At 40.8% G+C, this 72,089-nt stretch overlaps 1 protein-coding gene and 1 non-coding gene across 2 annotated transcripts; one reads left to right on the top strand and one right to left on the bottom strand.

The window, feature by feature from the left end:
- Positions 1–5,687: 5,687 nt before the first annotated feature.
- Positions 5,688–19,990, top strand: LOC130737926 (transcription factor GTE6-like). Its single transcript, XM_057589799.1, has 9 exons — positions 5,688–5,844; positions 6,010–6,117; positions 7,349–7,564; positions 8,880–8,957; positions 9,392–9,616; positions 9,747–9,845; positions 10,003–10,061; positions 19,126–19,276; positions 19,452–19,990. Exons 2-9 carry the CDS (start codon positions 6,010–6,012, stop codon positions 19,623–19,625), a joined length of 1,110 nt encoding a protein of 369 aa, XP_057445782.1. The 5' UTR covers positions 5,688–5,844; the 3' UTR covers positions 19,626–19,990.
- Positions 19,991–50,978: 30,988 nt separating this feature from the next.
- LOC130741565 (small nucleolar RNA R71) lies at positions 50,979–51,085 on the bottom strand. The gene has a single exon (XR_009020457.1). It is a non-coding gene; the product is annotated as a small nucleolar RNA R71 (small nucleolar RNA).
- Between the last annotated feature and the right edge of the window lie 21,004 nt (positions 51,086–72,089).

Raw genomic sequence — 72,089 nt, forward strand, 5'->3', positions numbered from 1 at the left:
AGATCACTTCTGCCGGATTAGATTTTCCGTTATGTCGCCGGAATTCCGCCGGAATCAATTTGAACCTAAAATACCCATTTTTGGAGTATTTGAGGTAAAGCTTCAACCTTTAGGCTAAAAACTATCGCCTTAGTTTAGTGTTAGTAGGATTAGTTGTCATAAACGTCGTTAGTAACGTCCCTGCAAAATTTGGTTTTTGGGATTTCAGTTTTGAAATTTCTAAGTTAAAAATCATGACCAAAATACCCCTGCGACAGTTTTTGATCCGATAATTTTTCCGAGTTCAGAATACCCTTAGTTACGGCTTATGAAAGCATAGGAACCAAGTTTGATCGAAGAAAAATCGAGCCCCACAATTGTGAAAAGTGGCCGAGCCCTATAGTGGAGGAGGGGGAAAATTCCTTTTCCGAAAACTTGTCCTTTCGCGCTAGATTATCGTACCTCGGAGTATGAACTACTTCGTGTAACCTTAGTGAGCATTGATAACTTAGTTTCCGATAGATTTTGATAGAATTCTGTGGTTTTACTTTAAAGGTTCTTTTGAAGAATTTCCTGAAGATCAAGGAGCTCATTGTGAAGGAACGTTTGAGGAGAACGCTGGAATAACTAGAGGTAAGGGCAACTTACCTTACTAGCTAATGCTTTAGGTGTCGACGCATTCGACTTGATTTACTGTTTATGCACTTGTTTGTGTATGATTGGGAAAATGTTTTCTGAGGCTTCGGCTGACAATGTAGATGATTCATCTACTGAATGTTTTTGGAGATTGACTTACATGCTATGTGCTATGTGGGTAATCTAGGATGTGTGGTGCATGCCTTATATGCTAAGTGCTATGTGGTTATTGCTTATTATGTTGATATATGACATGTTGATTGATGGTGCTGAGTTATTTATGCTTTAGCAAGGAAATCTGAGTTTCTGAATAGTGAGAATAGCGGGCAGGTCATGCCGATTTTATTTTGAGAGTTTTGGAGAAAGTTTGATAGGACGAATGAGATTCGGGCCTTGTTATGGTGTTTTATGGACCGAGACATTCTCTGGAGTCATTTGGGGATTTGGAGATCCCGAGAACTTATAAGAATTGCGAGAAGGCTAAAAGGATATTATTTTGTGAAGAAAACTCATAAGACCTTAAACAACCTCTAAATGTTTAAGTAATGATAATAATCTCGAAGGAAACTTAGGAGTCGAATCTTAGTTTTGGAAAACGAGAAGTGTCGTCGGATCCAAGTGTTGAGACATTGAGAGGTTTTGAGTATGTTGATACTCTTGTGCTCTGGGAGCAGTTGTGTTGTTGGGCTATCTGAGAGATAAGCCGGGAAACGGGTAGTTTCCGAGCATGTTGATGCTCTTTGCTCGCTGAGCAGTTGTTGACCATCGGATGGAGATGAGTCGGATGATTCGAGGAATCATCATGAGTTAAGTTTATACCTTCGGGTACAGTTTATGCCTTCGGGTACAGTTTATACCTTCGGGTACAGTTTATACCTTCGGGTACAGTTTATACCTTCGGGTACCGTTTATGCCTTCGGGTACAGTTTATGCCTTCGGGTACCGTTTATGCCTTCGGGTACAGTTTATACCTTCGGGTACAGTTTATACCTACGGGTACAGTTTATACCTTCGGGTACCGTTTATGCCTTCGGGTACAGTTTATGCCTTCGGGTACCGTTTATGCCTTCGGGTACAGTTTATACCTTCGGGTACAGTTTATACCTTCGGGTATCGTTTATGCCTTCGGGTACAGTTTATGCCTTCGGGTACCGTTTATGCCTTCGGGTACAGTTTATGCCTTAGGGTACAGTTTATGCCTTCGGGTAATTCGGACATCGACGGGGGATATGATCGACCGTGAGGTTAGGATCGATCTGTTGATTGTCGGGCATAGCGGAGGGAAAAGTCGACCCGCAGGGTTAGGACTGATCCGGCTATGTCAAGGTTGTAAGTGACACTCCGGGGTTATGGTCGACACAATGCCAGTGTTAGTACCGACTCAAACGTGCCCAGCCTATTCTTTCTGGAACCGTCGAGAGTGACGTTGCATTGACATATCATGCACTCTAATTGTATCGTTATGTGTTTTGATGAGTTGATGTTGATAAACATTGTTATGTGTTTTGATGAGTAGATGTTGATAGATATCGTTATGTGCTTTGATGATGGAATTGTACTAGAGATTTGATAACATGCTATGTTTAAACCTTAGGGTAGACAATGCAGAACTTATATGTATGTAGACAACATATATATATATACCCCTTATACTTTATCTGGTGTCTTGTATTCTCTATCCTATATTCCGTAAGTTGACCCTTGCACGTGCTACCTGTGTTTGGGGGGCTATGTATGCCCTTTTTGTCAGATGTCGTTGGTGGATTCTTCCGTGATTCCTCGTCGTTCGGGGAAGACCCGGAGCGAAATGACTACTATTGAGCCTTCGACGTGGACCCGGACTTCATGCATGACCAGATGGGAGTCGATGATGGAAGTATGGGGGATGGGTGATTAGAGTCTATTAAGGTTGGGTGTTAGTGTCATAGCTCTGACTTATTCTTATTTTGAGAGCTTGTGTTGCTGACACTTGACCTAACATTTTGGGGATTGTACATTTTGCCTACGGGCGTTACACTTTTCTACTTTCCGTCACTGGAGGTTACTCGTGATGAGGTCGCTACTTACAGCGGAGAATGTTATATGTATTGTATATTAGTTCTGTTTATCGTTACTGTTGGGTTTTATTTAATTCAGTCTTGTCTTAGTTATTATCAAAAAAAAAATATTTACGTTTTTCCGCATTAAGTTTACTTTGGTTACTAAAGTGACGCCACCGAAATCGGGGTGTTACATTGTGGTATCAGAGCACGGTCGAGTCTTTCGGGAGTTGTTGGGGAATAGGTCTTCTGTGCTAGGTTGTGTGACTCTGCAAAGAGTGAAAAATTGATTGTCTGCAAGCGATTGTTCGCTTAAAAATTGATTGAAGTTATTGCTTAATCATATTGTATAGTTATGGAAATGCTATCTTATGATGAGTACTAACTGTTTGCTTAACTTAACAGGACATGGTGAACTCTAACCAACTTGCTGAGATGGTGGCCACTTTGGTCCAAGCAATGACTGTACAGACGAATGACAATGCACATAGGCGTGCTACTGAGGATACACGCGAGCTACACCGGCTTCAGAGAGAAGTAGCCCTGGACCAGAACAGAGGACTGAATGATTTCAGAAGGCAGGATCCACCCAAGTTCACGGGTGGGACTGACCCGGACAATGCGGATTTGTGGATCCAAGGAATTGAGAAGATTTTCGAAGTACTGCAGACTGCTGACGAGGTCGCTACTTACAGCGGAGAATGTTATATGTATTGTATATTAGTTCTGTTTATCGTTACTGTTGGGTTTTATTTAATTCAGTCTTGTCTTAGTTATTATCAAAAAAAAAATATTTACGTTTTTCCGCATTAAGTTTACTTTGGTTACTAAAGTGACGCCACCGAAATCGGGGTGTTACACGTTGGAGGTGTCTAACCCCGATCGTGGAGTCGTGTTCGTCCTGCCTTTCCATGAGGGATCGCCTTACGAATATCCAAAGCGTCTACATGCATCTGCACGGGCATCGACTAACTATAACTTAGAACTACGAGATAGATCCCCATACCTGTGAAATTTAGAGCTGAATATAGTTCCCCTATTTGTGAATGTTAGTTTGAGGAAGAACTTGTGATTGGTAGGTAAGTATACCATACCTATGATATGTGTGTGTTAGAAGTTGACCTTTACTTGTTTACTTGTTTCTTGGTTGGGGCGCTTAACACCTAGACAACAAGCATGCGTGTGATCAGTCAGGAGGAGACCCTACACTTGCTCGACATGGATGACGATGCAGCTTGGGATATTGATCACGCTCGAAGATGTCACATTTATACCGGTCGTGTCCGAAGATGGTGGCGCACACGTCGGAGGAGATCCCCCATCCTCACTTGCTCTCATGGGATTCTTAGAATGCCATATCCTCCACCTCGACTTGCACTACACATCGTTGCTGACCCTGATAGGATTACCGAGGAGGCTCCCAGTCAGGATTCGTCATCCTTAGGAGGAGGCTACTTGATACACGTTGAGGAGGAGGCTCTCGCGGCTTGATGACTATGAGTCGGGTTTGGGTGGTGTGATAATTGAGTCTGTACTTCGGGGTGGGCCGAGTTTTCTTATAGGATTCGAACCTAACCTAGAGACCTTCTTGTTGTGTTGGCTCGGGGGCGGTCGAACACTAGTTTAATCATTATATTTTAATTTGAAAGAATAATTGTACGCTTCCAAAGCTTTTATTAATAAACCGAATTATTTAGTTTATTCACTCATGTCACCACTTCTTTATTTGTTAAGCTACGTCTAAAAAGGTTTTTATTTCGGCGAAAATTTATTCATATTTTCAAAAAGAATTAATAAAGTGATCCCCGAGATTTAGGGATGTTACAGCCTACCTAACGAGGATCAGCCATAGTAGGTTCTAGAAATTTCAGAATTAGCTTCCAACGAATAGAATCTTTCAACGGAAATATCACGTGAAGCTTGGAGTATATAAAGACTGAAGAAAGGAAGAAATAGCCAAGAAAACGAGAACATTGCATTCAAAATACACTCAAGAAAAATCCTTAGCAATCTATTTCTTCGTTGTTTTAAATATTTTTACACTTGCTTGTTTAGAAGCACCTCATTGTAAACACAAATTGTTTTCAAACTTGTTTGTAATTTCTTAAGGGACCAGATTCGGTTAGAAGCCTTAAGAAGACTAAGATTTGTGTCTTAGTGGTTACTAGTTCTTAGGTGTGTTAGTCACTTAGCAAGTTGTGCTAGTGCTGATTGTAACAACCTTTGATTAGTGGATTACCTTCATTCGAAGAAGGAACAAATCACCTTGACGGGTGTACTGGACGTAGCTTGAGGTTTTTTCAAGTGAATTAGGATAAAATCATTGTGTCATTCTATCTTTTATCCTTTGCACCTTCTATCCTAAGAAACCAAAAGATTTACTTGAAATCTTAAAGGGAAAAGTTTTATTTGCAAAACCCTATTCAAACCCTCATTTTCTAGTGTTTTCCATACCTTCATTCTTTTGCATCAAACTCCAATAGGATTGGGTGTCGTGATTTTAGGCGACCACCATAGTGCGGTCAACATTATAAAAGGGAACTGGCCCGAGAATAACAAGGCCCAACTAGTCCAAATGGCTTAGAAATTAGGGTTCCTTGTACCAGCCCTATAAAAGGGAACCGACCCGAGAATAACAATGCCCAACTAGTCCAAATGGCTTAGAAATTAGGGTTCCTTGTACCAGCCCTATAAAAGGGAACCTTCACATCAATGTAAATGACCTTTTGACATTTATCTAAAACAACTAGGTTATTACCTAACCCTTCGTTTGCTGGGGTTTGGGCCTATACCCGTTGTGAATGTTTATTCTGAAACAATAGCTGATTTTAATACTATCCATTTGTTAATTATTGTTGTTTGTTTGTTTATCTACGTTGAAATCTTTAATTTACAATTTTTTTTTCATTGCTATATTCCAATCACAAAAGTCTTATCTTGGTTTTCGTGCAAGTACTCTTTTTTTTTTTGAACGAATGCAAGTAGTTGTTCCTCAATATCAATCATTGATGGGTAAAATCCGAATATATATGTATGGATAGATATTCCTACAAGCCAACGACGTCGTATTATTGGTCGTTTCTGTAGCCTCCAATTGAACAAGGGGGAACTCGAAACAAGCACCGTAAAACCTCAATCTTTTTGCTCTTCCCGTGTTCCTTGTGTTTTCTTCATCACTCGTTTCTCTCTGGTAATGTTCTCTTTCTGTTCTTCCCTATTCCAACACTTAGTATTTCATCTGTACCCAAAAAAAAAGACTAAAACTTCATCTTTTTTCTCCTTCCAATTACTAATTGTTTGCAATTATTTTTCTTGAATTTTCAAGCTTCACCAGTGAGTGTTTTTCTTGTGTCAGATGGAAACATTGGATGCAAACATCGCAACAGGAAATCCTAACAGCGGTTCGGTTGAAATGGAGGGTTTGAAGCATCGTGTTGACGAGCTTATGTCAAAAGTTGATAAGGCAAGTATTATCAGTGATAGTATGCTTAATTGTTAGTTTTGAACAGGTTATTTGATTGATTTTTATGGGGATGGTTATGTTTTATCACCCTCCTTTGAGCATTTACATGTTTTGAATTGTGGTTGTTGTGGTCGCGGTTGCGTCATGATCCTAGAAATTGCGATACATTGCATACAAGTGCGGCTTGAATTTGTTTTTTGTTGAATGTGCTTCTTCTACCATGCACATCTGTGGTAAAATTAGTTTAGTCTTTCAGTAAGAGGTGCTATGGTTTTCTTGGCATGCTACATAGGAAGAGCGTGTAAGACTGAAAAGTAAATGCCCTCTTGCAATATTTAACTTCACTACATGTGCCACAAACCATAAATATATACTCTGTGCAAAGTGGATGATGTTAGAAGTCCCACATTGGCTGGAGATAGAGCATAGATAACCTTTATAAGGGTAGTGTAAACCTTAACTCTTGAGCTAGCTTTTGTGGTTGAGTATAGGCCTCCCAATTTCAAATAGTATGCATTTGTTGCATGACTCGTGGGCATTTGATTTCCAATATACAGAAATGGGAAATTCAATCTTTGATGAAGAAAATAATCAGAGGGACCAGGGAAGTTGATAATGTCAGGGAAAATACAATTATCACTTCCCTGACAAATGTTTGCATTCAAGAACTTGAAAGATTTCTTGGCCGCATGGAATCTCTCGCAAAAACCCCTGTGCACTTAAGATTGTTTTTGCTCACAGTTGAAAAGTATTGATCTAATGAAAACCCCCAACCTTCCATGCTATTTTTGAACAAAAAATGTGAACTTCTCTTGCTCTTTCCCCGAACTATATATTTACTGTTGCATTATATTTTCTGTGTTTAATTTCAATAAGTTGAAACATGATTCATGTATAAATATTTTCCGTAATGCTATATTTGTGATTTTGATTATACAATTAATTGAAACAGGTTGCAGTAAATCACTTTTACAGCAAAATAAGGCTACTCTATGGTTATATTTGAAATGATAAAATATAGATTTTTTTGGTAAATCATAAAATAAATGTTTCTCAGAGATTTGAGTATTTCAAGAATGAATTTTTTTGTGTGCTTAAGCTTTGAAAGAAGCTTATATGATTGTTTTAATCTTTAAAGGCAATCATAGGTTCTACATTACTATGTTTATGATTGCTCTTGTTTAATTTCATTCTCCAAGAAGCTTTCCCTAATATGGTTCTCTTCCTCCAGCTTGAGCAGAAAGTGTATGATATAGATAATTTTTACTCGAGCGCGAATAAAAAGCAAATAATCGTGCCTAAAGGTAACTCAGCTACAAAGGGTAAAGATAAGGAAAAGCATATACCAAGTATTAAGAAGCAACAGCAGGAAGCATCACGTAGAGAAGCGGCTGCTGCAAAAAGAATGCAAGATCTTATACGCCAGTTTGGCTCAATATTACGCCAAGTAAGTTCTTGTCATTTATTTTTAAAACTTGTTGTGACGTGCTGTGGTTGTGGAATATGTCATCTGGGTGCACCTATGCATTCATTTTCTATTTGCTTGGGTATGATATTTTGCTTATTTTGAGTCTTTAAGCTATCATTAAATACCTTGTTCTTTTCACATCTTTTGCATTATCTATTTTAATTCCTGATACTATTGAGTACCAAGGAACAATCTGTAAGATTATAACAAGAACAACAGCAAGTCAGCAACAATCAAGCCTTTTCCACTAGAGGGTCAGCTACATGGATCATTCAAAGATTATAAACTATTTTTTCATCTTTTAGCTTTTAATGTTTTTTCCATTAAAAATATAATTTGGTATTTTTTTGAGCTTATGTTTTATTTCTCTGTTATTTCTATAACCTTTTAGTGCAGGTAACAATTCACTATTATGTGTAGGTCATGCAAAAATTCCTTGCATAAATATTTTTGTGAAGATAGATTGCTTCTAAATAACAAAATCAAAGATTCACAAAAAAACCAATACTATATGTGATTAAAAAAATCAATTTCTTTACTTTCAAATTATGTATAGGTGGTTGCAGCCTAGCAGGTGCCTTATTTAGAACTATTTAAGGGGTTTCAACTTTAAAGTATAATATTTGTAGATGATGTGGATGTTGAATGTACCATGTGCACAACTGAAAAGCTTGCTATAGGACAAGTGGGACCAGTTCCCTTGGTAGTATTGCTCTGACTATTAAACATCTATAGAGGATTCCAGTTAATTTTGATTGGGAATACTCAAATAATCAAATGTATTGAGGCTCTTATTGATTTATTTATTTATTTGTCTTTTTATTTAAATTTTAAACCAACTTTGAAGCTATTACCTCCCCAAACTTCTCAAGTTATACAGAGGTGAATTGGGCCATGCCTCTTTCATTTGGAATTGTGTGATTAATATGCAAAACACTGATACCTTCAATCGCTTGTCAACTTGGTTCTATATTTTTTGCTGATAAAATGGAGAGATGCATTTTATGGTGCCTCTATTTTCATATATGATGTGAAGATTTCTTTTCTGAGAACAATATTTGCAAAGTGTAATCATATTTCATTTGGTTTTCTTATGTGATGTGATTACTTGCATTTTCCCTCCTTATTTTGCTGTAAATTTTATTTACTCTTTATGTATATTTGTAACTTGAGCGGTTGAGCTCATGCAATTTTGTGAAAAAAATTGAGTGGTAGATGAGGTTAGGGTAATGCATGTCTCTGTCTCTTTTTTAATCATAAATCAGTCATCTAATAATTTGTTTGTTTCCATCAGATCACACAACACAAGTGGGCTTGGCCTTTTATGCAACCTGTGGATGTAGAGGGCCTTGGCTTACATGATTATTATGAGGTATGGTTCAATACGCATACAAGTTTTCTACTGTACTTTATTGGGATATTCAGAGGGACTTTAAAGCTTCATTGTATTCTCTTTTCTTTGTTTTGAGGTTTTCTTATATTTAACGAGTAATGTAACTCATTCTCTTAAATAAATGCAGCTCAAAGTTTATTTTTTTAGATACTTGACTTGAATTTGTGGTTGTGGATTAATAGACACTTAGGGTCCCTTTCGGTTTTGCTATTTTTTATGGAAAAAATGCTTATTAAATTAAAAGCTGTACAAAAAAATGTATCATAGAATCACGTTTTTATGCTTAACAAATGGGCTGGCCTTCATGAATTGATTTAATCTTTTATGCACTTGTTTCTGTTTCACTAATATGATTTTCTATGTCATGCTCTTTTAATGTCTTCGATTGATCTGATGTCTATGGTGCATGCTAGATCATTGACAAGCCCATGGATTTCAGTACCATTAAGAACCAAATGGAGGCTAAGGATGGTACTGGGTATAAGCATGTGCGGGAAATAAGTTCTGATGTACGGTTGGTTTTTAAGAATGCTATGAAATATAATGATGAAAAAAGTGATGTTCATGTGATGGCAAAAACTTTGCTGGATAAATTTGAGGAGAAATGGTTGCAACTTTTGCCTAAAGTTACTGAAGAGGTAACTTAATTCCATTGAATTGTTTTCTTAGACCAATCGTTGTGTAGGATTGTGATTTGATTACTCCGCAGATTTTTTTTTCTACAAACTATCTTGACACTTATGATCATCGGGGGTTATTGTATTTTAGGAAAAAAGGCGAGAAGAGGAAGAAGCTGAAGTACAATTAGCCATGCAAGTTGCTCAAGAAGCAGCTCATGCTAAAATGACTAGAGACTTGAGTACTGAGGTATTCATAAGATGTTTACAACCTTATTGAGTGGTTTACTAAGACCATGAGATTGTTATATATACTTTTTCACTCGTTCTAAAGTTACACCTATTATGAGTATTGAGTCATATGAAACTTGGATAAAATAATGTACATTGTGTTTTTTTTTTTCCAGCTGAATGAAGCTGATGTGCATTTAGAAGAGCTACGAGAGATGGTTGTTAAACATTGCAGGTTAGCTGTTACATCATATATTTCCTGAAAATGGAACCAAAAAATAACCATTATCATATATCTTACCCTAAGTTTTTGTATGTTCTTACTTCTTAGTTATGTATTCTTGTTTTGTGCAACAGTTCTGTCTTACACATTATATTATATCTACTTCTTTGTTAATTGGGCGGGAAGGTGTTTCCTTCTCTGCTGTTGTAAATAGTATAAGTGTTGAGATCAAGGGCATCTGACAGAAAAACCTATTATTCATCTCTGTATTGTCTTGTCATGACTTCGTAGATAATTTGTGTGGGTTTTGGGGGTTCTTTTTCAGTTGCAAAAAGTAAAACCCAGTCTCAAATTAGTGCTGATTTGCAGTATTAAAATGACAGATATCAGAGTAAGTGGTCAACTTTTATCCATGTGCTTATTGAACTGGATATTCATTCTATCTTTTGGTAGTTCATTCGTAAAATGTACTTGTTTTTGCTTTCAACTGTGCACTGTATATAGACTTAAACCAGTAACAGAGAAGAAATGAGGAGAAAAAGAGTAACAAGTAGTATATCTCTCCCAAGACTAGTCCAAGTCTTGCCTGACTCTCCCGCTCTCCCTTCTCGTCCTATATAACCACCTACCGACCAGTGTGATGACGTGCAAAGCACTAAATTCTTGCCTGACTCTCCCGCTCTCCATTCTCGTCCTATATTATAATAATTGGTGTTAAACCAATGTACCACACAGTTGAACCAAAGTGGCCATTGCTAGGGTGTATCCTCTGCAAAGCACCTCAAATAGGTCTTGAACATCTGTTAACTACCTTCGAATAGCCATCTGTTTGTGGGTAGTATGCTGAACTGTATTAAGCTTGGTGCCAGCATATTCAAACATTTCTATCCAAAAGTGACTGAGAAAAATTTGATCTCTATCAGTCACAATGAATGTGGGAAACCATGGAGTTTTATTGCAGTTTAATAAACATCTGAGAAACATCTTTAGCAGTAAAGGGATGAGTGGTAAGAGCTAGGGGACATGTAGGTTGGGTGGGGGAGGTCCAGGGATCAATCCCTGGCGGGTGCAATTTATTTTTCCGATGTAGCAAAATAAAAGGGATGAGTTAAAGCCATAAAATGAGCAAATGCAATGAGTCTATCTACAGTCTACACCACTATCATGGTGTCCTTCCCATTTGCCTTAGGTAAGCCCACTATGCAGTCCATAGACACACTAGTCCTCACCTAAGTTGGTATGGGTAAAGGCTTCTAAAGACCAACGAGTTGATAAGGTTTGGTATTTATTCCATTCGGAAATGGCACATTCAGCTATGTGTTTCTGAATATCTCCATTCTTCCCTGCCCAATAAAAGACTTCCGGAATCCTTATCGAACTTCTGAATAGTCCCTAATCTCCCCCATGGTTGAAGCATGTAATTTAGATAGATTAAAGGAGTCCTACTAGAATGTTTCGGAATCTCCAGCTTGTTCTTGTAGAATAGTCTACCAATTTTCATTGTATGCCCTTGATGAGCTTGAGGCCAAGCAATTAAGTCTTGCATTAGCTGCAGAAACTTGGAGTCTGAATCAAGTTCTTTCTCTTATTTTCCCCATTCCTCCATACCAACTTGGGAGCGGGAAGCATATGTCATCTGTCTTGACAAAGCATTTGCTGCCCTATTAGTAGTTCCTGGCTTGTACTGGACCTCTCTCATTGGTCGCTGTTCAATTGAGAATTTAAACCTCCGTTGATCAGTCTGAATAATAAAATGTCTCCCCATAAGATTGTGCCTCCATTTCTGAAGTGCAAACACAATTGCCATCAACTCTCTTTCATAAACTGATTTCAGTCAAGCCCTTTCCTGAAAATGGCTGACTAAAGAAAGCTACGGGTCTACCTTCCTACAGAAATACCGCCCCAATTCCCTCGGTAGATGTGCTACTTTTTACTGCAAAGTTCCTTGAAAAATCTGATACAGCAAGGATAAGTAAAGAAGTCATGGCTGATCATAGTAGTTCAAATGTTGTATCTGCTTCTTGTGACCTATGAAAATTGTCCTTCTGCAAAAGTTCAGTGAGGGTCTAGCTATATGCCTATAGTTCCTTACAAATCTCCTATAATAACCTGTAAGACTCAAAAATCCCCTCAAACTTTTGGCATCTTATGGACCTGGCCATTTAGCGTAGCGTCTATCTTCTTTGGGTCTGCAGCCACATGATTAATAGAGATACTATGAGTATATGAACGAAATACTCAACTTGTTTTGCCACAGTAATACACTTTTTTCTAGTCACAACCAGTTTATGAAATTTCAATAATTGAAAATTTGTCTAAGATGTTCTCCCTGACCATCTTCACTCTTCATCTAAATTAGCTTGTCTTTGAAAAAGACTAATACAAGTATTCTCAAATAAGATCTTGTTAGGAACCAGATTGCAGGAAACAGGTATTTAACAGTAGAAAGATGAATTAGATGAACATTGAGAGCTTTATTGAATTGAAATGGAACTACAAAGGAAATGTAGTATTAATCCTAGAATTTCCTTACTCAGAGCTAGGCTCCGCTTAGGAAGTCAAGACTTCCTATACATAATGAATACACAGAATTCCAAGATGATCTCAACATTCCTTCTGTTTTGCCTTATATTCTCTATCTACCTGCCAGCTCTCATTTTGCCCTTTCTGTTATCCCCCTAACTAACTTAGCCACTATTTCCCTTCTTGCCCCTTCTAGAATACACCTGAAAGATTCCAGGCCTATTTGTCCTATTATGAATTAATTCCACATGTGGCAAATCATTAGAGATCCTATCAATACCCTCTCCTTCAGCTGCAACCTTGTCCTCAAGGTTGAAAGTAGGGAACTGACTCGGCATCATAACAACTTCTTCCCAAGTGGCTTCTTCAGCTGACTTTCCCTTCCACTGAATTAAGACTTGTTTAGTTTCCTCATTCTGCTGTTTAACTACTCTGGTGGCTAGCACAGCTGTAGGTTCATAGTCACCTACCTGATCCTCCTCCAAAAGCTCAGGCATGGTCTCATCTTCTTGATAACTTCCTACGGCCTTCTTAAGTAGAGATACATGAAATACTGGGTGCACTCTAGAACCAGAAGGAAGCTTTAATTTATAAGCTACAGCCCCAACACGTTCAAGAATAGGATATGGACCATAGTACCTGGTTGCTAACTTGGCATTGATCCTGGTCACTACTGACTGCTGCCTATGAGCCCTGAGTTTAACAAAAACCCACTCTCCTACAGCAAAATTCTGATCCCTTCTTTTCTTATTAGCATGTACCTTCATTTTCTCCTGAGCGTGCAGCAATTGGCTTCTCAATTGCCTAAGGGCTTCATCTCGATCAAGCAATTCCCTCTGTACAGCCTCAACCTTGGTTTCACCTTGTAGCCATCTTGTGATTTTGGGAGGAGACCGCCCATATACCACTTCAAAAGGGGTTTTTCCTGTAGACACATGAAAATTGGTATTGAACCAATATTCAGCCCAAGGTACCCAAGTTGTCCATGTCTTTGGTTGGTCTGAAATGAAACAGCGCAGAAAGGTTTCTAAACACCTATTTACCACCTCTGTTTGTCCATCAGACTCTGGATGGTAAGCAGAACTCATCCTGAGTTGGGTACCCTGCATTCTGAACAGTTCTCTACAAAAACTACTCATAAAGATTGGATCCCGATCGCTGACTATTGACGTAGGAACTCCATGGAGCCGCACAATCTCCTTGCAAAACACCTCAGCTATACTCCTTGCAGTGTAGGGATGTTTGAGGGGAATGAAGTGTGAGAATTTGGACAAACGGTCCACTACCACCAGAATGGCCTCAAACCCCCTGGATTTTGGCAATCCAGTAATGAAATCCAGAGAAATTTCCTCCCAAACTTGCTCTGGAATGGGCAATGGTTGTAATAAACCACCTGGTGAAGTAGCCAAGTATTTCTGGCGTTGGCATACATCGCAATTCCTTATGTAATCTTGTACAGAACCCTTCATCCCTACCCAATAGACATTGGCTGCAATCCTTCTGTATGTCTTATTGAATCCAGAATGTCCGCCAAGAGGAGAAGAGTGAAACTCTTTTAAAATAGTAGGAATGAGCTGAGAAGTGTGTGGAATTACCAACCTGCCTCATAGAGAAGTACGCCTTGCTTGAGTGCATACCCTGGCTTGGCCTTAGGATCCTGGAGAAGTTGGGTGATCAAATCCTGGAGCCTCTTATCATGACTTAGCTCCTCTTGAAGTTGTTGCTGCTGTTCCCATAAAGGGAAAGACTTAATCTGGCTCAGCGCTGCTCCCTCTTGTATTCTGGACAGAGCATCAGCTCCTTTATTCATCTTCCCTTGCTTATAGACTATATCGAAATCATACCCCAGAAGTTTAGCAGCCCAGTTTTGTTGTTCTGCTGTCACTATCCTTTGCTGCATTAACTGCTTCAAGCTTTTCTGGTCAGTAGAAACAATGAACATTCTGCCTATTAAATATGGTCTCCAGTGTTGGATAGATAACACCACTGCCATCAGTTCCTTCTCGTAAGCAGACTTTGACAAATTCCGCACCCCCAAGGCTTTGCTGAAGTATGCTATGGGCTTCTTATCCTGCATAAGAATAGCCCCTATGCCTACCCTTGAGGCATCACACTCAATCACAAAGTTCTTGGAGAAATCTGGTAGAGATAGAACCGGAGCAGTAGTTAATTTCTTCTTCAGTTCCTCAAAGGCAGTTTGAGCATCTCCATCCCATTTGAAATTGTCCTTCTTGGTAAGCTCTGTCAAAGGCCTGGCTATTTTCCCATAGTCTCTTATGAACTTTCTGTAGTACCCAATGAGGCCCTAGAAACCCCCGACTCCTTTTACATTCTTTGGAACTGGCCATGTGAGCACACTCTGAACCTTACTTGGATCCACAGCTACGCCTTGTTCACTGATCAAGTGGCCCAAGTACTCGATGGTTCGCTGGCCAAATGAGCATTTTTTTCTATTTGCCACAAGCTGGTGCTGTTGGAGTAATTAGAGGACCTCTCGCAGATGCCCCATATGCTCCCTCCATCCTTTACTGTAAATCAAGATGTCGTCAAAGAAAACTAAGACACACTTTCTCAACAAAGGGCGAAAAACTTCGTTCATGAGACTTTGAAAGGTAGAGGGTGCGTTCATTAGCCCAAAGGGCATCACTAAATATTCATAATGACCCTCATGTGTGCGGAAGGCTGTTTTCTCAATGTCTGAATCCCTGACCCGTACTTGATGGTACCCGGATTTAAGGTCCAATTTACTGTAGAAGTCTGCTCCATGAAGCTCATCCAAGAGTTCTTCAATTACCGGTATTGGGAACTTGTCGGGAACGGTTGCTTTGTTGAGTGCCCTGTAATCGACACACATCCGCCATGTCTTGTCCTTTTTCTTAACCAGGATGACTGGGCTGGAAAAAGAACTCGTGCTATGTCTGATGACCCCTGTAGTGAGCAAATCCTGAACCTGCTTCTCTATTTCATTCTTGTGGTGACGTGAATACCTATATGGTCTCACATTCACTGCTCCCTGGCCTTCCTTTAGGTTGATGGCATGTTCCTTGCTCCGCCTTGGAGGAAGACTAGTAGGCTCCTTGAATACCTCTGCAAAACGTTGTAAGACTTTCGTCAGCTCTGTCTGTTGTTCCTGAGATAGATTGGGTCCTGTTTCAACCCTTCTCTGATCCATTCTCCACAATTCCTGGGTAGAAAGATGCTCTGATTTTGAAAGCAAGCTTTGCAAGGCTACCAGCTGTCCTTCTTCGCCATCAATACCCTGTAAGGTCACCCATTTTATTTGTGCCAAAAGCTCAAGGTTTGTTTTCGCCAGTTGATAATCATATCTCCCAGGGACTTCAACCATGCCATCCCGAGCACGATATCAATACCCCCTAATTCGAACAGGTGCAATTCTGGAAACAACTCCACATCTCCAATGTCAAGTTTCAGCTTGTTGACAACTCCCCTGGACTGATCACGCGTTCCGTTGCCTAACTTGATGCTCATGGGGGGAGTCTCCTCAAATGGCCAAGCCATTCTTTGTACCAGCTTCTGGGAAACAAAATCGTGTGTGGCACCACTATCAACGAGAATCAACACTGGAATTCCCTCCACCTGCCCTTGAAGCTTGACAGTTTTGTGATCTTCTCTGGCTATGTGGTCTAAGCTAACAACACAGAGCTCGGCGCCGTCCTCCTCGCTGGAATCCTCGACCTCTACTGCGAGCTCCATGGCCTCTGCCTCATCCCCGTCTTCTTCCATCACTAGGATCTTGAGGTGCTTATCGGGACATTGATGCATAGGATGGAAAGGTCCTCCATATTTGAAACACAAGCGTTTCTGTCTTCTCTCCATCATCTCCTTGTACGAAAGATGGGTGAAGCCTCTGTCCCTATACCCTGTGCGCCTCTTCTAAGTTGAATTGGGCTTCTCAGGCCTTGACCCGGTTTCCTTGCTAGTGTTTGGCCCAACGATTTCCTTTTCACGCCCCTTTACCATGACCCAGTCAGATCCACCTCTCCTTGATCCATGGGTGTTGGGCCTGTACAACCTGGTGGTTCCCCTTGGGCCTGTAGCAATTTGGTTCGACTAATCTCTCCCATTGTAGCCAAGCTGCGAACCTTTCCCCTCACCTCAGATCGTAAGCCATGGAGGAAGTATCCCAGAAATTGCTTGTCTGGAAGCCTGGGAATTTGAGCTATGAGATACTCAAACTCAATGATATACTCATCCACCGTTCCTCCTTATTTCAACTCTGTCAGTTGCTCGTAGATGTCGCCATCGCCGTGGCCACCATATCTGCCCAGTAACGCCTCCTTCAGGCTTTCCCACGACAGTCCTTCATCCTCTCCGATCAACGAATTGAATAAGTGGATCGTGGGTCCTTCCATGCTCAGCTTAGCTAGCCTCACCTTGATCTCCGGCGAGGTTTCGTGTACCTGGAAGTAGATCTCAGCGCGTGAGATCCACCCCGCTGGGTCTTCGCCGGCAAACGAAGGCAATTCCACCTTCTTCACCGCGTGTCTATAATCAGAAAGGGTCTCGTCACTCAGTGATTTGGAATTCGTGTCTTTTGGATCTGCTTTTCTTGTCGAAGGATCTCTCGCCGGCGTTTCTCCTCTGCTTCCGCCAGAGCTTCCTTCATCTGCAACCCTTTTTTCCAGGACTCGCTCAAGCAACGCGAGCAGGCTCGCATGGTTCTCCTTCACCGTGGACTGCACATCGGCGAGAGCAGTGCGAACCACTGAGAGCTCGTTCTCCAGCGTGTCAACTTTAGCATCCATTTGCTTCTTCTTTGGTGGCATTCACTGGCCCTCTCTCGAAGAATCCGGCAGGTTGGACCAATTGTTAGGAACCAGATTGCAGGAAACAGGTATTTAACAATAGAAAGATGAATTAGATGAACACTGAGAGCTTTATTGAATTGAAATGGAACTACAAAGGAAATGGAGTATTAATCCTAGAATTTCCTTACTCAGAGCTAGGCTCCGCTTAGGAAGTCAAGACTTCCTATACATAATGAATACACAGAATTCCAAGATGATCTCAACATTCCTTCTGTTTTGCCTTATATTCTCTATCTACCTGCCAGCTCTCGTTTTGCCCTTTCTGTTATCCCCCTAACTAACTTAGCCACTATTTCCCTTCTTGCCCCTTCTAGAATACACCTGAAAGATTCCAGGCCTATTTGTCCTATTATGAATTAATTCCACATGTGGCAAATCATTAGAGATCCTATCAGATCTCAATACCTCATTCATCAAAGGTTGGAAGTTGAGGGTGCACTTGTAAGCCCAAAAACCTTTTAAAAAATACTTAGGGCCCTCATGAGTTCGGAAAGTAGTGTTCTCTATGTCATCTACCTTCATCCCAAACTGGTGGTATCCAGATTTGGGGTCCAACTTTGAAAATATGGAAACCCCAATTAATTCATCAAGTAGTCTAGTCAGTATTGTTATAGGTAACTTGTTCAGAGCTGTAATTTTGTTAAAGCCCGATAATCATCACAGAACCGCCTACAACAATCTTTCTTTTTAACTATTATAATAGGGCTTGCATAGGGACCCACATTTGGTCTGACAATTCCAGCTTTAAGCCTGTCATTGACCAGCCTCAGATTTGGAATACTTTGGGCCTGTTTGATTGCAGTTTTAGTTCAGTTTTTAAAACAGTTTTCAGAAGAGGAAAACAGTTTGAATGACACGTTTTCCTACATTTAGAAAACTGATATCTGAAAACTAAAAACATCTTTTAGCTGTTTTGGTTTTTTAGTTTTAAAATCTGAAAATGAGAACTGTTTTCAAAATTCAAAAACAGTTTTTGAAAACAGGTCGTATCAACAGGTTTTGAGTTTTTAAAAACTGGAAACTGTTTTGAAAACTGCAAATAAACAGGCCCTTTATTCTTCCTGCAAGATTATTGAATGATCATGCCTCCTAAGTGCAGGAAGACCTTGCTGCACCTGAAAATCATCATCAAATTCATGTAGTACTGCTTGGGTCTTCTTTGGAACTTCTCTCACTGTAGGCTGTTCATTAGTCATCAACCATACACCAACTCCGCCGCTCTCCCGCTCTCCCTCCTCCTCCTATATAACCACCTAGTGTACACCATTGTAATAATTGGCCCACTATCAACTGTTAATTTGGCAGACTTGAGAGGACGTTGGATTGGGTAAATTAAAAAGGCAGCTTACCACCCTTAGGCAAAATCTTAGGAATGGTAAATTCTTTCTTTTTCTTTTCAGTTATGTCAACTATTTATAGGACTAGCCGAGGCCGTTCGACGCACTTGCGTGCCCTCTGTTTCAGCTGCCGTTGGTGTGATGACATTGAACCCTTTATCCACTACCTTGTCTCTTCTGTCGTCTTCGCTTGGAACAACAGTGTTCAAGATTCAGCACCTTAATTTCGCCATTTAACTTAATTGTTGAATGATTCTACCCTTCATGTCATACCCAACTTCAGCACTGCCCTTGCCCCATCTGCATCCAAATACTTTTTCCCCTCCTTTTTCTAGAAGCTTTACTTTGTCACTCCCGCAAAGCTAAATTTGAGAAAATTGGTTGCAGAAAAATGACAACTGAAGAAAAAAGAAAGCTTGGAGCTGCGCTCACTAGATTGTCTCCCGAAGATCTAAGCAAAGCATTGGAAATTGTTGCCCAAAATAATCCAAGTTTCCAAGCAACTGCTGAAGAGGTGGATCTTGACATGGATGCTCAGGTAATTTCTTACATTTTTCATTCAAGGTGTTATTTGACTAACATTGTGTAAAATGGTAAACAAAAGGATAGAGAGAAGAGATAAATAGAACTGTTTTTTTTCAGGTTGAATTTCAGCTATTTGTCGAAAATCAATATTATGATTATGTTAATAAGTATGTTTGTTCCTTAAGCAGAGCGAGTCCACCTTGTGGAGATTGAAGTTTTTTGTTAAAGATGCCTTAGAAGTTCAGGGCAAGAATTCAGGAGGCGGCGGTGGCAATGAAAATCAGAGCAACAACAAACGTAAACGAGAGTTTTGTGATGCTATCGCCAAAACTTCAAAGAAGAAGTGCAAGAAGCCGACTTAAAGATCATTTGGAGATAATCATGTTGCTTTTAGGTAATTTCAGGCATCAAGTTTGAAGGAATTTTCTTGGAAAGTGGCACAAGTTTATATTACTTTCATAGCTCTTATGCCGACCATAGCCTTCTCCATCGACACCGTTTTGCTCGATGTATGTAAGCAGAGTTTTGGAGGCGTTTATTTTTTTTGTCCTTTGTTTCCACCTGATCCATTTGTAGGTGTTTTGCCACTGATAGATGGAACCATGTACTCATCATTTTGCAATGGTTAAAATCATAGATGTTTCTCTTCGATTATGCTAATTTGTTGTTAAGAACAATGGCTATGTTATGGGAATCCTGTATATCTTCAAATAATTTAGTTTCAGTTTGTGTGGTCTTATGCGTGAGTGTTACTCGGGTTCATTTAGTGTACACAAGAAAATCCTTGTGTAAGGTTGCACCACCCTAGATTTACCTGCTGTAGTAGGTTACTTCCGGGTTAATTTTTTTAACTAATTATTTAATCTGGTTTAACCCACCACCACCAAATCCTAATTAATTTTTTTTTTAATTAGGGATATTTACCAGTGCTGGCAGATTCGTTACTAAAGCCAGCGCTTCAATGTCGATTATATTATATTCGTTACTGAAGCTTTTTGGATCATTGAAATCTTTGTTTTGGTTTATGGTGTGATTAAGGGTACTGCTGCGTTAGAGAAGTTTTTTTTTTGGTCAACGCGTATTAGAGAAGTTGAAAGAAGGGAGTTGCAACTGTTGAGCACTTGCTTGAATTTGTGGGCTGATTGGGGTTTCTACTCATTTGCTGGAAACCCATCCCATAGCTTTCTTTTCGTGGAGCAAGACCCAAAAATTTATTCATGTTGATTTAACAAGACTAAACACATAGGCCAAATGACTTGCAACTTATTGTTGGTGGTGAAAAGGGTGGGTTGCAGAAAACAATCATCTTCAAAATCAAACCAGAGCCCTAAAACCCAGAATCACCACCCATAAAACCCAGAAAACGCAGATCAAAACACACCAAACACAAAACCCCCAAAACACAGATTTGTCATTTTTCAGATCTGAAGCCAAACTTCGCAGCTCCTCCTTCGTTGTTCACATCTGAAGTCAGATCACCTCCTTTCTCTTCAAATCCGGCCAAATCCGCTTCTTTCTGAGTTGGCGTTTTGGGGTTTTTTGGTGGTTGGGGGTGGCGGTGGCGCCGCAACGTGGTTGAGCTTGGGAGTGGCGGCACGTTTTTGGGATGTTGGAGGAAAAGAAGATGGTGGAGATGTTGGAGGAAAGGAGATGAAAATGAAGAAAGAAGATGAAGATACGTTTTTAATCTGGATAACTGTAGTTGCAGATAATTTCATCTATTTTTAGTTAGGGATATTTTAAAATTAATTAGGATTTGGTGGTGGTGGGTTAAAAGAGATTAGATAATTAGTTAAAAAAATTAACCTGAAAAGTAACCTACTATAACAGGTAAATTTAGGGTGGTGCAACATTACACAAATTTTTTCTTGTGTACACTAAATGAACCCGAAGAAAAAGAGATAAAAAGAAAAAGTGGATGAAAATGAGATGAAAGAAAATGTAGGGTGGGAATGAATAGCACCATACTCTTCTCTTTATTTATGAAAATTGTATTGCAGTCTGTGGCAGGGAAAAAGTAGTTAGAAGTTTGACAACATATAATGCTACATTCAGTGCTAGTTATTGGGTGAGAAAAGTGGTAGGGATCATATATCAATTCTAGCGTTCAACAACTTGAACTGTTTGACAGCATATAATGCTACATTCAATTTTTGTTCTTATAGGGATTGACTTTTTTCCACTTGAACTGTTTTTTAAAGGATTTTAAGTGCATCATCTGACTCTTAAGAAAGATACTTTGCTTACAACAAGTTTATGTTGCATTGTGAGTTTTTATGTATAAGTTTCTAAATAATTGAAAAGATTGAAGTAAACTGTATGCGAAATTCAATTTACTTCTTGTATTTGAAGTAAATTGCACAGCGACATGAAGAATGGTCCAACTGTGGCTTTCTAAAATTTGAAATCTGCAATTCAGATACTTGTTGACCTCGAGCTGAAACTTTCAACTTTTCAAAAAATAAAATGTATATTCATAACAATAAGGATTAATTCTGACAAATGAGTGTTCTAAATTGTTTATTTTGTAACAATATGTGTGTGTAAAAGTAGCAAGCTGTGACACTATATGTGTGTGTAAAGTAGCAAGCTGTAACATCCAATCAGAAGTCTAACTTTACAGTAAAAACACAATCTTTCGCGTCCTTATTCACGTGCTTTGTCCCAACATTTCTCTAAATCAAGCACATTTAACCTTAAAGTTTTTATGTGTTGGGTTCCCGAAAAGAAGATGAGTCTTGTTATGAGTAGTACCATATAAGCTCTCCTTAGGTGTGTAATCCCGTACTTATACAGTCCTAGAATACCTCTCATTCTCCTAGAAGTCTTGTTAGGAGTCGCTCCTTGTTTGTGCATTCTCATTGCGCCAGTAATCACTCCCTACCCTCGTCAGCCCCAAATGTCACATCCCCAACAGCTTCCGCTTGTTCGTCCTTGAACCACACCGTACCGTACTGGAAGTGGTTGGCTCTAATACCATTTGAATGCTTTGCCATTCCTAAATTTCCTCGCCACAATATAGGCAGCCTTTGGCTTACACTACAACACCGACCACGATCACCTGGAGGAGAGTCATGATGTTAGGTAGCAAACTCATCTTCTAGTAGGAATCCTAATTTAGGTGGAATTCTGACCAAAGAAAGAATATTCAACAACTATAATGCATGAATCAGAAGAACGAGGGTTCCTATATGTGAAGTTGTGGGAGGAAGAACACGATGTTGTCATCGGTAGAATGTACAAGTTTCTAGGAGCTTTAGGGTACAAGATGTGTTCTTCTAACATGGTTGGTGTGGCTTAGAAGTTGGAGCAACTTGAGATCGATGGTGATTGGTTGTGCCCAAGAAGACAAAAATGTTCACCTTACTTTTGATATCGCATGCTACAACCAAACCAATATGCATTCAAGGGTTTAACCCTTCCCCAATCACCACCTCCATGCTTGATCCATATTCTCCAATGCTCGATCTATGCTCTCTAAGCTCAACCCTAATTTGTGACCCTCCTTCATTCTTTAAATAGTGTAACACCCCAACTTTCAGAGAGTTAATGCAGCGACACATCTTAAATGAATATGCAACCTGTCCTAAAGATGCAACTAATTTTTTTTTTTTGAAATATAACTAAGTCATCTGCTATTTTCAAAACGTGACATGCATATATATTGATATACTACATATCCCAACCCGAAGATACATACATAATGCCCAAAGGTGAGTTCCAAATAGTTAATTTTCAAAAGTAGTTTAAACTTTCGAATTACATAAGTGTTCAACGAATAGTCAGTTCAAAATGGTCCCGCAGACCCCTATGCCGACTATTCTAGTGATTCCCAACAGCGGAGAACCACGCAAAAAGCCAAGAACTCAACTCCATAAGTTCTCCTGCACCGGGTCCTGCTCTCCAGCATCTGGCAGTTTGCCGACCGCCCAAACACAAACAGAGAAACAAGGCAGTGCGAGGGTCAACTCACGGTATATAGTATAATACAAACAACAGGTAAAAGGTAAAGAGGATATGTATGTAAGTGTGTGTGTGTGTATATATATATATGTTGCGTACTAGAGCTTACTTGAGTATGAAAAGGTACAATGACTAAACCCTAGCAGAGCACAAATATAGATATGATGCAATAGTAAGGAAATATTCTCATAAATGATAAAAAAGGTGTCAAGTACAAGGTAAGGACCCCCCTTTTATAGTGGGTGTGGTCCTCATCTTGATTGTTCCTACATTTGGGCCTTACAACCAAGGCCCAATTCCCTATGCAAATAAGACAAGCCCAAAAGAATCTGCCAACTGGCAAAAGGGACCACCAGTAAACGGCAAACCACGAACCCATTCATCACCGCCTGTGGCCCTGCAAAACCGATGCCTCGCCCTAATCCGTTGGTGTCTTGGGCGGGCATAAGGTAGCTTTTGTCCCGCCCGGTCCACAAGCCCCCAAGACATGAGGTTTAAGATACTTGAGTCGAAATGTCTTTATCGTGCTTTTCAATAGTTCAGTCGCCTGCCACTTGTGTCGCCTGGACGAGGAATTTTGACCACTCCGCTTGCTTGATGAAATTGTTGTTTTCTAGGTATGACAAGAATAAGATCATATGACGTGATTAAACGCCTTGTCTTCGTAATTGATCAGTCGCGGCCTGATTGTGGCGCCCCATTTATATGTTGCTTTGTTCAGTTGTATAAGTCAATCTTTCGTGTCAAATTTTTTATAATCGCCTGGCGCCAATCGAATCGTCAATTAATACGTCAATCAAATCTTTCTCACTCACACACGCATCCCCATTTTCCCTGATTTTGCCATCATTAGTAATGAATGTAAGTTGCAGGTGCGCGTCTCGAGGGGTTGCCTTGTTTGATGTAAACCTAGGATCATGGGATGCCTTTTCACCTTTCACTATCTTTTCAAAATCTTTTCAAAATTTTTCAAAATCTCTCTCAACCCGTCAGTTCACGTTATTTCCACTCATTCTCTCTCTTCACCCGTCGTTTCGCAAATCTTTTTTCCACTCATTCTCTCTCTTCTTTCTTCATCTATAAAACCTTTTTTTCTTTTTCACATTCCTACATTACAAAAAGTTCAAACTCTTATTCTCTTTCTTTGAAGATCAAGTTTCCCTAGTTTCCGGTTCAGTTTGCTTGCTCCAGCCGCCATCATTGCGCGGTGCTTTCCTTTAGCCTACGCTCTTGTCACCTACTCTCACAACCCTTCCTCCGGTGAGTCTTCATCTTCTTTTTTTCCTGTTTTTGGTTTCTTTTCTACCTTTCTTTACTCTGTTCATCTTTTTTCTTCAAACCGTTCATCTCTTTGCATGAGATTACCCAGGATGTCCCTAAATAGCGTCAGCGTTTCATCTTTAGAGATTTCTTCCCCTTCATTAGGCGGTGAAATGTCTTCACCATCTGTTGTCGTAATTCCTGATTCGCCCTCCATTCGAGATGAGTCTGGTCCCGCCAGCTCTGTTAACTCCATTCTCTCTTCCAATGATGGTCTTTCCTCGCCTGAATGACGAACAAATGTGCATTTGATTGAAGATAAATGATTGTGGCGCTCCATTTGGGGTAGTGTTGGGAGTATCAACTCCCATCGAATAACAGCCCAAGGGTTTACGAAAGTGAACCCCGCCACTTCTTGCAACGACGATTTGCGCCTAAACATTCTCCCCTGTGGCGATGATGACTGTGTTACTTTACGAAAGGATTCGTCAGATGAGTCGCCTGACTTTTTCTATATGTATGATAACCTCTTTACTGATCTAAATATTAAGCTTCCTTTTTCTCCCTTCATATGTCACGTTCTATCATTTTTAAATGTGGCGCCTTGCCAACTCCAGCCCAATGCCTGGAGCTTTATTCGTTGTTTCGAAATTCTGTGTGAGCATCTGAGCTTCACACCAACTTACCCTTTATTTTTTCTTTTCTATAAGTCTGTCACTAAAAAATCTACCTCGATCAAGTGGGTTCCACTTCTCGCTCGTAAGAAAATGAGCCGATTCACCGCCCTCAAAAGTCATTATAAAGTCTGGCAGAAAAAATTCTTTAAGATTGTTGAATCACCAGAAATAAGCAATTTGTTCCGGGATTCCAATAATTGTCCCCTTTTCCCTTTTTACAAGACCAAAAATCCTTGCAGGAAATTTTCTGTTTCATCTGAGGCTTTAGATGATTCCGAGCGAGGGGTCGCCGCCTATCTTCAATCGTTGCCGCTATTCTCTGGTCATGATTTGATTGAGGCGTCCAAAACTGACACTTTGAATCAAATTTTTAGTAAGTTGATGATCTTTGTGTATAGCTTTTCTTCATCATTTGTTCACCGTTTCTAACTTATCTTTTTCTTGTGTAGCTAAGATGGGAAAAGGCAAAGCTGATGCTAGCCCTTTGAAAATGAAGGAATATCTCGCCCAAGCGGCTGCTGAAATAGAGAAAAAGAAGGCTGCTGCTGAGATTGAGAGGAAAAGAAAGCAAGATGCCCGCCTTGAGGATAACTCCGATGTGGGTAATGACAGGGATCCCAAGCGTCAAAGAACCTCTGGCGCCTCTGAAAAAGCTGCTGGTGACAAGGCTTTGCACCAGGCGAACTTGAACCAATCCGGCCCGTTTTCTAAGGTCAGACCGGTTGTTGTGAAAAAGAAGGGAGGTGCCAATCTCCTGCCACCCCACCAAGATCCAAATGCGTTGATTGATCGCCCACGAACGCCCTTTGTTCATGCTGGCTCTAGTTCAACCATTGGAGGCGATGCTCCTCCCGTCTTGCTAAGTTTATTTGACCCTAGCTTTGATGGTTTGGACTTCATGAACCGAACTTTTGATAACAAGCTTCATATGGCCATCCATCGTTGGCCAAGGTCCCCCCAACGTTGCTTCTTTGGCCATCCATCACGCCCTACTGGCCGCCAGTATTGTGGCGGGGATGGTTCAGTATGTGAAGGATATATACTCCTCTAATAACCGTCTTGAGAAGAAAGTGTCTGAATGGAAGGCTTCCTGTGAGCGGGCAAAAAGCGATGCTGAAGCTGCCAATAAGCATTTGAAGTTGGCCGAAGAAAAGTGTGCCAAGCTTACTGAGGAATTGGCGACCTCTGACTTGCTCCTCCAGAAAACTAAGTCCTTGAAGGAAACAATTGATGCCAAACATACTGCTGCTCAGGAGAAGTGCCAAAAGGTGGCAAGCAAGTATGAGCGCCTGAAGGCCTCTATCGTTGGGCGTGCTTCATATCAATTTGCTCAAGGCTTTGTCAAAGCTAAAGAGCAGATAAGTGTTGTGGAGCCTGAGTTTGATCTTTCTCGTATTGGTTTTCTGAAGGAGATTCGGGACGGCCAAGTGGTTGGCGATGATGATGTTGATCTTGACCTTCTTCCCAAGTTTGACTCCGAAAGTGAATCGGAGGAAGAAGATGTTGGGAATGATAATGGCGAAGATAAGAATGGCGAGGAAGAAGGAAGGGATCCCAATGCCTCTGTGAATCAAGATCGCACCACCAATGTTGAGGGCCTTGCTTAAGTTATTTGAATGTTACTTTGTGTTTTGTACTTTGTGCTTTTTTCTTGTAATGGGCTCCGCCCGAGTTTGCTCCTATGTACGGGCCACGCCCCCTTTCCTTTAATGAAGTTCCTTTTCTATTTTTATCTTAAGTTTCTTTTGTTTTTTTTTTGCTTATTGAGGTTTTTATGGCTTGAGTTATCTCAAGGCTTAGGCATATTTTCATAGCCCTAGTCATTTTACTGACGGAGCTTGGTTTATAGTGGCCACTAGAATTGTCAAGGCTTTGTTTACTCAGTGGCGACATGATATGACCCAAGCTGGAGCAAGGGCTTGATGGATCGTCTAGGATGATTTTAGGACTTGAGAAATCAGATCTAGTTGGAAGGGAAAAGTAAAGAAGAATTTCGTGCAAGGAAAAACTGGACAGAATTGGAATGGAACTTTGTGAATACGGAAGTGCAGACGTCACACAAAGGTGGTGGCAAACCTTTGATAAGTCAAGGTCTTGAATCACTCAAGGGGTATGAGAATCACTCTCAAACAATCTGAATTAACTCAGAAAAATTACTCAAATTCATTCATGCTTAAGCCTTGGCCGTCCACCCCTTTTTATAAGAGTTTATGGCTTTTCTTTGAATTACAAATAAGAGACAATGTCTTAACTCCATTTAATGACTCATTATGGAGTTTTAACATTCAAAATACAACTGAAAAACTGAATTCCAAGCTCCTAATGAGCTGGTCAAACTTGGTTGTAACAGCCCCTAAAATTACTCTTATTTCATTAAAACAAAAAAAAGCAGGGAAATAACTACTAATGAAGAAGATTCTTGTAGTTTTACTTCTGCCATCAAAGGCTGATTCAAACTTGGAATATTCCTCCACACAAAGCATTAAATTCACGCCCCCATCATGCTTCCACTTCAGCTCCATTAGTTGCTAATGCTCTTTGGTGGATTTGGGCTTTATTGAATTGAAAATTACTAGAAACAATAATTCAAACTCAGCTATCAGTATTGGCCTGATCTTGGTCGTTCTCTTCTTCATGGTTCATGAGGAAATTCACCAAGTTTGGGCTCAAGTCCTTGCACATGGGTTCCTTCTTCAAGAGCTAATGCTAACACTTGTTGAAGTGCTTCCTTGGCCCTTTTAGCCCTTGCCCTAGTCATGGGCCCTCCCAGTCCTTTTAGTGCTCCATGGCCCTTGTCCTTGTCCTTGTCCTCATCATTCCCTCCCTCTTGAAAAGGATTTGACCTCAAATCAAAATCTCCTTCATCTGCATCAAAGAGAGATAAATCAGAGACATTAAAGGTTGAGCTGAAGTTATACTCACCCGGAAGCTCTATTTTGTAGGCATTGTTATTGACTCTCTCAAGCACTTGAAAAGGTCCATCCCCTCTAGGTTGGAGTTTGGATTTCCTTTGTTTTAGAAACCTTTCCTTCCTCATGTGCACCCAAACCCAATCTCCGGGTTGGAACACCACCTCCTTTCTTTCCTTGTTAGCTTGCCTAGCATAACTCTCATTCTTTCTCTAAATGTGAGCCTTCACACGCTCATGCATCTTCTTGACATATTCAGCTTTGCCCTGTCCTTCCTTGTGCTTGAAAACATAAATGTTAGGCATAGGCAACAAATCAAGAGAAGTCAAAGGGTTAAATCCATACACTATTTCAAATGGAGAGCAATTAGTAGTGCTATGGACAACCCTATTGTAAGCAAATTCAACATGAGGCAAACACGCCTCCCAAGCCCTTAAATTGGCCTTAAGGACAGTCCTAAGCAAGGTGCCTAGGGTCCTATTAACCACCTCAGTTTTCCCATCAGTTTGTGGGTGGCAAGTGGTAGAGAACAAAAGTTTAGTGCCTAACTTCCCCCATAAAGTCCTCCAGAAGTGACTTAGGAACTTGGTGTCCCTATCACTAACTATGCTTCTAGGCATCCCATGAAGTCTTACAACTTCTTTAAAGAACAAATCAGCAACGTGACAAGCATCATCAGCTTTCCTGCAAGGAATAAAGTGAGCCATTTTTGAAAACCTATCAACAACCACAAAAAATTGAATCCTTACCATTCTTTGTTCTAGGGAGGCCTAAAACAAAGTCCATAGACAAATCAACCCAAGGGTATTTCGGAATTGGAAAAGGAGTATACAAACCATGTGGCATCACCTTAGACTTAGCCTTCTTGCAAACAATGCAATGTTCACAAAACTTGATCACATCATGTTTCATTTTGGGCCAATAGAAATGTTCCTGTAAAGTTTCTAGAGTCTTTTGGACTCCAAAATGACCCATTAATCCCCCAACATGGGATTCTTTGACAAGCAGTTCTCTAATGGAACTTTTAGGCACACACAACCTGTTTTCTTTAAATAAAAAACCATTGTGCCTATAAAAACCATTTTGAGAAACTTTCTCACAAGCCACAAAAATTTCAGCAAAGTTATCATCTTTTTCATACATTTCTTTCACATGTTCAAGTCCTAACAATTTAGTCTCTAACATGGAAAGCAACACATGTCTCCTGGATAAAGCATCAGCCACAATGTTACTTTTTCCCTTTTTGTGTTTTATGACATAGGGAAATTGTTCCAAAAATTCAACCCATTTGGCATGCCTTTTGTTCAACTTACCTTGCCCCTTCAAGTATTTCAGGGACTCATGATCACTATGGATCACGAATTCCTTGGGCAAAAGATAATGTTGCCAAGTCTTCAAAGCTCTCACCAAAGCATACAATTCCTTATCATAAGTGGAAGAGTTAAGAGCAGCTCCGCTTAACTTTTCACTAAAATAAGCAATTGGGTGGCCTTCTTGAAGCAAAACAACACCAATACCTACATTTGAAGCATCACATTCAAGTTCAAAAGATTTAGCGAAGTTAGGTAAAGCAAGAATAGGTGCATGGGTGAGCTTATTGTAAGATCAAGTTTTGATCGAGTAGTACAACTCTATGTTTTGATGATTACAAGTTAACATTTTAGTATGAACAATTATGGTACTCTAACGTGTTTTTCTGAGTGTGCTATTTACAGGCTCTGACCTCAATTTTATCTCACACAAATCAGAAGCACTGTGCTTAAAGAGTGACCCAAGCAACGCTTTCGCAACATCTATGTTCACTCTGAACAGTAGAAAAGCTTCAGAAGATCTGAAGCCATACAAGCTCTGATATGGACTCAGTCACTTGAAGTTTTGAAGATCCAGACGTTCTGACAACCCAGACACTCTGAAAGTTCAGATGTTCTGATGGTGTAGAAGACTCTGAAGATCTAGAAGATCCAGAAGCTGAAAAGTGGAGACTCTGAAGTCCAGAAGCAAGATGACTCTGAAGACCAAGTACTTCCCTCTAAGTTCAGAATCAGAAGGTACAACGGTCAGAGGATCTCTGCTTCCCTCTGACTCTGATCAACGAGCTTCACAAGTTCCAACACGAAGCATTCCCCTGATCAGAAGTCTACTAGGTTAAAGGTCAAGTCACTTTCCAAAGTACAAAAGCAAATGTACTATCCTGACGACCTACCTAACAGTCTCAGCCACAGCAGAAGCTGGAATTTCCAGAACTGCCCTCCAACGGTAGCATTCCCATGCAGCGTTCAAACCCTAATCCTTGGAGTATAAATAGAGGCTGAAGATTGAAAAATGCGGTTGGAAGAATCTCACACGCGCAAGCTATATTCAAACCTTCTAAGCATTCTTTCATCTGAATTCATTGTGTTTACTATTAGCTTTTCAGAAGCAATTTCTTTGTAAACATTCTTTCTTAAACAGTTGTTTAGTTACCTTTAGGAGATCAAGTTTGATCGGATCCTAGAGAAGACAAAGAGAGTGAATCTTAGTGTGAGCTAAGTCAGTGTATTGTTAGTCACTTGTAGGTTTCAAGTGCAGTTGTAACAAGTACCTGATTAGTGGATTGCCTTCATTCTAAGAAGGAAGAAATCACCTTAACGGGTGGACTGGATTAGCTTGAGTGATTCATCAAGTGAACCAGGATAAAATCCTTGTGTGCTTTTATATCTCTTATCTTAAGCACTTTATTTGTTCTCGAAAGATTTGCCAAAATCTTTAAGGTGGAAGTTTTATTCTGAAAACGTTATTCAAACCCCCCTTTTTACCGTTTTTCATACCTTCAATTGGTATCAGAGCGCAAGTTCTGATACCACACCTAACAGTGTTCAGTGATCCGGGCCGGTGTGAAAAACAATGGCTACCACCAGTGAAACGCAAAAAGATGGTTACAATGCAAAGCCTCCCATGTTCGACGGTCAAAGGTTCGAATATTGGAAAGATAGAATTGAGAGATTCTTTCTGGGTTTCGATGCTGATCTCTGGGATATCATTGTGGATGGCTACGAGCGTCCAGTTGATGAAGAAGGCAAGAAAATCTCCAGATCAGAGATGACTGCTGAACAAAAGAAGCTTTACTCACAACACCACAAAGCTAGAGCTATTCTTCTGAGTGCCATTTCCTATGAAGAGTACCAGAAGATTACAGATCGTGAGTTTGCCAAGGGAATCTTTGAATCCCTGAAGATGTCTCATGAAGGAAACAAGAAAGTCAAAGAATCAAAGGCGTTGTCTTTGATCCATAAGTATGAGTCCTTCATCATGGAGCCTAACGAGTCCATAAAGGACATGTTTTCCAGATTTCAGTTGCTGGTAGCTGGAATAAGACCTCTCAACAAAAGCGACACTACAAAAGATCATGTCATAAGGGTCATCAGAAGCCTTCCTGAAAGCTGGATGCCTTTGGTGACCTCAATAGAGCTTACAAGAGATGTTGAGCATATGAGTTTAGAAGAACTCATCAGCATTCTGAAATGTCATGATCTGAAGCGCTCAGAGATGCAAGATCCGAGGAAGAAATCTATAGCCTTGAAATCCAAATCTGAGAAGGCTAAATCTGAGAAGTCAAAAGCTCTCCAAGCTGAAGCAGAAGAATCTGAAGAAGCATCAGAAGATTCTGATGAAGATGAGCTGACTCTGATTTCAAAAAGGCTCAATCGTATCTGGAAGCATAGGCAGAGCTAGTACAAAGGCTCTGGAAAGGCCAAAGGAAAGTCTGAATCCTCAGGCCAGAAGAAGTCCTCAATTAAGGAAGTCACATGCTTTGAGTGCAAAGAATCAGGACACTACAAGAGTGATTGTCCAAAACTGAAAAAGGACAAGAGGCCAAAGAAGAACTTCAAGACCAAGAAAAGTCTGATGGTGACTTTTGACGAATCAGAGTCAGAGGATGTTGACTCTGATGGTGAAGTCCAAGGACTCATGGCTATTGTCAAAGACAAAGGAGCAGAGTCAAAGGATGCTGTTGACTCTGACTCAGAATCAGAAGGAGATCCTAACTCAGACGATGAAAATGAGGTATTCGCTTCTTTCTCAACCTCTGAACTGAAACATGCTTTGTCTGATATCATGGATAAGTATAAATCTTTATTGTCTAAGCATAAAAAGTTGAAAAATGTAACACCCCGATTTCGGTGGCGTCACTTTAGTAACCAAAAATAAACTTAATGCGGAAAAACGTGAATATTTTTTTCGTCGATAATGTAAACAAGACTGAAATAAATAAAACGCAAATGCGAAAGACAACAGAACTAATATACAATATAAATTACAGCCCCCGCTGTAAGTAGCAACCTCGTCACGAGTAACCTCCAGTGACGAAAAGAAGGAAATAGTGTAACGCACGTAGGCAAAATGTACAATCCAAAAGAAAAGGTTAAGTGTTCGCAACACAAACCCTCAAAAATGAGAATGAGCCAGCCCAGATGGCCTAAAACAAGACCTCCTAGCCCAACCAACTCTCTGTGATTCCCGTAGAGAAACCACACAAAAAGCTATAGGTGGGAAACTACCCTGTCCCCAAAGAAAACAATGATGGTCAGAGCTAAGACTCTACTCCTACACTAATCCCATCTCGAGGAGCTCACACCAGCACTAAAACCTACATGCTAGCATGATCGTCGTCCGAATCCGAAATCCAGAACAACCTAGTCTATGTACACCATCCGTCCTCCTCTCGCAACCGCGATGCGCTCCTGTTCCAGCATCTCAACCTTAGTTCCCCCCCGAAGGGTGAACCATCATGAACTAGTCCGCCATGGACATCTGACAAAGGGCGTAGTCCGCCAAAGCACACACAGAAGACGCGAGGGTCAACTCCAAAGAATTATGTAAATAATAGCACTGATAGATACAGATAATAGAATAGCCACTTAGGCTTATAGCTAGGGATAACATCCTAGGGTTGCATATTCCACAATGAATGTAACGTCAGTAATAACAAATAGCATGCATCAAATAGAATTAACAATTATCAATCACACTCAGCAACTAAGTCAGTATGCATGTTGCATGAAATGCAGATGGCGGTTAACCCAGTTAACCAAATGCATCCGGAAACGGATGGACATCAACGGATCAATCCTAGCACCAGCAACGGTGGGACCATTTCTGCCCGCGTGCCTCTTACACCACACAAAGGTAGCCAGATCAGCAGTAAACCCGAAGGTCTGCCATTTCGGTCTGCTACTAAGAGTCGCCTAATAGCGCTCTTACGCAGAAATCCGAGTCTTATGACCATTTTGGAATCCACCGAGGTCCGGTATCACGCCGTGTATTAACCTCCTATGTGTGCATGAATGTAATGTGATTAGCCAAACAACGTCTCTGACCTCACTCGACACGTCACCACGTGTTCTAGCTAACTTAATGTCTCTATAAGGAATACCCTAAGGTAAATGTCGATTCTGCGACAAAATACAATTAATCGTAAAATGAGTGCAACCACTCACGATAACTCTTCGAGTCATCAATGCTCTCACGAAGTCTCACGCTTCAGTGGAGTCTCACACATTCACAAAGTCTCACGCTTCAGTGAAGCTTTATGCTTTCACGAGGTCTCACGCCTCAGTGAATTTACACACTTGCACGAAGTCTCACGCTTCAGTGAAGTTTCATGCTGTTCACGAGGTCTCACGCCTCAGTGAAGATCCATGCTTTCCACGAGGTCTCACGCCTCAGTGAAGATCCATGCTTTCCACGAGGTCTCACGCCTCAGTGAAGATTCACGCATGCACAAGGTCTCACGCCTCAGTGAAGCTTCTCGGCTCATCCCTTGGATGGCTAAACAAACTGCTCAAAGAGCGAAGGAGTATCAACATACTCAGAAATTACAAATTTTCTCAACACTTGGATTCGACGACACTTCTCGTTTTCCACAACTAAGATTTGACTCCTAAGCTTCCTTTCAAGTTTGTTATCATTATTTGAAGATTTAGAGGTTGTTTAATGTCTTATGAATTTTCCTTATAAAATAATTTTCATTTTGTCTTATCGCAAAACTTATGAGTTTAAGGATCTCCTAATCCCAAATAACTTTCAGAGAATGTCTCGATCCACTAAAACAATAACAAGGCCCGAATCTCATTCGTCCTATCAAACATTCCCCAAAATCTCAAAATAAAATCAGCATGACCTGCCCGCTATTCTCACTACTCAGAATCACAGATATCAGTGCAAGGACATAAGTAAGTCAGCACAATCAACAGACATGTCATATATCAACACATTCTAGAATAATCACGTAGCACTTAGCATATAAAGCATGCATCACACATCCTAGATTACCCACTTAGCACGTACCATGTAATTCAATCTCAAAAACATTCAGTAGATGAATCATCTACATTGTCAGCCGAAGCCTCAGAAAACATTTTTCCAGTCAACCACACACAAGTGCATAAACAGTAAATCAATGTCGAAAGCATCGACCCTAAGCATTAACTAAGGATTCAGTGAGTATACTAAAATGTCAAAAATGAAGTTATCATGATAGTTTTGCAAAAACCTCAAAACTATGAGCACAGAAAGACATAGAGAAAAGCTATGGAAAAGACGATCAGAGGTAAGGATTAGCGACTATACCTCGATACCTTCAAGCAGCAACTGTTGAATCAACGATCAAGCAAGAAATGAAGAAAATCTCTTCTCCTCCTCCTCTTGTGATGCTCGCGGTTTTGGGTTGGTTTTTGGGTGAGTTTTGTGATTTTTTTTCTCATTTCTTGGCTATATATAGAGGTTGGAAAAACGCGGGAAAATGAAAGTTTCGCGATTCTGATTTTTCCGGCTTCATTCTCCGTGAATTCTAAGATAGGTTTTGGCGACATAAATCCAAAACTCAAAAGAGGTTTCCTTGTATTTTAGGTGACTAATGCAAAGTCGGGTTAAAACTATTTTACCCGATAAGTTACTTTTTGCATCGAATGTCGGAATAGAAAACTTCCTTCTGAAGAAAGATTGAAATCATCAAGAGAAATGGATGTACGCGTGTAGAATCTTCATTTGAAGCTCCGAATAGAAAAAGTCTTCATTGTCGGTTGATTTTAGGGTTTTGAACTATCAGGGTTTTAGTTTCGGCAAACTTCCGAGGATTGGAATCGGACGTTCGTAGATCCTAGGGTTTCGCCTCGAAACGATTGTCGTATAAGGAATAAGAGAATTTCTAACATTTCTCTGAAGATTTTTGGAATTAATTTCCATCGTGACTTTAAGTGAAAACTACGCTATTTACTAGGGTTTCTTCCCTAGGTTTAAGCGTATAACGATCGTGCTATAACTTTTATCAACCTCGATACAATCCTTAGACTTTTCCTGAACTTTCTCCTTCATCAATTTATTTCATTTAGTAAACTCTTGTTCAGGTTTCCCTTCACGATACATCAACCCTAATCGTGAATAGGATATTATTCACTTATTCTAAACTTAAAAACTTGGGTCTTACATTACTACCCTCCAAAAAGAAAGTTTCGTCCTCGAAACTTAGGGTTCAGTAAAAGCTCCGGATATTATTCCTTGATCTTTTCCTCTAATTCCCATATAGCACCGTCCGTGTCTTTGTTCCAAATAACTTTCACTAAAGCACTCTGCTTTCCCTTCGATTGTTTCACTCTTCTAGTCCCAAGGTTGACCGACGACATCTCAACAGACATATCATCTTTCAGCCCTATGTTGTCCGGCTCGACCACTGGATAACCCCTAGACGAAACATTGCGTTGGAATCTAATAGTCCATTAACGTCACTTCCAACTTCGTAACTATCGTCGCTCGCACCATGAAATCAATCTTCTCCTTAGTCACCGTTCAAATTAAAACTCGACTTGAGTCTTAATACCTCGTGCATGACAAGAGTCATTCCCTTTAACATAATTTCATCAACAACTCGTAAGCTAACATCCTCTTAATATCTAACAATCCATTATTGTCGTCTTCGTCCTCAAAACCTTCCTCACTCAAGCCAATTTAGGCTTACTGAAATCCCTAACACTTCGCATAAATCGAGATTTATCCTCTAGAAGATCCAATCATAACTATACCTCAAGTATTCATCTTGATACGAACACTTCCCTTTCTGTAATTTGACCATCCACCAATTATTCCAATACTTAGTCTCTCGATCAAAACTTGACAAGACTTCATGTCTCACGCGTTCGTGATCAAATCGATTGATCTAAAATCTAAACCTTCACTAAGTTTGGACCTCTAATATGCTTTAACTCTCCAACATTTCTTAAATAAATATTCATTTCTTAATACGAACACTCCTTCCCAAAGGAAATCAATTACTTAACACGAACTTTCCTCCCAAACCCAACAAATCCTCGATCAATCCAAATTCATCTTACACATCCCCCTATCAAAGTCCATTACCCTGATATTAAATCCTCAACGATGTCGCTACGGAACTACACACTCTCGACATCATACGTATACTATCCATACGGAATCTCTCTAAGATTCATTCTTTAGCTTCTAGCTTTTTGTTAAACGCATCGGTGCAAGACTACTTTCTAGGCTTAACGTGTTATTCTAAACCTCGTGTAACTTCTATAGTTTAAACACGAGCAATAACTGAGTAAAGTCTTAATAGGTGTACTAACTATAAGGTTAAAGCTCAGACAGTATAAGTAAGTTAGGTGTGTTTGCACACGCTACGAGAGTAATGGAACATATTATACTAGAATGAGAAAGAATGGTTAGAAGGTTACCATCGTTCTTGCGCTCTCCTTTGACAAACCCCTCAGCTCTCTCACCGTCCATGGTGTAAACTCTTGCTTTAGCAGCAGGACGCTTTCCACGAGCAGTGTTCACGGTTGGTTCCGTCTTGGGTGCTCTGCACTGACCGGCATTATGCCCCATTTTGTTACAATTAAAGCATTTGGGCCTCGTGTTGGGACAAGCATTAGCATAGTGCCCCGGCTTCCCACATTTGAAACAGGTCATCTCCCTGTTCAAAGTCCGATCTCCAGAACCACCAGCAGTACCCGTCATGGGTCTGTAAGATCCTGAAGTAAACCCCTTTTCAGCAGGACGCTGATATGGCCTCCCGCTCTGAAATTTCCCTTTGTCTTGAAAATTTTGAGAACCTGATCTCATCGGCCCTCCAGTTCCAGCACGGTTCAACCTCCTATTCTTCATCAGCTCCACTTCTGTGGCTTTCTCCACCAACGACTGAAAGCGCATGATTCCTAATGGCCTCACCGAGTCCTCAATATCAGGCCTCAGTCCATTAACAAAGCGCTTGCACATGTAGCGCTCATCAACATGATCGTTGAAAAATTGAAAATGCTTCGCTAGAGATTCCAACTTGGAAGCAAATTCTGGTACAGACATACCTCCTTGACGGAGTGTCAGAAACTGTGACTCCCTCTCATCCCGAGCACTTGTTGGAAAATACTTTTCCAAGAACGCAGTTCGAAAGGAGTTCCAGTTGATCTCTTCATGGTTGGCTTCCATGATCCCCCTGGTGCCCTTCCACCAGTACTCAGCATCACCGAGCAGTAGATAAGTCGCCATGCCCACTTTGGCACCCTCAACAGTTTGTAATACACCGAATATCTTCTCAATCTCATGGATCCAGAGATCCGCTTTGTCCGGGTCAGTACCACCCAAGAACCTTGGTGGATCTTGTCTCCTGAAGTCATTCAGGCCTTTGTTCTGGTCCAGTGTCACTTCCCTCTGACGTTGATGCTGATTACGTGCCTCCTCAGCCGCACGTCTCATCGCATTATCATTCGCCTGTGCAGTCACAGCTTGGGCCATAGTGGCCATCATCTCAGCTAGTTGGTTAGTGTTCACCATGTTCTGTTAAGTTAAACAAATAGTTAGTACTCATCATAAGATAGCATCTAGCATAACTATGCAATATGATTAAGCACTAACTTCAATCAATTCTAAGCGAAAAATCGCTTGCAGACAATCAATTTTCACTCTTTGCAGAGTCACACAACCTAGCACAGAAAACTTATTCCCCAAAGACTCCCGAAAGACTCGACAAGCTCTGATACCACAATGTAACACCCCGATTTCGGTGGCGTCACTTTAGTAACCAAAAATAAACTTAATGCGGAAAAACGTGAATATTTTTTTTCGTCGATAATATAAACAAGACTGAAATAAATAAAACGCAAATGCGAAAGACAACAGAACTAATATACAATATAACTTACAGCCCCCGTTGTAAGTAGCAACCTCGTCACGAGTAACCTCCAGTGACGGAAAGAAGGAAAGAGTGTAACGCCCCGTAGGCAAAATGTACAATCCAAAATAAAAGGTTAAGTGTTCGCAACACAAACCCTCAAAAATGAGAATGAGCCAGCCCAGATGGCCTAAAACAAGACCTCCTAGCCCAACCAACTCTCTGTGATTCCCGTAGAGAAACCACACAAAAAGCTATAGGTGGGAAACTACCCTGTCCCCAAAGAAAACAATGACGGTCAGAGCTAAGACTCTACTCCTACACTAATCCCATCTCGAGGAGCTCACACCAGCACTAAAACCTACATGCTAGCATGATCGTCGTCCGAATCCGAAATCCAGAACGACCTAGTCTATGTACACCATCCGTCCTCCTCTCGCAACCGCGATGCGCTCCTGTTCCAGCATCTCAACCCTAGTTCCCCCCCGAAGGGTGAACCATCATGAACTAGTCCGCCATGGACATCTGACAAAGGGCGTAGTCCGCTAAAGCACACACAGAAGACGCGAGGGTCAACTCCAAAGAATTATGTAAATAATAGCACCGATAGATACAGATAATAGAATAGCCACTTAGGCTTATAGCTAGGGATAACATCCTAGGGTTGCATATTCCACAATGAATGTAACGTCAGTAATAACAAATAGCATGCATCAAATAGAATTAACAATTATCAATCACACTCAGCAACTAAGTCAGTATGCATGTTGCATGAAATGCAGATGGCGGTTAACCCAGTTAACCAAATGCATCCGGAAACGGATGGACATAAACAGATCAATCCTAGCACCAGCAACGGTGGGACCATTTCTGCCCGCGTGCCTCTTACACCACACAAAGGTAGCCAGATCAGCAGTAAACCCGAAGGTCTGCCATTTCGGTCTGCTACTAAGAGTCGCCTAATAGCGCTCTTACGCGGAAATCCGGGTCTTATGACCATTTTGGAATCCACCGAGGTCCGGTATCACGCCGTGTATTAACCTCCTATGTGTGCATGAATGCAATGTGATTAGCCAAACAACGTCTCCGACCTCACTCGACACGTCGCCACGTGTTCTAGCTAACTTAATGTCTCTATAAGGAATACCCTAAGGTAAATGTCGATTCTGCGACAAAATACAATTAATCGTAAAATGAGTGCAACCACTCACGATAACTCTTCGAGTCATCAATGCTCTCACGAAGTCTCACGCTTCAGTGGAGTCTCACACATTCACAAAGTCTCACGCTTCAGTGAAGTTTTATGCTTTAACGAGGTCTCACGCCTCAGTGAATTTACACACTTGCACGAAGTCTCACGCTTCAGTGAAGTTTCATGCTGTTCACGAGGTCTCACGCCTCAGTGAAGATCCATGCTTTCCACGAGGTCTCACGCCTCAGTGAAGATTCACGCATTCACAAGGTCTCACGCCTCAGTGAAGCTTCTCGGCTCATCCCTTGGATGGCTAAACAAACTGCTCAAAGAGCGAAGGAGTATCAACATACTCAGAACTTACAAATTTTCTCAACACTTGGATCCGACGACACTTCTCGTTTTCCACAACTAAGATTTGACTCCTAAGCTTCCTATCGAGTTTGTTATCATTATTTGAAGATTTAGAGGTTGTTTAATGTCTTATGAATTTTCCTTATAAAATAATTTCCATTTTGTCTTATTGCAAAACTTATGAGTTTAAGGATCTCCTAATCCTAAATAACTTTCAGAGAATGTCTCGATCCACTAAAACAATAACAAGGCCCGAATCTCATTCGTCCTATCAAACTTTCCCCAAAATCTCAAAATAAAATCGACATGACCTGCCCGCTATTCTCACTACTCAGAATCACAGATATCAGTGCAAGGACATAAGTAAGTCAGCACAATCAACAGACATGTCATATATCAACACATTCTAGAATAATCACGTAGCTCTTAGCATATAAAGCATGCATCACACATCCTAGATTACCCACTTAGCACGTACCATGTAATTCAATCTCAAAAACATTCAGTAGATGAATCATCTACATTGTCAGCCGAAGCCTCAGAAAACATTTTCGAGTCAACCACACACAAGTGCATAAACAGTAAATCAATGTCGAAAGCATCGACCCTAAGCATTAACTAAGGATTCAGTGAGTAGCCCTCACCTGAAGATTCTCCAGGGTGATCTTCGAAAGTTCCTTCACAACCAATGCCTTGCTCTTCAGGAAATTCCTCAAAAGCACCTTTAGAGCAAGACCACAGAAATCAATCACAATGAGTCAGAAACTCAGCAAACAATACTCACTAAGGTTTCACGAAGTAGTATATACTCCGAGGTACGATAATCTAGCGCGAAAGGACAAGTTTTCGAAAAAGGAATTTTCCTCTCTCCCCCTTAGGGTGCTCGGCCACTATTGGTAATTAGGTGGGTCGATTTTTCTTCGATCAAACTTGGTTCCTAGGTTATTATTAGTCGTAACTAAGGGTATTCTAAACTCGGAAAAATTATCGGATTGAAAACTGTCGCAGGGGTATTTTGGTCAATATTTTTAGCTCAGAAATTCAAAACTGAAATCTCAAAAAGCAAATTGGATGGGGACGTCACCAACGACGTTTATGACAACTAATCCTACTAGCACTAAGCTAAGGCGATAGTTTTCAGCCCAAAGGACGAAGCTTTGCCCCAAAATGGGTATTTTAAGCAGAATTGAAACTCGACGGTAGTTTTTCGAGAATCGGCGAAGTATTATTAGCTAAACATGCTCTTGGGCACGTAGGGAAGATGTTTAGAATCAAAAATGAAGTTATCAGGATAGTTTTGCAAAAACCTCAAAACTATGAGCACAGAAAGACATAGAGAAAAGCTATGGAAAAGACGATCAGAGGTAAGGATTAGCGACTATACCTCGATACCTTCAAGCAGCAGCTGTTGAATCAACGATCAAGCAAGAAATGAAGAAAATCTCTTCTCTTCCTCCTCTTGTGAAGCTCGCGGGATTGGGTGGGTTTTTGGGTGAGTTTTGTGATTTTTTTCTCATTTCTTGGCTATATATAGAGGTTGGAAAAGCGCGGGAAAATGAAAGTTTCGCGATTCTGATTTTTCCGGCTTCATTCTCCGTGAATTCTAAGATAGGTTTTGGCGACATAAATCCAAAACTCAAAAGAGGTTTCCTTGTATTTTAGGTGACTAATGCAAAGTCGGTGTAAAACTATTTTACCCGATAAGTTACTTTTTGCATCGAATGTCGGAATAGAAAACTTCCTTCTGAAGAAAGATTGAAATCATCAAGAGAAATGGATGTACGCGTGTAGAATCTTCATTTGAAGCTCCGAATAGAAAAAGTCTTCATTGTCGGTTGATTTTAGGGTTTTGAACTATCAGGGTTTTAGTTTTGGCAAACTTCCGAGGATTGGAATCGACGTTCGTAGATCCTAGGGTTTCGCCTCGAAACGATTGTCGTATAAGGAATAAGAGAAGTTCTAACATTTCTCTGAAGATTTTTGGAATTAATTTCCATCGTGACTTTAAGTGAAAACTAGCTATTTACTAGGGTTTCTGCCCTAGGTTTAAGCGTATAACGATCGTGCTATAACTTTTATCGACCTCGATACAATCCTTAGACTTTTCCTGAACTTTCTCCTTCATAAATTTATTTCATTTAGTAAACTGTTGTTCAGGTTTCCCTTCACGATACATCAACCCTAATCGTGAATAGGATATTATTCACTTATTCTACACTTAAAAACTTGGGTCTTACAAAAAAGGACTTATCTGCTGCTTCTAAGACTCCTTCTGAACATGAGAAAATCATTTCTGACTTGAAAAATGATAACCATGCTTTAGTGAATTCTAACTCTGTGCTTAAGAATCAAATTGCTAAGTTAGAAGAAGTTATTGCCTGCGATGCCTTTGATAGTAAGCATGAATCTAAGTATGAAAAATCTTTTCAAAGATTCCTGGCTAAAAGCGTAGATAGAAGCTTGATGGCTTCATTGATCTATGGCGTAAGCAGAAATGGAATGCATGGCATTAGCTATTCTAAACCAATTAGAAATGAGCCTTCTATGCCTGAAGCTAAATCTTTGTATGAATTCTTTGTTCCCTCTGGTACTATATTACCTGATCCTTTACCTGCTGAAGTTGTTAAACCCCCTCTCAAAAAGGGATCTCTCTCCATGTCTAAATATCATGCAAAAATTCCTTTACATTACCATGTTGAGAAACCCAAGGTGATCAGTGTAAGATCAAGATTTGGTCATGTGGTACAACTCTATGTTTTGATGATAACAAGTATTTATTTGTGGATGAACAACTATGATACTCTAATGTTTGTCTTGAGTGTTTTGACAAACAGGTTCTGATTCTGACACCAGAAGATATATTCGTCAGAAGTTCTGAAGATCAGAAGATCTGAGGATCAGAGGATCTGAAGATCAGAGGATCTGAAGATCAGAGGATCTGAAGATCAGAGGATCAGAGGATCAGAAGATCTGAGGATCAGAAGATCTGAAGACCAGAAGCTCTGAGGGACCAGAGGCTCTGAAGGTTCAGAAGCTCTGAAGGTCCAGAAGCAGAAGTTACGAAGGTCAGAGGATCCAAGCATCCCTCTGACTCTGATCACCAAGCTTCACAAGTTTCAACACGAAGCATAACTCTGATCAGAAGTCTCCTAGGTTAAAAGGTCAAGTCGCTATCCAAGTACAAAAGCAAGTGTACCTTCCTGACGACCTACCTAACGTTCTCAGCCACAGCAGATTCTGGAAGTTCCAGAAATGCCCTCCAACGGTCATATTCTCTCAACAGAAATATCCTTTGCACCTTGGACTATAAAAGGCTGAAGAAAAGAAGAAAGCAAGAGTGAGAGAAAAACCAAGAGCTGCAATACAAGAAAAGATTCAAGCCTCTACTTTCTTCATCTGTTCTTATTTAGTTTACACTCAGCTTATTTAGAAGCAAACCCTTGTAAACACCAACCTCAAACAGTTGTTTGATTTTCCTTAAGGGACCGGGTAGGTCAGTATCCTTAAGAAGACTAAGAGAGTGAATCTTAGTGGTGATTCCTTTAGGAGATCAAGGTTGATCGGATCCTAGAGAAGACTAAGAGAGTGAATCTTAGTGTGAGCTAAGTCAGTGTATTGTTAGTCACTTGTAGGTTTCAAGTGCAGTTGTAACAATTATCTGATTAGTGGATTGCCTTCATTCTAAGAAGGAAGAAATCACCTTAACGGGTGGACTGGATTAGCTTGAGGGATTTATCAAGTGAACCAGGATAAAATACTTGTGTGCTTCTCTCTTCTCTCTATCTTTATCCGCTGCACCATCTATCTTAGAGAAACCGAAAAGATTTACTTTAAATCTTAAGGGGAAAGTTTTTATATTGAAAACGCTATTCAACCCCCCCCTTCTAGTCGTTTTTCACACCTTCAATTGGTATCAGAGCGCAAGTTCTGATTACCACACTTAACAGTGTTCAGTAGATCCGGGCCAGTGTGAAAAACTCATGGATTCCACCACTACTACAAGCAAATATCAATACAGTGCAAGACCACCTATCTTTGATGGTCAGAGATTTGATTTCTGGAAAGACAGAATCAAAAGCTTCTTTCTTGGCTTTGATCCTGATCTCTGGGATTTTGTTGTTGATGGTTACACCCCTCCTGTTGATAAACATGGTGTAAAGATCCCAAGGGAGAAGATGAGTGAAGATCAAAAGAAGGAGTTCAGAGATCATCACAGATCAAGAGCTATTCTGCAAAGTGCCATTTCATATGAAGAATATGAGAAAATTACTGATCGTGATTCCGCCAAGGGCATCTTTGAATCCTTGAAGATGTCTCATGAAGGAAACAAGAAAGTGAAAGAATCAAAGGCACTGTCTTTGATCCAGAAATATGAATCCTTCCAAATGGAACCTGACGAATCCATTGAAGAAATGTTCTCCAGATTTCAGTTGCTTGTTGCTGGAATAAAACCCCTCAACAATAGCTACACCACTGCGGATCATGTCATGAGGATCCTTAGAGGTCTTCCTGAAAGCTGGATGCCTTTGATAACTTCCTTGGAGCTAACTAGAGATGTTGAGCAGATGAGTTTGGAAGAACTCATAAGCATACTGAAGTGTCATGAACTAAAGCGTGCTGAACATCAGGATCAGAAGAAGAAGTCTATAGCCTTGAAATCCAAATCTGAAAAGGCTAAGGCTCTCCAAGCAGAAGCAGAAGAATCTGAAGAAGCCTCTGAAGATTCTGATGAAGATGAGCTGACTCTGATATCCAGAAAGCTCAACTGCATCTGGAAGCACAGGCAGAGCAAATTCAAAGGCTCATCAAAGGACAAAAAGTCAAAGAAGCATTTCAAGACCAAGAAGAGTCTGATGGTGACTTTTGACGAATCAGAATCAGAGGATGTTGACTCTGATGGTGAAGTCCAAGGACTCATGGCTATTGTCAAAGACAAAGGAGCAGAGTCAAAGGAAGCTGTTGACTCTGACTCAGAATCAGAAGGAGATCCAGACTCTGACGATGAAAATGAGGTATTTGATTCTTTCTCAACTTCTGAACTTAAAGATGCTTTGTCTGAAATTATGGATAAATATAACTCTCTCTTGACTAAGCATAAAAGGTTGAAAAAGAATTTCTCTGCTGCCTCTGAAACTTCTGTTGAACATGAGAAAATCATATCTGATTTGAAAAATGATAACCATGCTTTAGTTAATTCTAACTCTGTGCTTAAGAATCAAATTGCTAAGTTAGAAGAAGTTATTGCCTGCGATGCCTCTGATAGTAAGCATGAATCTAAGTATGAAAAATCTTTTCAAAGATTCCTAGCTAAAAGCGTAGACAGAAGCTTAATGGCTTCAATGATCTATGGCGTAAGCAGAAATGGAATATATGACATTGGTCATTCTAAACCTTCTGAAGTTGCTCCATCATCTCTTAAGAAAGGAACTTTCTCAATGTCAAAATATCATGCTCAAATTCCTTTATATTATCCTGTTGAAAGACCCAAAGTTGTCAGAACTTCTGGGCTAACTAACAAGAAAGGACCCAGAAAGTGGGTACCTAGGGATAAGATTATATATGTTGCAGATATCTTCAATAGGTCCATCGAAACTCCAACCATGGAACCTGGACAGTGGATGCAGGCAACACATGACGGGAGAAAGGCATATGTCCCAAGATCCAAAACTTGAATCTGAAGGTGAAGTTAATCTTGGAGGCATCAGTAGAGTAAGATTTGGTCAAGTCAAAGCTAGTTGAAAAAGCTTGCAGAGATGAGCATGACCGTTTCAGAAAGAAACAAAGACTCAGAATTTGACGAACTAGAAGCAACAACATCAGAAGATGCTACTACAACTTCTGACTTGCGTCATCAGAAGAAGAGTAGGTTCCTAGCTTCTCATTCTGAAGTATCTGAAGATGAAATTTTGTCCAGAACGGAGATGTCACCAGAACCACACTTCTGCTCTCATCAGAAGATATGCTAATCAGAAGCCAAGTATCCCTTGGTATTCCTTCTGAGGGGGAGTATTTCGTCTTATGCTCTTACTATTTTTTTCCACCTTCATTCTTTTTGCTTATGACAAAAAGGGGGAGAACTTATAGTATCTTGACAACTCCTATTTTATTTAGCTCAGAATCTAGATATTACTAACATTGATATTAAGTATTAGATTCAGGGGGAGCTTAGCTCAGAATCAAGCACGAGTCTTGGATTCAGAAGGAGCAAGATAAACTATACACATCAGGATAAGTTTTAACTCTGATACCTTATACTCTGAGTGTATTCAGTTTATTTGTTTAGAGTTGTTCATCAAAATACATGGTTTTGTCATCATCAAAAAGGGGGAGATTGTAAGATCAAGATTTGGTCATGTGGTACAACTCTATGTTTTGATGATAACAAGTATTTATTTGTGGATGAACAACTATGATACTCTAATGTTTGTCTTGAGTGTTTTGACAAACAGGTTCTGATTCTGACACCAGAAGATATATTCGTCAGAAGTTCTGAAGATCAGAAGATCTGAGGATCAGAGGATCTGAAGATCATAGGATCTGAAGATCAGAGGATCTGAAGATCAGAGGATCAGAGGATCAGAAGATCTGAGGATCAGAAGATCTGAAGACCAGAAGCTCTGAGGGACCAGAGGCTCTGAAGGTTCAGAAGCTCTGAAGGTCCAGAAGCAGAAGTTACGAAGGTCAGAGGATCCAAGCATCCCTCTGACTCTGATCACCAAGCTTCACAAGTTTCAACACGAAGCATAACTCTGATCAGAAGTCTCCTAGGTTAAAAGGTCAAGTCGCTATCCAAGTACAAAAGCAAGTGTACCTTCCTGACGACCTACCTAACGTTCTCAGCCACAGCAGATTCTGGAAGTTCCAGAAATGCCCTCCAACGGTCATATTCTCTCAACAGAAATATCCTTTGCACCTTGGACTATAAAAGGCTGAAGAAAAGAAGAAAGCAAGAGTGAGAGAAAAACCAAGAGCTGCAATACAAGAAAAGATTCAAGCCTCTACTTTCTTCATCTGTTCTTATTTAGTTTACACTCAGCTTATTTAGAAGCAAACCCTTGTAAACACCAACCTCAAACAGTTGTTTGATTTTCCTTAAGGGACCGGGTAGGTCAGTATCCTTAAGAAGACTAAGAGAGTGAATCTTAGTGGTGATTCCTTTAGGAGATCAAGGTTGATCGGATCCTAGAGAAGACTAAGAGAGTGAATCTTAGTGTGAGCTAAGTCAGTGTATTGTTAGTCACTTGTAGGTTTCAAGTGCAGTTGTAACAATTATCTGATTAGTGGATTGCCTTCATTCTAAGAAGGAAGAAATCACCTTAACGGGTGGACTGGATTAGCTTGAGGGATTTATCAAGTGAACCAGGATAAAATACTTGTGTGCTTCTCTCTTCTCTCTATCTTTATCCGCTGCACCATCTATCTTAGAGAAACCTAAAAGATTTACTTTAAATCTTAAGGGGAAAGTTTTTATATTGAAAACGCTATTCAACCCCCCCCTTCTAGTCGTTTTTCACACCTTCAATCAGAACCTCTGGGGTAACTAACAAGAGAGGACCCAGAAAGTGGGTACCTAAGGATAAGATTATCTATGTTACAGATATCCTTGATAGCTCCACTAAAACACCAATCATGGTATCTGGACAGTGGATGCTCGCGTCACATGACGGGAGAAAGGCGTATGTTCCAAGAGCTAAAACTTAAGCCTGGAGGCGAAGTTGGCTTTGGTGGCAACGAAAAGAGTAAAATTGTTGGTACTGGTACTATTTGTGTAGATAGTAGTCCATGCATTGACAATGTTTTATTGGTAGACGGCTTAACTCATAACTTATTGTCTATAAGTCAATTAGCTGACAAGGGTTATGATGTTATCTTCAATCAAAAGTCCTGCCGGGCTGTAAGTCAGATCGATGGCTCTGTTCTGTTTAACAGCAAGAGGAAGATCAACATTTATAAGATCAGATTATCTGAGTTGGAGGCTCAGAATGTGAAGTGTCTTCTGTCTGTTAATGAAGAGCAATGGGTATGGCATAGACGGTTAGGGCATGCCAGTATGAGAAAGATTTCTCAGCTGAGTAAGCTAAACCTTGTCAGGGGCTTACCCACTCTGAAGTTCTCTTCAGACACTCTTTGTGAAGCATGTCAGAAAGGAAAATTCACAAAAGTCCCTTTCAAGGCAAAGAATGTTGTCTCAACCTCAAGGCCGTTGGAACTTCTGCATATCGACCTGTTTGGACCAGTGAAAACTGAGTCTATAGGTGGCAAGAGATAAAGGATGGTCATTGTTGACGACTATAGCCGCTGGACATGGGTAAAATTTCTAACCCGCAAGGATGAGTCTCATGCTGTGTTCTCTACCTTCATAGCCCAAGTGCAAAACGAGAAGACTTGTAGGATTGTGCGTGTCAGAAGTGACCATGGTGGAGAGTTTGAGAATGACAAGTTTGAGAGTCTGTTTGATTCCTATGGAATTGCACATGATTTCTCTTGTCCCAGAACTCCTCAACAAAATGGTGTTGTTGAGAGGAAGAACAGAACTCTTCAGGAGATGGCTAGAACCATGCTCCAAGAAACTGGCATGGCTAAGCACTTTTGGGCAGAGGCAGTAAACACAGCGTGTTACATTCAGAACAGAATCTCTGTGAGACCAATTCTGAATAAGACTCCTTATGAATTGTGGAAGAATATAAAACCCAACATTTCTTATTTTCATCCTTTTGGTTGTGTTTGTTATGTTCTTAATACTAAGGATAGATTGCATAAGTTTGATGCTAAATCGTCTAAATGTCTATTACTTGGTTATTCTGATAGATCTAAAGGTTTTAGATTTTATAATACTGATGCTAAAACAATTGAAGAATCTATACATGTTAGATTTGATGATAAGCTTGACTCTGATCAGTCGCTAGTTGAGAAATTTGCAGATTTAAGCATAAATGTTTCTGACAAAGGCAAAGCTCCAGAGGAAGTTGAGTCAGAGGAAGATGAACCAGAAGAAGCTGGTACCTCTGATTCACAATCTCAGAAGAAGAGCAGAATCACTGCGGCTCATCCTAAGGAATTGATTCTGGGCAACAAAGATGAACCAGTAAGAACCAGATCAGCCTTCAGACCCTCTGAAGAGACCTTGCTTAGTCTGAAAGGATTGGTGTCCTTAATTGAACCCAAGTCAATTGATGAAGCTTGATGACCCTATTTTAGTAGTGTTTTTAGGGTCATTTCTTTGTTTGTTTTGAGTCTTTTTTATGAGTCTCATGTAGTGTTTCATGCATTCTCATGCATTTTTATTCTTTTCTTTAGTCTTTATTTCGTTTTGGTAATTTAGTAGTTTTATAGGTAGTTTTCTTGCATCTTAAGTAAAGTTTAGGACTTGCATGGTTTTGTTGTGTTTTATGAAGGACTTCTTGTGCTAATGAGCTCTTGGAGCTTCTAGAATCTTCCTTGACTCGTTGGTTAGGTTTGGAGAGCAGAAACTGAAGGAGAAAGAAGGCCAAGAAGCATGGAATTGATGAAGAACTTAAAGAGAATTGAAAAGAGGAGTTTCAGAAGCCAAAAAGTCTTTTTCAGGCAAGCTTAAGCGCCTAGGCGCTGGGAGTGGGCGCCTAGGCGCCAATTGGGTCCAGAGGCATGTTTTTTAACATGCAATTGGCGCTCAGGCGCTCTGAATTGGCGCCTGAGCGCCCAGTTTCGTGTAATTTGCCTATAAATAAGGCTTAGGCCAATTTCTTTGAGACATTTGGACATTTTACTCATTTTTGATCAAGTTTGAGAGCTGAGGAGAACTTTGGGGCCAAGGGAGGCTTCCAACTTGTATTTTTCTCAGGTTTTCTTTACATTTTCTTTATGAATTCCCTAGCCATGAGTGGCTAGTTTACTTTTTGCTTTGGGTTAAGAGATTCTATGAAATTTTAGTTTGTTAATTCCTATCTCTATGCATGAGTCTTGATTTAATCTTGTATTTCAATTCCTTATTGCATGCTTAGCTTTGGTGCACCTTTGCTAGAGGCTAGATTATAATCAAATGGAAATTTGTTATGATTTAGGGACATGAATGGAATAGATCCTTCTATACTTGCTTCTAGGAATAGAGTGAGGGTAAGGTTTTGTTGGCCTGAACATACATGCTTATTTACCTCTTATGAATGTTTAAGTACACAAGGAATTTGGCTTATCTTTCAGTTTGAGAGAATTACTTTTGTGAGGAATCAACTAGTAAGTACATAGGCTTTAACAACAAGAGATAAATCAAGATATCACATGCATAGGATAGGTGGACTAAAATGGATTAGATGATCAAAAACCCAAGGCAATTTTCCATCATTGTTATTTACATCATTTTCAACATTGCTCTTTTGCAAACCTGTTGTCACAATCAACCAAAACCAATTTCTGAATTTTACTGCTTTAAGAACTTGCAAACTTTAGACTTAAATCAACAATTCTCACTCACAATCCCTGTGGTTCGATATTTTAAAACCCAGAGGTATTCGTACACTTGCGAATTGACCAACAAGTTTTTGGCGCCGTTGCCGGGGATTGTTTGTGGTTTTTGGTTTAAGTTAAAGAGTTTGTTTGTTTGTTTTATTAAGCATTGCATTGTATAGGTGTTACTAACCTTTTCTCTGTTTTTGTGATTTCAGTTTATGCACAGTAGGCTTGGCACGGATCCATTGCTGTTTGATCTGGAGCCTGAACGTACTCTTCGCCGTCGTCGAGCCCAACAAAGGCTCGAAGCCATGGCTGCTCAAATGACGGAAGAGGAGATGCAAGCCCACATTGAAGAAAGAGTGAATGAGGCTCTTGCTCAAAGACTTCAAGAGCAAGAATTGGAGAATGCCAATCGTTCTCTTAGAGACATCACCTCGGCTGCCATGAGCTACGATTATCCGGGAAGCATAGTTTCCCCCGATGGCACGGGAAATTTTGAGCTGAGGTCGGCATTCATTAATTTGGTGAGCCAAAATCAGTATGGTGGAGGTGCTCTCGAAGATCCTCATGCACACATGGAGCGGTTTATCCGCAATTGCAACACCTACAGAGTTCAGAATGTTTCAGCGGACACCATCCGCTTGAGTTTATTCCCTTTTTCATTGAGGGATACTGCTGAAGAGTGGTTGAATTCACAGCCCCAAGGTAGCATTACATCTTGGGAAGACTTGGCTGAGAAGTTCACCACAAGGTTTGTTCCAAGAGCCCTCTTGAGAAAGCTCAAGAATGACATCATGACTTTTACTCAATCCACCGACGAGAATCTCTATGAAGCTTGGGAGAGGTTCAAGAAGCTCTTGAGGAGGTGTCCTCAACATAACCTTACTCAAGCTGAGAAAGTACCAAAGTTCTATGATGGTCTCCAATATTCTTCGAGGTTTGGTTTGGATGCGGCTTCAAGTGGAGAGTTCGATGCCTTACTTCCACAAGTGGGGTATGAGTTGATTGAAAAGATGGCTATAAGAGCCATGAACTCTAGTAATGATCGCCAAGCCCGAAGAGGAGTCCTTGAGGTTGAAGCTTATGATCAACTTATGGCCTCCAACAAGCAACTCTCCAAGCAAATGAATGAGATTCAAAATCAAATGAAGACTACCAAGATTGGTGGTCGAGTTGCCAAGGTGGAGTGTGTGACTTGTGGAGGGCCACATGACAGCGAAGAATGCACAGAGACTAGACCGGAGGAGGAAGTGAAGGCTATGGGTCAAGCTCGGAATGACCCATTTTCAAATACTTACAATCCAGGATGGAGGAATCACCCTAATTTCTCGTGGAGGCAAGGTAGTAGTGGGCAAGGAAATGGCTTTCAAAGACAATTTCCTAGCCAAGGATTCCAAGGCCAAAGCTCAAGACAACCTCAAGAGCGAGGAGAAGGTGAAAGTAGTGGTTCCAAGAAGAGCTTAGAAGAGTTGGTGGAAACTTTCATCAACCGGACGGAGAACAATTACAAGAATCAAGAGGCGGCTATCAAGAATCTTGAGAATCAATTTGGCCAGCTAGCCAAGCAAATAGCCGAGAGACCTCAAGGTAAATTCCCTTCCGATACTATCCCCAATCCTAAGCAAGAAAATGCCTCTGTTGTAGCCACTAGAAGTGGGAGAGTGATGAGTGAATTGAAGGAAAAAACAGAGGGAGAAAAGAGAGAGGAGATAGTGGGAGGAGAAGTAGTTGTGCCTATTAAGGTGAGAGAGGAAGTTGATCTTACTCCTGAAACTAGCAAGGTTCCGTTTCCTAAAGCATTGGCTAAGAAGAGCTTAGATAAAAAGTTTTCAAAATTTGTTGATGTTTTCAAAAAGCTCCACATTAGTATTCCTTTTGCCGATGCTTTGGAACAAATGCCTATATATGCTAAGTTTATGAAGGATATTTTGCATAAGAGAAGAAGATTGAAGGGAGTAGATGAGACGGTGTTGATGACGGAAGAATGTAGTGCCATTTTGCAGCGGAAGATGCCTAAGAAAAGAAGGGACCCCGGAAGTTTCACTATTCCGGTAGAAATTGAAGGCATGGCGGATGTGGAAGCCTTGTGTGATCTTGGAGCGAGCATCAATTTGATGCCACTCACCATGTTTGAGAGGCTTAACCTAGGAGAGGTTACTCCAACCATGCTTTCCTTGCAAATGGCGGATTGATCCCTCAAGACTCCATATGTGATTGTGGAGGATGTAATGGTGCGGGTGGACAAGTATGTGTTCCCCGTGGACTTTGTTGTGCTTGATATGGAGGAGGATGAGAAGATTCCTCTCATTCTTGGTCGACCTTTCTTAGCTACTGGTAGAGCTAAGATTGACGTTGACAAGGGTCACCTCATTCTCCGTGTTGGTAAGGAAAAGGTACGGTTTTCTGTTTTTAATCCTATGATTGAGACTAACCATGACAATGACTTTGTCTGTGATGTGATTAGAAGCAGGTCGAAGGTTTCGGAAGAGATCCCCAAAGTTAATGCCCAAATTGATGAGTTCCATCCGGCTCTCATCAAGCTTGTTAATGGTAACAAGTATGGGGGGTCCAAGTACGAGAACTTGCATGCTCATATGGTGAAGTTTACCCAAGCTAGCACCCTTGCTAAGATTGAGGGTGTTGCAAGTGATGAAGTGAAGATTAAACTCTTCCCTCATTCTTTGACGAGGGAGGCTAGAGCTTGGTTTGATGAGCAAGAGGACATAGCCTCATGGGAGGATTTACTCCAGAGGTTTTGTGCAAGGTTTGTTCCTATTTTAGTAGTGTTTTTAGGGTCATTTCTTTGTTTGTTTTGAGTCTTTTTGATGAGTCTCATGTAGTGTTTCATGCATTCTCATGCATTTTTATTCTTTTCTTTAGTCTTTATTTCGTTTTGTAATTTAGTAGTTTTATAGGTAGTTTTCTTGCATCTTAAGTAAAGTTTAGGACTTGCATGGTTTTGTTGTGTTTTATGAAGGACTTCTTGTGCTAATGAGCTCTTGGAGCTTCTAGAATCTTCCTTGACTTGTTGGTTAGGTTTGGAGAGCAGAAACTGAAGGAGAAAGAAGGCCAAGAAGCATGGAATTGATGAAGAACTTAAAAAGAATTGAAAGGAGGAGTTTCAGAAGCCAAAAAGTCTTTTTCAGGCGAGCTTAAGCGCCTAGGCGCTGGGAGTGGGCGCCTAGGCGCCAATTGGGTTCAGAGGCATGTTTTTCAACATGCAATTGGCGCTCAGGCCAATTTCGTGTAATTTGCATATAAATAAGGCTTAGGCCAATTTCTTTGAGACATTTGGACATTTTACTCATTTTTGATCAAGTTTGAGAGCTGAGGAGAACTTTGGGGCCAAGGGAGGCTTCCAACTTGTATTTTTCTCAGGTTTTCTTTACATTTTCTTTATGAATTCCCTAGCCATGAGTGGCTAGTTTACTTTTTGCTTTGGGTTAAGAGATTCTATGAAATTTTAGTTTGTTAATTCCTATCTTTATGCATGAGTCTTGATTTAATCTTGTATTTCAATTCCTTATTGCATGCTTAGCTTTGGTGCACCTTTGCTAGAGGCTAGATTATAATCAAATGGAAATTTGTTATGATTTAGGGACATGAATTGGAATAGATCCTTCTATACTTGCTTCTAGGAATAGAGTGAGGGTAGGGTTTTGTTGGCCTGAACATACATGCTTATTTACCTCTTATGAATGTTTAAGTACACAAGGAATTGGGCTTATCTTTCAGTTTGAGAGAATTACTTTTGTGAGGAATCAACTAGTAAGTACATAGGCTATAACAACAAGAGATAAATCAAGATATCACATGCATAGGATAGGTGGACTAAAATGGATTAGATGATCAAAAACCCAAGGCAATTTTCCATCATTGTTATTTTCATCATTTTCAACATTGCACTTTTGCAAACCTGTTGTCACAATCAACCAAAACCAATTTCTGAATTTTACTGCTTTAAGAACTTGCAAACTTTAGACTTAAATCAACAATTCTCACTCACAATCCTTGTGGTTCGATATTTTAAAACCCGGAGGTATTCGTACACTTGCGAATTGACCAACAAAGCTCTTCAGGACAAGGAATGGATTCTGGCTATGGAAGAAGAACTGAGTCAATTTTCCAAGAATGATGTTTGGAGCCTAGTGAAGAAACCTCAAAGTGTCCATGTAATTGGAACCAAATGGGTGTTCAGAAACAAGTTGAATGAGAAAGGTGATGTTGTCAGAAACAAGGCAAGGCTAGTTGCTCAAGGCTACAGTCAGCAGGAAGGAATAGACTACACTGAAACATTTGCTCCAGTAGCAAGACTAGAAGCAATCAGACTGCTGATCTCCTTCTCAGTGAATCACAACATAATTCTACATCAGATGGATGTTAAGAGTGCCTTCCTAAATGGATACATATCAGAGGAAGTCTACGTTCATAAACCCCCAGGTTTTGAGGATGAGAAGAACCCAGACCATGTTTTCAAGTTGAAGAAATCTCTTTATGGTCTGAAGCAAGCTCCCAGAGCATGGTATGAGAGACTCAGCTCATTCCTTCTGGAGAATGAGTTTGTAAGGGGTAAAGTAGATACAACTCTCTTTTGCAAAACTTACAAAGATGATATCTTAGTTGTGCAAATTTATGTTGATGATATTATATTTGGTTCTGCTAATCAATCTCTATGCAAAGAATTTTCTGAGATGATGCAGGATGAATTTGAGATGAGTATGATGGGAGAACTCAAGAACTTTCTGGGAATACAAGTTGATCAAACACCAGAAGGAACATATATCCATCAGAGCAAATACACTAAAGAACTTCTGAAGAAGTTCAATATGCTGGAATCTACAGTTGCCAAAACTCCAATGCATCCTACATGCATTCTGGAGAAAGAAGATGCAAGTGGTAAAGTTTGTCAGAAGCTCTATCGTGGTATGATAGGATCACTTATATACTTAACTGCATCTAGGCCTGATATATTGTTTAGTGTTCATTTATGTGCTCGTTTCCAATCAGATCCAAGAGAAACCCACTTAACTGCAGTTAAGAGGATCCTAAGATATCTGAAAGGTACCACTAACCTTGGCTTGATGTATAAGAAAACATCAGAGTATAAGCTTTCAGGTTATTGTGATGCTGATTATGCTGGAGATAGAACAGAGAGAAAAAACACTTCTGGAAATTGTCAATTTCTGGGAAGCAACTTAGTCTCATGGGCAAGCAAGAGGCAATCAACCATTGCACTATCTACTGCAGAGGCAGAATATATCTCAGCAGCAATATGCAGCACTCAGATGCTCTGGATGAAACATCAGCTGGAGGATTATCAAATCCTTGAGAGCAATATCCCAATCTATTGTGATAACACTGCTGCAATTTCATTGAGTAAGAATCCTATCTTACACTCAAGGGCAAAACACATTGAGGTAAAGTATCATTTTATTCGAGATTATGTACAGAAGGGCGTACTTCTTCTGAAGTTTGTTGATACTGACCATCAATGGGCAGATATCTTTACAAAGCCCTTAGAAGAGGATAGATTTAATTTCATTATGAAAAATCTGAATATGGACTTTTGTCCAGCATGAAGATGGATCAGAACCTCTGACTATGATGCTTCTTTATCAGAAGATGTCTAGTTCAGAAGGTAACTCTATCAGAGTTTAAGTACCCATTGGTGCTGACTCTGAAGCTGAGACAGTAAACGTTTGTCAGTATCTCTGATACATAGTTCCTTGTGCCCGTGCTGACAGTCTGTCGTAATGAGTGTTGATGTGCTTCTCTCCTGCGTGTGATATGTGTATTATCTGTTACTATGATGTCTTTAATTTTTAACCGTTGATTTTACTTTGCTTTTTGATCAACAACGGTTATTTTCAAAAACCCACTATACACGCACGTTCTCGTACACTTACGGGTTTACTCTCTCTCTCTCTCTCTCTCTTCAGTTTTTCAAATCCTTATCCCCACGATCTCTCTTTCTCTCTATTCATCCTTTTCCTTTCTACCCAAAACGTTCAACCGCCTTCAAGATGGTGAGACCCAACATAAACGAAACTGCAGATGCAACCAGGTTTCCTGTTATGGTAGTAGGTCAAGCTACAGGTCAATCGGGTTCTGGAACTCAAGGTCAAGCTCAAGCTCAAGAGAAGATGATCCCTATTGCAGAACGGGGTTGTGCCGTTCATTGTGTCTTTGCTCCTGAAGAACTCCAGGTTCTTGCTGAATGGAGATTCGACCTGGACAATATAGCTGCTAATAGGTATGATCTTCGTCCTGAAGTTCGTGTTCAAGGCTGGGAAGAATGTTTCAACAGGCTTCGAGGTCCAATTTATGTGAAATTGGTCAAGGAATTCTGGAAACACGCCGATTGTGATGACACACAAGTGGTCTCTTACATTGCTGGCAGAAGGATTATCATCACAGAGAAGTCGATTGTTGATCTTCTGGGTGCACATACTGGAACAGGGTATAGATTCCAACTGACGGAATCAAAGTTGAAACCCAGAACAAAGGAAGAAACCAACAAGGCTCTCTACACAACATATAAGCCTGGCAAGAGCGACTACAAGGTAGTGGATCTTCATCCCAAGCTGAGGATATGGCACAAGATTCTGCTTCACTGCATTAATCAGCGGCCAAAGGGAAGCTCACTAGACTACATCAACTTTTGTCAAAAAGTGATGTTGTTCTTCATTCAAGACCACAAGAAGATCTGCCTTCCCTTCTTCCTGTTCTCTTACCTGAAAGAGTGCATCAGGAAATCCAGAACCACTGCTTCTATCGAGTCTGCCACCAAGTACATTCCTTTTGGAAGACTGCTTTCAGATCTATTCATTGAGAGCAAATTTGTAGAAGATCTGATGATGGCAGGATGCACAGAGGATCTGTCGACCATTGCTAGTGATGTCTTCACCTCTACATCTTTGAAGAAGATGGGATTAATCAAAACAAAGGTTCCTCCTGCTCATGAAGATACTTCTGATGAAGTCAGACGCAGAAGAGTCCCTCTGGTTGATTTCCCTCTTTGGTCCCAAGCAGATGATCCAACTGCAATCTTATGCTACATTGATGATCTGAAGAAACAAGGGTACGAGATAGATGTGGACGAGTTCTTCAGACAACTACCACCAGCACCAGAGTATGATTCTCCTCCTAAGAGGAAAACTCAGAGAAAGATCATCTTGGAGGAATCCTCTGAAGAGTCTGATCCCTCTGATGCTCCTCCTCCTCAGAAGAAGAAGGCTGACAAGCCTAAGAGGAAACACGAGGAAACCACCAAGCCAGATGCTCCATCTGATGGTGATAATGATGATGCTCCTTCTCCTCCAAAGAAGAAAAAGAAGCAAGTGAGGATTGTGGAGAAGCCAACCCGTGTGGAATATGCTGCTGCAGTTATCAGAATGGAGACTTCTGCCAGAGTTACTCGGTCTGCTGTGCGATCATCAAGTAAGTCTGCTGTTATTGAATCTGATGATGATTTAAATTCGCTTGATGCACTCCCCATCTCTTCACTCCTTAACCGCACTGCCACCCAACTCACTTCTATTCCAGAGTCTCAACCAGCTGACCAAACCACTTCTCCACCCACTTCACCTAGATCTTCATTTTTCCAACCTTCTCAACAAGAAGCACCTCTTTGGAACATGCTTTAGACTCCACGTCCCTCTGAACCAACCTCACCCATAACCATTCAATACAACCCATTAACCTCTGAACCCATTATTCTCGAACAATCTGGACCTGAACCCAGAACTTCTGATCACTCTGTCCCCAGAGCATCAGAACGTCCTGTTCGCAGAACCACTGATACGGAATCCACAACTCCCTGTCCCTCTGTATCTTTTCCTACCAATGATGCTGACTCCTCAACCTCAAATAACTCTGAGTCTACTCGCAAATTCATTCAAATTGCGAAAGAGAAAGAGTCTGCCATTCCAGAGTACTACCTCACAGTACCTGTAACACCCCGATTTCCGGGGGCGTCACTTTAGTAACCAAAAAGAAATACTTAAGCGGAAAAACGTGAATTATTTTTTTTCGATAATGTAATTAAAGACAGAAAGAGATGAAACTTTAAAACGAAAGATAACAGTACTAATATGCAATATAATTACAGCCCCCCACTGTAAGTTGTAAACCACGTCACGAGTAAACCTCCAGTGACGGAAAGTAAAAGAGAGTAACGCCCGTAGGCAAAAGTACAAACCAAAAGAAAGGTCAAGTGTCCGCAACACTATCCCTCAAAATGAGAATGAGTTAGCCCAGATGGCCTAAAACAAGACCTCCTAGCCCAACCAACTCTCTGTGATCCTCGTAGAGGAACCACACAAAAAGCTATAGGCGGGAAACTACCCTGTCCCCAAAGAAACAATGACGGTCAGAGCTAAGACTCTACTCCTACACTAATCGCATCTCGAGTAAGTCGCTCGGTGGCCAGCGGGGTCGACCACCCATGAACCGTAGTCCTCCTGATCAAGCTTCTCCAACCTAGTTTCCCCCGAAGGGTGAACCATCGTGAACCGGTCCGCCATGGACATCTGACAAAGGCGTAGTCCGCCCAAACACACACAGAAGACGCGAGGGTCAACTCCAAAGAATTATATAATTAATAAAACCAGATATCTAGGATAATAGTTATTAGCCTCTCAGGCTTATAAGTTTAGGGATAACATCCTAGGGTTGCATGTATCACAATGAATATAAAAGATCATAACAACAATTAGCATGCCTCAAATAGGATAAACAAGTACCAATCACACTCAGCAACTAAGTCAGAATGTATGTTGCATGAAATGCAATGCTGGTTGACAAAATGCATTCCGGAAGAAGGATGGACACCAACGAGTCAGCCCTAACACCGGCCATAGTGGGACCATTCCGCTCGGGCGTCTCTTACACCACACAAAAGTAGTCAGATCAGCAGTGAACCCGTAGGTCTGCCATTCCGTCTGCTACTAAGGACCACCGTAGTGTCCTAAATATGGAAATCCGGGTCTTATGACCATTTTGGAATCCACCGAGGTCCGGTATCACGCCGTGTATTAACCTCAAAATGAGTGCATGATCGCAAGTGATTAGCCAAACAACGTCTCCGACCTCACTCGACACGTTGCCACGTGTTCTAAATAACTTAAAGTCTCTAAAAGAATACCCTAAGGTAAATGTCGATTCTGCGACAAAATGAATTAATCAAAAGAAGAAAGCATGTACTTTGGAACTCATGGTTCCCAGCTAAACTTTAGATAGCCAACCAATAAACTGCTCATCGAGCGAAAGGTACCGAAGTACTTGGAACTTAAAGTTCCCGGCTAAACTTTAGATAGCCAAACAATAAACTGCTCATTGAGCAAAAGAGTATCAACATACTCGAAAACTTGTAAGTTCCTCAAAACTTGGACTCGACGACACTTCTCATATCTTCAAGACTAATATTCAGGCTCTAAGCTCTTATCTAAAATTGTTATCATTGTTCAAGGGGTTTTAGAGATGGATTAATGTCTTATGAATTTTCCTTGAGAAAATAGGTTTCGTTTAGTCTTTATAATATTTCCTATGAGTTTCAGGGATCCCATAATCCCAAATAATTCCTGAGAAGGTCTCGATCCATTAAAACATAACAAGGCCCGAACTCTGTTCGTCCTATCAATCTCTCTCAAAATCTCATAAAAATTCGGCATGACTTGCCCGCAATCCTCACTCCTCAGAATCACAGACATAAGTGGAATCACATGAATAAATCAGCTCAAACAATAAGCATAAACAGCATATTCCAACACATCCTAGATTATCCATTTAGCACATAACATGTGAATCATTTAGCACACAATATCATGGCATCAAGTACTCAACAAGATCGGCCGAAGCCTCAGAAATCATTTCAGACATTTAGCAATTAAGTGCATAACACATAAACCAAGTCGAATTCGTCGACGCCTAAAGCATTATCTAGTAATTCAGAGAGTAGCCCTCACCTGTTGATTTTCCAGCTCGCTCCTCGAACTTTCCTTCACGGTCTTTCTCCTCAAGTCCTCTGAATTCCTCGAACGAACCTTAAAGCAATTTCAAAGAAATCAATCACAATGAGTCAGAAACTCAGCAAACAATCAGTGCTAGGGGTACACAGAACACTACAACCTCCGTGGTACGACAATCTAACGCGTTAAGACAAGTGTTCGAAAAAGTCGGATTTCCTCCCCCCTTGAGGGTGCTCTCGGCCACTTCCCTTAATTGTGTGGGTCGATTTTTCTTCGATCAAACTTGGTTCCTAGGTTATCATTAGTCGTAACTAAGGCGAATCTAAGCTCGGAAAAATTTTCGGATCGAAAACTGATATAGGGGTAGTTTGGTCATTATTTTCAGCTCAGAAATTCAAAACTGGATTTTTGAAAAACAAATTGGATGGGGACGTCAACAACGACGTTTATGACGATTAATCCTACTAGCACTAAGCCTAGTCGATAGTTTTCAGCTTAAAGGTTGCGACTTTGCCTAAAAATGGGTATTTGGTGCAAAAATTGATCCCGGCGGCATTTCGTCGACATCTGACAAAATCTAATCCGCAGAACACGCTCAGGAGCATGCAGGGAATAAGTTTAGACACTAAAATCAGCTTATTTGAACAGTTTTTCAAAAAGCTCAAAACTTTGAGCACAGAAAGACATAGAAGAAGTCGACAGATCTGACGATCAGAAGTGAGGGATAGTAACTATACCTCGATGTCTTCGATTAGCAACGAACGGCGAAACGATCAGGAAAGAAACGGCAAAAATCTTCTTCTCCTCTCCTCCTCCTCAAGCTCTCGGCCTCTCTCTCTCAAAGGTGGGAATTTTTTGTTTTTTTTTTCATTTTCCACCTATTTATAGGATTTGGAAAATACGGAAAAATGATTATTTCGCGATTCCGATTTTTCCTACTGATTCCAACGTATTTTAGACACGATATTCTTCCCGCTGAATCTTCTAATTCTTCAAAGAAATTTCAGTATGATTTTTGGTTTTCGAGGCTTGTTTTTAATGCTTACCGGCATTAAAAATGCACTTTATGCACTTTATGATATTGACCTCGGATGCAGAAACTTCCTTCTGAAGAAAGATTGGAAACATCAAGAGAAATGGGTGTTCGCGTGTGGAATCTTCGTTTGAAGCTCCGTATAGAAAAAGTCTTCATCGTCCGTAGATTTTAGGGTTTCTGAACTATCAGGGATTCCGTTTCGGCAAACTTCCGAGAATTGGAATTTGGCGTTCGTACATTCCAGGGTTTCGCATCGAAATACTTGTTTATAGACGAAAAAGAGAAGTTCTAACATTTCTCTGAAGATTTTTGGAATTAGTTTCCATCGTGTCCTAATGTGTAAATTAACTATTCACTAATGCCTTTGACCTAGGATTAGGCGAATGTTAGTCGTGCTATAATTCTTATCGGTTTTGATACAATCCTTGGAATTTTCCTGAACCTTCTCCTTCATAAATTTATTTCATCCAATAAACTCTTGTTCAGGTTTCCCTTCACTATACATCAAACTTATTCGTTAATAAGGAATTTCACTAATTTATTCTAAGCTTAAAATCTCGGGTCTCACAGTACCTTGCCCTAGGAGATACCCTGGACCTAGACCAGAACGTCTAGTTGACCCAGATCATCCTATCCAGGCTGACCCTTTGCATGAAGCAGACCCTTTAGCTCAACCTGTTCAACCAGAACCAGAAAACTCGGTATCTGACCCCTCTTCAGTCAGATCACCAATTCCTCAGGTTGAAACCTCTAAACCAAACCTTGAGACCCACACTTCAAATGCCCAAACCTTAGATGTTGGTTCTCCTCAAGGAGCTTCTGAGGCCAATAGCAGCAATCACCCCACCTCTCCTGAAACCAATCTCTCCATTGTTCCCTATACCTACCTCAAGCCAAACTCTCTTCTTGAGTGCATCAGTGTCTTTAATCATGAAGCATCACTGATGATTCGCAATGTGCAAGGTCACACTGACCTTAGTGAGAACTCTGACTCTGTTGTTGAAGAATGGAATCGTCTGAGTAATTGGTTAGTCGCTCAAGTTCCTGTTATGATGAGTCTTCTCACTGCGGAAAGGGATCAGAGGATTGAGGCTGCTAGTCAGCGGTTTAACAGAAGAGTTGCTCTGCATGAACAACAGCAAAGAACAAGCAGAAGAAGCTGCACGTCAGGAGGCTGCACAAGTTGAAAATGCAAGGTTAGAAGCTGAAAGACTACAAGCTGAAGCTGAAGCTCTTAGATGTCAAGCTCTTGCACCAGTGCCTTTCAAACATGCTGATTCTGAATCCACTCAAGCTCCTCACTCTGCTCAGGATGTTCCCTCTACCTCTACACAGCCAAGTTCTTCTAGACTTGACATTATGGAACAACGTCTCAACTCTCATGAGATTCTGCTGATGGAAATGAATCGAGCTATTCAAGAACTCCTGCGTAGCTCTGACAAGCCCTAGTTTTTAGGATTTCTTTCGTTTTTATTTCTTAATTTATTTTACTTTTATTTTAATTTTCAATCATGTTTATTACATCATACATTATTCCCTATATCTAGAATGGAGGATCCTTCTTCATTCATCTGCATTCTTGGCGCTGCTCCACTCTCTCCTTCTCCAGACGATCCAGTGAATACTCTACGTTGCCGAGTTTGATGCTCAGCTCATCTCTCTCCAGACTATCTTCTGTCGTCTTGAGTCTCTTTTCCATAGTCTCCTTCTCTTCCAGCAGATTCAGCTCAAGCTGGCACAGCTCCTGAATCTCCTCCACGAAGCAGAGGAATTCTTTCAGATCTTTCTCCATCTCTGGACCAAGATCTTCTTCCAGCAGTGTCTTAGTCAGCTCTTGTATGGTCCTCGTACCATCAGGATGCCTTATATTGAGGAACATATCTTCCTCAAAAGCCTTCCTTCTGAGTTCTTCCAATGCAGTTCTGTATGATGCCATTTCTTTCTTACTTGAAATTGATCGAGTTGTGAAGCTTATCCTCTTCTTACTCGCTCTATATAAGCTTCATCCTTTCCTTGGAAGTTATTGCTCCTACAGTTTCTCGAGGTTAAGTCCTTGGTAACTGAAGCTTCTCTTTACTCCCGTGGCCGGTGGTAAACGTTCTTCTTTTGCATTAACTCCCTTCTTTAATTCGCTTAACTCTCTTTCATGCATCGTTTATTTTTCTCCATCCTTTTGAAACTTAGACCTTCTCTAAGGGGGAGTACCTTGTACTTCAAGCTAAGTTTTTCACACCCCATACTTTTTGCTTATGAGAAAAAGGGGGAGTACACCCAGTTTTTGATGTGTAAGCTGTGTTAGTGTGATTTATTTTTCTTTTGGAGAATTTAAGAGTTCCACCTTTATGACCATAGATGTGTCACTGGGCAAATACAAGGAGTACATTTCACTTCTTCTGAAGTGATTCTATTTGACTCTGATACCACTTATTGTTGACTCTGAATACTTATGCGCTCTGATTATTTCAATTCATCTATGTCATATATTTTCACTCTGAACTCTTATATTATTTAGCTCAGAATCTAGACATTTCTAACGTTTTCATTAAGTCTTAGATTCAGGGGGAGCTATGCTCAGAATCAAGCTGTGACTTGGATTCAGAATGAGCAAAATAAACTATTCACATCAGGATAAGTCTAATTCTATCTCTCTAAACTCTGAGTGAATTCAGTTTATTGTTTAAGAATTGTTCATCAAAATACTTGGTTTTGTCATCATCAAAAAGGGGGAGATTGTAAGATCAAGTTTTGATCGAGTAGTACAACTCTATGTTTTGATGATTACAAGTTAACATTTTAGTATGAGCAATTATGGTACTCTAACGTGTTTTTCTAAGTGTGCTATTTACAGGCTCTGACCTCAATTTTATCTCACACAAATCAGAAGCACTGTGCTTAAAGAGTGACCCAAGCAACGCTTTCGCAACATCTATGTTCACTCTGAACAGTAGAAAAGCTTCAGAAGATTTGAAGCCATACAAGCTCTGATATGGACTCAGTCACTTGAAGTTATGAAGATCCAGACGTTCTGACAACCCAGACACTCTGAAAGTTCAGATGTTCTGATGGTGTAGAAGACTCTGAAGATCCAGAAGCTGAAAAGTGGAGACTCTGAAGTCCAGAAGCAAGACGACTCTGAAGACCAAGTACTTCCCTCTGAGTTCAGAATCAGAAGGTACAACGGTCAGAGGATCTCTGCTTACCTCTGACTCTGATCAACGAGCTTCACAAGTTCCAACACGAAGCATTCCCCTGATCAGAAGTCTACTAGGTTAAAGGTCAAGTCACTTTCCAAAGTACAAAAGCAAATGTACGATCCTGACGACCTACCTAACAGTCTCAGCCACAGCAGAAGCTGGAATTTCCAGAACTGCCCTCCAACGGTAGCATTCCCATGCAGCGTTCAAACCCTAATCCTTGGAGTATAAATAGAGGCTGAAGATTGAAAGATGCGGTTGGAAGAATCTCACACGCGCAAGCTATATTCAAACCTTCTAAGCATTCTTTCATCTGAATTCATTGTGTTTACTATTAGCTTTTCAGAAGCAATTTCTTTGTAAACATTCTTTCTTAAACAGTTGTTTAGTTACCTTTATAGGAGATCAAGTTTGATCGGATCCTAGAGAAGACTAAGAGAGTGAATCTTAGTGTGAGCTAAGTAAGTGTATTGTTAGTCACTTGTAGGTTTTGTAACACCCCGATTTCCAGGTGTCCCTTTAGTAACCAAAAATAAACTTACGCGGAAAACAGGTAATTTTTTTTTTCGTTTGATTCCTTTTAAATAAAGCAATAGAAAATAAAGACATAACCCAACAACTAAACTAACCGATATACAAATATATACACATGTACAGCCTCAGCTGCACTTTCCCGTCACGCGCAATCGCAGTGACTCCAAAGTAGTGTGCCCGCAGGCAAATATATACAGAACCAGAACTGTAAGTAAAAGTATCAAATATACAGTCATCCAAGAGAAAGTCGGCACCCAAAAATGGCCTGAACAAAAGACCCCTATACTCCGACAGACTCTCTGTGATCCTCCTCAAAAGAACCACACAAAAAGCCACACATCGGGAACCTACCCTGTCCCAAAAAGTAAGACGATCAGAGCTCTACACAAAAATGACGCTAGCCTAACCTACCCTCCCAGTCTAGCTCATAGCCCCTCCTCCTCCTCGTCGCTGCTCGGCGAGTAGCTCCCCCCACTGCTCTCGGAGTCAGAGTCAGAATCCACCGTAATCATCTCGGTGTCCAAGTCCACGACCTCCCTCCTAACTGTCCTGCGCACCGTCCTAGTCGAGCCGGTCTCAACATCCACCTCTCCTATAAGAACATCCTCCTCCACCACCCTAACCAAGGGGTCCACACGGTAGCCGTGCGGTGAAGAGAAAGAAAAGAGACGTGAGGCAGATGGGACAATAGACTCCCTCTTCGGCCGCACAAGCCTAGAGGACGACGCCACATCGGTATGATCAATGGCAGTAGCAGGAGGTGGCGCAACAGGTGTAGCAACAACAGGCTCTATCTCCGCTTGGTCCTCGTCGTCAGAAGATGAAGCAGGAGGTGGTGCAGGTGGTCCCTGACCAGTACCTGGTCCACAACGAACTGAGGGCGGCAAGTCAAAGCTCAGCTCCATACGTCGTAGCACTCCTCTCGTCAGACGTCCTCGCTCATCCGTCCGGTCCTCCATGACCCTTCCCCGGTACGTCGCTCGGTGACCAGCAACATCGATCACCCAAGCGGTGGGGGCATGACGGTCCACCAACTCATACCTGATCCCTCCCGAGGGAGAGACCATCGAAAACCAGTCCGCCATCGACATCTGGCAGCAGGCTGACCGCCCAAACACAAACATGCAACCAAAGCCAAGGCGCTAGGTCAACTCACGGAATAAAGTAGATATACACTCAACATGTGATATGGGGTATAGATATATATGTTGATATATATATATATAAACAATCCTAGCATGTTATTGGCTCTAACAATGCTTCAAATAAATCAAACAGCACACAATTCCAGTCAGAGTGAATGTATGCGTGAAATGCAATCAATATGATCCGGATAATTGTGACGCGTTCCCGTTCGCCACTAGTGAAGCATTCCCGTTCTTCACTAGTGAAGCATTCCCGTTCTTCATCCTCAACAAAGCATTCCCGTTCCTTGTCGAATGATGCATTGGTGACGCATTCCCGTTCCTCACCATCGATGAAGCATTCCCGTTCCTCATCGAATAATGCATCGGTGAAGCATTCCCGTTCTTCACCAAATGATGCATGATGCAATATGGTTAGCCAAACATCGAATCGACCTCACAACACAAGTGTGTTAGCTCAAAACCCAATCTCAAAACCCAAGAGTTAGTGTCGGTCAATACAACACAACTCGGAGTTAGTGTCGGTCAATACAACACAACTCCAACAACAAAACCCAATGACAAAACCCAGATTTAGTTTCGGTCAATACAACACAACTCCAACAACATGAGTACTAAAGTACTCGGTGACTTTCAATCATCACCGTTGCTCACCTTCCCCCTCTGGTGTCCAGCAATTGCCCAAAACCCACAACAAAAGTCGACTTTTCCCCGTCTTTCGCAATCATTTTCCCCTTTAGGTTCCCTATATTTATTCGTTTAGTAAAAACGTTTCGAATTGGATTAGTCAAGTTATGAGTTTATTTCTCAAAGTCTAAGTCTCCCAAAGTCTCTAGTTTTCGAAATTCTAATCATTCTAATTTTTCCAAAAACCCTCCAAAAGAAGTTTCCCGGGGAAAGTCTAAGTATTCCAACGAATACCAACGAATGGCTAAGTCTCAAACCCCACGATTGAACTTGCCTAGGGTTGTTCATCCAACCCGAAATATCAAGCATCACCAGTTCAATGATTCCCCACTCCGAAGTCGCATCAAAACGCACAATTCAACAATATCTCCGCAACGCAAGTTATAGAAAATATCATAACCTCAATTCATCAACATAATCAACATCAAAGTAAAGCATAAGTCGAATTTATCGACGCCTATCATGCAGTCATAACTAATAGTAAGTTGCCCTAACCTCGAGCTGCTCCAGCCTCGTGATCTAAATCTCCTTCACACAAATGCTCTGAATCTCCCAAAGTTCCTTCAACTGAACCTCGGAGAAAAACAAAGCAGAATCCAAACAAAATCGATTAGTTCGATCACAATACAACTCATAAACGATAGACAAAGCATTAAAGCTTCAGAATACAACAATCAGGTACGAAAAGACAAGTTTTCGAAAACGAGAAACTGCCCCCCCCCATTGATATAGCTCTCGGCCAAAAAGGAAAAAGAGTTCCGGCTCTTTTTCTTCGATCAAATCTGTTTACAAGGTAGTTTTAGGGTAAAACTAAGGCAAAGAAACTGTCGGAAAATTTTTCGGACGATCGGATCAAAATACGGCTGTTCAGGGGCGTTTTGGTCCAAAATAAAAGCTCAAAACCTCAAAGTTATCACTTCGGAAAACAAATTTGACAGCAATGATCCTAACGACATCCGTGACAACTAATCCTAAAGGCACGAAGTCAGATTACGACTTTTCGACAGTAAAGTTTCAAAATGTGCGACAAAAAGGGTTTTGAACCAGTTTTTCAGATCCTTGACAACTCGATCACAATCGGCGAATACTGACGGAGGTTTTAGGCTCTTGGGCACGTAGAGAACAAACCCCAAGCGAAAAATCAAGAAAAATGGACAGTTTTACGAAAAGCTCGAAACTTTGAGCACAGAAACGACTAAAGAAACGCAGTAGAAACAGTGATCAGAGGTAAGAATCAAGCTAGTTACCTCGGTACCTTGAAGTAGGAATGAACTGCGCGAAGATCGGTCGAGTTTCGGCGAAAAAAATCTTCTCCCTCTCTCCTCTTCAAACCTGCGGCCTCAAGTGTGTGGAATGGAGGATATTTTGAATTTTTGAGCTATTTATAGGCAGGTGAAATCGCGGGAAAATGAAAATTTCGCGATTCTGATTTTTGCAGCACGTTCACCGATGAATTTTAAGAGAGATTCTGGCGTCAGAATTCCATAACTCAAAACAAATCTCTGACATTTGGGAAAAACGATATCTAAAATCCCAAAAGCGGTGTAAGTTAATCTGTCCCGAAAAACTACTTTTTGTTGTGATGGTCAGACGACAAAACTTTGTTCTGAAGAAAGATTGGAAATGTCGAAACAAATCTGGTAACGTGGACGGAAACTTCGTTAGAAATCCCGAATAGAAAAAGTCTTCATCCAGCGCTTGAATTTAGGGTTTCGAAGCAAAGAAATTAGCGTCGTCGGACTTCCGAAAAGTGAATACTATCGTGCGTAAAGTCCAGGGTTCCGAAATGAAACGCTGGTCGAAGGAAAAATAAAGAGAATCTTTAAATTTTCCAAGGATTTGAAATCTTACTTAATACGTTGCTCTAAAAGCGAAATTAGCCTATTCTGGACACGCTCGCCATAAGGCAGGTGTGCAGACGACTCGCACTAATTCCTACAGCGACTACGCAACATTCCTCAAGCAATTCCTGAACTTTCTTCTTCATTAATCTTTCTCAAACAGCAAACTCCTGTCACGCTTACACTGATTCTACGCGTGAGTCAGAAATTAACTTGTTCTGCAAATCCAGGTCTTACAATACTCCCCTCCAAAAAGAAAGTTTCGTCCTCGAAACTCAGAGTTCTGCGAAAAGTTCGGGGTACAGTTCCTTGATCTTATCTTCCAATTCCCATGTAGCGTCTTTCGTATCGTTGTTCCATATCACCTTCACCAACGCAATCTACTTCCCTCTCAGTTGTTTCACTCTTCTATCCCCAATACTCACTGGCGGTGCCTCAAAGGTCAAATCATCCTTCAGTTCAACATTGTCTGACTCGATTACATGAGTCGGGTCTGGAATGTACTTCCTCAACTGCGACACATGAAATACATTATGAATGTTGGAAAGAAATGGTGGTAGTGCAATCTGATACGCAACTGGTCCAACACGTCGAGTGATTTGATAAGGCCCAATAAACTTTGGCGTGAGCTTCCTTGACTTAATAGCTCGTCCAACCCCCGTAGTCTGAGTAACTCGTAGAAACACATGGTCACCCTCTTCAAACTCCAGGGTTCTGCGTCTTTGATCAGCATAACTCTTCTGTCTGCTCTGTGAAGCTCTCATCTTTTCTCTGATCTGCTTAACCTTCTCAGTCGTCTGTTGCAGCAATTCTGGCCCAATCAACAAACTCTCCCCATCTTGATACCAACACAACGGTGTTCTACACTTTCGACCATACAAAGCTTCATACGGTGTCATCCCAATGCTCGCATGAAAACTATTGTTGTATGTAAATTTAATCAATAGCAGAAGATCATCCCAGCTTCCTCTATTATCTAACACACAAGCTTGTAGTAGATCTTCTAGCGACTGAATAGTTCTCTCTGTTTGCCCATCAGTTTGTGGATGATACGCCGAACTCAATCTCAGCTTGGTTCCTAACGCATCATGAAGAGCTCCCCAAAAGTGCGAAGTAAACTTTGGATCCCGATCAGACACAATACTTGTCGGAACTCCGTGTAGTCTCACAATCTCCGCCACATAAATTTCAGCCAACTTTTCAACATTGTAGGTAGTTCTCACTGGTAGAAAATGCGCTGACTTGGTCAAACGACCCACAATCACCCAAATCGAATCGTGTCTCTTCTGTGTTCTTGGCAAAGCTACCACAAAATCCATGAATATACTATCCCATTTCCATTCTAGCACGTCTAAACTCTGTAGCATACCAGCAGGTCTTTGATGCTCTACCTTAGCCTTCTGACAAGTCAAACATGCAGCTACATACTCGGCCACTTGTTTTTTCATTCCTGGCCACCAGAAATTCAGTCTCAAATCTTGATACATCTTTGTCATTCCCGGATGAATGCTCCATTTGCTCTTGTGTCCTTCATCCATGATTAGCCTTCTCAATTCCGGATTGTTGGGTACACAAACTCTGGCCTTGCATCTTAAGATATCATCAGTTCCGATCTTGAATTCCGGGTCTTTCCCTTGAATTACTAAGTTCCTCTTCTCTAGCAGAAACGCATCTTGCAGTTGTTGCTCTCTAATCTCTTCCATCAGTCCACTGACGATTCTGATCATCCCGAACTTCAACTTTCCCTCAGACGGTGTCACACCTAAACTCATATCTCGAAATTGCTCCAGTAACTCCAGCTCTTTAACCATCATTGACGAGACATGCATCTTTCTACTCAAAGCATCAACAACTACATTTGCCTTCCCAGGGTGATATTGCAACGTAAACTCATAGTCTTTGATGAACTCCATCCATCTTCGTTGCCTCATGTTCAGCTCTTTCTGATCAAACAAGTATTTAAGACTCTTGTGATCGCTAAATATCGTGAAAGTACAACCATAGAGATAATGCCTCCAGATTTTCAGCGAAAACACAATGGCAGCTAACTCCAAATCGTGAGTCGGGTAGTTCCTCTCGTGAGTCTTTAACTGTCTCGAAGCATAAGCCACCACTTTTCGATGTTGCATCAGCACACATCCCAAGCCTTGATACGAAGCATCACAGTAGACCTCATAAGGTTCCTCCGGTTGTGGCAAAATAAGCACAGGTGACGTCGTTAAACGTTCCTTCAGTGTCTGAAAACTTGATTCACACGCCTCAGTCCATGCAAAAGGTTGATCCTTCCTCGTCAGTTGAGTCAAAGGTCCAACAATCTTGGCAAATCCCTCAATGAAGCGTCTATAGTATCTAGCCAAACCCACAAAACTCCTGATCTCTGTCACTGTCTTCGGTTTCTCCCAAGCCAAAACAGTCTCCACTTTCGCTGGATCCACAGCTATGCCTTCCTTTGAGATAACATGGCCTAAGAAATTGACTTCCTCCAGCCATAATTCACACTTGGAAGGGTTCGCATACAGCTTTTTCTCTCTCAACACTTGTAAAACTTGGCGCAAATGTCCTTCATGTTCCTTTGCGTCCTTCGAATATATTAATATGTCATCAATAAACACCACCACAAACCGATCTAAGAATTCATGAAAGATGCGGTTCATGTAATCCATGAAAACAGCAGGTGCATTTGTCACTCCAAACGGCATCACTAGGTACTCGTAGTGTCCGTAACGTGTTCTGAATGCAGTCTTCGGTATATCCTCAGTCTTCACTCTGATCTGATGGTAGCCTGACTTCAAGTCTATCTTGGAAAATACGACAACCCTCGTAATTGATCCATCAAATCATCTATCCTCGGCAACGGGTATCGGTTCTTGATCGTCGCCTTGTTCAGTTGTCGATAATCCACACACAATCTCGACCTTCCGTCTTTCTTCTTAACTAAAAGCACGGGCGCTCCCCACAGTGAAACACTTGGTCGAATGAATCCTTTTGCCGAAAGATCCTCCAACTGAGATTTCAACTCTACTAACTCCGCAGGTGCCATACGGTAAGGTGCATTCGAAATCGGTCCGGTTCTGGGTACAATGTCGATCACAAACTCTGCATCGCATACAGGCGGTAGTCCAGGTACATCTCCAGGAAAAACATCCGCAAAATCTCGAACCACCGGAATACCATGAATATCCGATTCCTTCTTCCCCTCCAGACTTAGCAATGAAAAGTACTTCTGAGTGCCTTCGCTCAACGATGCACTAATGTGGTTAATAGAAAGATACTCGAAAAGATCCGAGTCTGGGAACACCACTTTCTTTCGACTACAGTCCAAAAGACAATGGTAGTGGGATAACCAATCCATCCCTAGGATTACATCTAGGTTTTTAAGGGGTAGACATACTAGATTGGCATGAAAAGTTCTATCTCTATATACTACTGAACAGTGCATGCATGCGGCATTAGCAATTTGGGTCCTAGCAGGTGTAGTTACC

Source organism: Lotus japonicus, chromosome 2, assembly GCF_012489685.1.
Source record: "Lotus japonicus ecotype B-129 chromosome 2, LjGifu_v1.2".
NCBI classification, from domain to species: Eukaryota; Viridiplantae; Streptophyta; class Magnoliopsida; order Fabales; family Fabaceae; genus Lotus; species Lotus japonicus.

Coding starts and splice junctions, on each gene's coding strand:
- LOC130737926 (XM_057589799.1), top strand. CDS start 6,010: ATGGAAACATTGGATGCAAACATCGCAACAGGAAATCCTAACAGCGGT. Junction 7,565..8,879: donor TTGGCTCAATATTACGCCAA/GTAAGTTCTTGT, acceptor TGTTTCCATCAG/ATCACACAACACAAGTGGGC. Junction 19,277..19,451: donor ATCTTGACATGGATGCTCAG/GTAATTTCTTAC, acceptor TTCCTTAAGCAG/AGCGAGTCCACCTTGTGGAG.